At 45.1% G+C, this 53,671-nt stretch overlaps 2 protein-coding genes across 2 annotated transcripts; one reads left to right on the top strand and one right to left on the bottom strand.

Moving 5' to 3' along the window:
• Window positions 1-24,416: 24,416 nt before the first annotated feature.
• LOC136501195 (fatty acyl-CoA reductase 1-like) lies at window positions 24,417-30,858 on the top strand. Its single transcript, XM_066496692.1, has 8 exons — window positions 24,417-24,431; window positions 24,642-24,911; window positions 25,050-25,153; window positions 28,983-29,182; window positions 29,287-29,387; window positions 29,475-30,223; window positions 30,323-30,450; window positions 30,611-30,858. The coding sequence occupies exons 2-8, from the start codon at window positions 24,821-24,823 to the stop codon at window positions 30,762-30,764; spliced, it is 1,527 nt and encodes a 508-aa protein (XP_066352789.1). The 5' UTR covers window positions 24,417-24,431; window positions 24,642-24,820; the 3' UTR covers window positions 30,765-30,858.
• Window positions 30,859-32,247: 1,389 nt separating this feature from the next.
• On the bottom strand, window positions 32,248-37,724 carry LOC136500379 (probable uridine nucleosidase 1). Its single transcript, XM_066495718.1, has 9 exons — window positions 37,115-37,724; window positions 34,570-34,685; window positions 34,433-34,492; window positions 33,803-33,985; window positions 33,609-33,713; window positions 33,435-33,531; window positions 33,247-33,354; window positions 33,013-33,148; window positions 32,248-32,802 (listed from the first exon to the last, which is right to left on the bottom strand). Exons 1-9 carry the CDS (start codon window positions 37,176-37,178, stop codon window positions 32,694-32,696), a joined length of 978 nt encoding a protein of 325 aa, XP_066351815.1. The 5' UTR covers window positions 37,179-37,724; the 3' UTR covers window positions 32,248-32,693.
• Between the last annotated feature and the right edge of the window lie 15,947 nt (window positions 37,725-53,671).

Genomic DNA, 53,671 nt, shown 5'->3' with positions numbered 1-53,671 from the left:
TCACCACCAACATGGACTAGGACGGGGTTAGGTAAATCATCTATGGTAGTTTGTCCACTCTATTCCTAGCTCTTTACTTACCATACTTATTGCTTTTGTTTGTGTGATATTTATCTTTCTAGATTGGCTATAGGCTAGCTGATAGGATTGGTTTTAAGTTGCAAAACTCTTTGTAGGTTGAGGGTAAAATAGAACATGCTAAAAAGATCTTAAGTACACACCATGCTTGATTTAGTTTGTTGTTTTCATTGAGCTAGAGTTAAGTTTTTAAATTGACCCTCCTTTGTGCACTCGCAGTGACCTTTCACCCTATGGCTCTATTTGTAGGAGAGGAGAGATGCAGAGATAGTTGTTTATATTTATTTTCCTCGGTGGGACTAATGATTACACAAATGTACAAACCCTCAAACTGTACAATTTGATCCTCGGATATGTATGTATATATGCCTTGAACCTAGTATTTGAGCTTCTTTTACACACAAAGAGACCCCTAATGGCCTAACCTATGGCACACAACAATCCCCTCCCCCTAATACAAATGTGTTGGTGTTTCGGATCACTGGCTAGTAAATTTTGTGATTGCGCGTCTGACCCGGATGGCTGTGATCGGAGGACACAAGGATTTATACTAGTTCGGGCAAAATGTCCCTATGTCTAGTTCGCTGCTGCTCGTGTTACTAGTACTGGTTTGTAGTAGGGGTTACAAATGGGCGAGAGAGGGAGCCAGTCCCAAGTCTCTGGTGGAAGGATCGTATGCTAGCTATTGAGGTGTGTGGGCATTATGTCTTAGAGACGTTGTGCCTTGGAAGCGTGCCCTTCTAGGGGCATCTTGCTTCTCCTTTTATAGATGAAGGGGAAGATATAGGTTACATGAGAGAGAGAAGCAAGGAGGAAGATGGCCTCCAGGGTCGTGGCACCCATCATCTCCTTTATGCGGGTCCCGTCAGTCCTATAGATGATGACAGGGATGGCTTCATGTCATGGCCCTATTCATCACTAGCGTTGTATGTGGGCGTCGTAAGCTAGTCATGGCGCTCCATTCCGTCCCAGCAAGTGGCATGGTGGGCAGATTCCCCGTCGGAAGTCATACGGGGATTAGGTAGCATAGCATCGGCACGCCTAACACTATTGGTGATGTGAGTCTTCACATACGGCCCATCGTGGCTGCAGGTCACGTCAAGATGCACCTACTCCCTTTCTGGCGTTAGAAGTTTGACCCTAGGCTCGTACCCTTAGACCTGTAGTGGTTGGGGGTGGTGTGGACTACCATCGAGCGAGGCGAAATCCCCCCTATGAGGGGTTCGACGAGGCGAAGCCCGCTCCATCGGGGTTGGGTGAGGCAGAGCCCTCGCCTAAGGGGTCAAGCAAGGTGGAGCCCACGCTCTCGGGATCAGGCGAGGCGGATCCCGTGCCCTCAGGGTCGGATGTGATGGGGCTCTCGCCCGAGGGGTCGGGTGAGGCGAAGCATGCGCCCTCAAGGTTAGACGAGATAGAGCTCGTACCCTCAAGGCCTAGTGAGACCAAGATATGCACTTGACCATCCGAGGGATTTAGCGTTCATGGCCATCAGCTTCCTTCTTCTAGGTATCTCTAATCCTAATACCCGATAGTAGCCCCCAAGCCTATGGAGGAGTAGGATACTCCTTCGAAAGCTTTTTTAGACAGAAGGATTCTGAGGGTTTTGATCTCCCTTGTGGCCCATGGGATGTCTTGGTAGGGTTGTGATTCCTTTCTGTTGTGATTAGACTCCTCGGGAGCATGCAGCTACAGGGCTCGGGGGGGGGGGGTCGAAAAAGATTTCTCTTGATTCCGATCCCTTCCTCGGATCCAATCGATCTGCTGTTGATATGTGACAGCGTACTCGATTGCCTTGTGAGTCCAACTTCCCCTGAGACTCCACTCATTACAGGGGTCCGATCGAGGGGTCAACTCATCTTGTAATCATCCTCCCTCACCCGTTTTTTTATAAAATGGAGGGGCTGAGCCGTGTCATATTTTCCTCGACGGATGAATCATGGTGCTCGGTGAGCTGTTAATGGGCTAGTCCGAGTGGGGCCCTGGCTTCCTATTCGTGGGGGTCTAGCATGGGTCAGCTAGTGACCGACTCTAGATTCCTAGCAGCCAGTCCATATAATTCTCGAGTCTGTTCGACCGGTCCCAAGGCCTCATCGCCTTTCTTTGAGGAAAAACCATGGACTGTGCACCGGCCAACACTCGAACATGGGCTAGGATGCCCGTGGCGCTCGTACACCCAAGTATTGGCTACTAGCGGGCCCATCCCTTACCATCCCTCACTCTAAAGGTGCCCTAGAGCAGTTGTGAACCCATTAGTGGGCCAACCTTTGAACTCCTAGGCCTTAAAGGGCCGTGGGAGCATTTTTATCTCTGTATCCCTACGTACCTGCGGCGGTTTTTGGCCCATTGAGGAGCGGTCGGGGGTGGCATGTGCACGATTCTCAGAGAGGCGAAGTGACAGGGCATGGTGGGCATGTCGATCTAGGCAGACGATTCATCTCTCACTCCACCTTCCCTTATAAATAGGGATCATTCCCTTCACCTTTTGGTACATGTAACCACAGCCTCGTCTTCTCCGTTTCTCCACCGCCAGCACTTTAGATCTCTTTCCGTCAGCAAAGCCCTCATTCCTCTTCCCCTATTTCCATGGACTCATGGTACTGCTTTGATGTCACCCACGCTCGCATGGAGGGCCTCGTCAAGCATGGCCTTCTCCGTAGGAGGACCGACATGGCAGAGTGGATCATGCCCGGCTGCAAGGAGGTGCCGGCGCCGCCCGATGGCTACATCGTGTCTTTCGCGCCCTTCCATGAGCATGGATTCACAATCCTCCTCACCCATTCTTTCGGGGGCTGCTGCACCACTACCTGATTGTGTGACCTTCTTGATGCCATCGTGTTCCTCAAGGACCGTGACCTTCGTGGGGTCGGCGTCATTGGGGTGTACCACACGAGGAGGGTGGCGCCACTAATGGCGCGGTCCTCCCGCTATACAAGATGACGCCCAATGTGTAGCTTGGCAAGATTGCGCTCACCTAGGGGCTGCTCCACGATAGCGAGGTTGCGCAGCGCATCAAGGAGGCGATGGATGAGTCTGACGTCGTGTTCCCGATCTCAGGGCACATCGCAATGTGGCCAGATGCAGGCTTCATCGAGCTACCGGTGGGATTTGGTCTTCTGGGCCTCCATTGCGTCGCTACCAGAGCATGTGGCCGTGAGGGCGACGTACCGCGCCACTGACAAGAAGAAGAAGAAGGCCAAAGATGACAAGAAGGCAAGGCGGTGAGCGAATGAGCGGGTGAAGCTGGATCGAGGGAAGCGGCGGCAAGGCTCAGATAGCGAGGAGGAGGAGGAAGGAGATGAGACAGCTCTCCCATCGAATGGGATGAGCTGAGTGGAGCGGACGTGTCCGTATCCTTGCCATAGGTGGGGCCTTTCCCGTGGCATGCCTCGGGGTAGGTGGAGGAGGACATGCCTCGGCAGGAGGGGGAGGGCACACCCTCGGAACCGGCGGTGACCGACCGTCCCACTTCGACCAGACCCCCCGAGCAGAGAGATGGCCCGAAGTGGCACCGCACCAATGAGGCACAACCAGGGTCGGGCGGGCTGACCCCAAAACGTCCTCGCCTGGTGGCGTCGAGGTGAGTTGAAAAACTTCTTTGTCCTTCCATTCTGATTAATTTTTGTAGCAAATTGACCATTGTATCCTCCACAGTGTTAGAGGAAGTGGGACTCGCCTAAGGCTAGCACAGAAGAAGACCCTTGCCATCTGGTAAACGTGCCAGGAGCTAGCCGACTCTGCGCTGGAGGTGAGCGGAAGAGGTGCCGGGGTGGTCACGGCGTTGACTGAAGGGGCACAGCCGGTGGGTGCGTCCGCGGGGGAGCGGACAGAGGAGGGCGCATCTAGGGTGTCCGTAGCAGGTGAGGCATGCCCAGGTGCGGCCGTGATGTCAGATGCAGGAGTGGTGCAGCCAGAGCCATCCTCCGCACAAGTGACCACATCCGTGGTGGGGTAGGCGGAAGAGGGCGCACCCGAGGCGCCCTTAGTGGAAGCAGCGATGGGGTAGGCATCCACGTCCACGATGCCCACCCCTCTGCTATTGGAGGGGCCACTTTGGAGGAGCTACCTCTGCCAGAGTGGTCGGCGTCGATGGAAGTCAGTGCAGAGCCATCCCAATCTCTGGTCCAGGCGAGCGACAACCCTCATGCGCGGGGAGGATCCCTGATCCGGTGGGAGGACCCACAGGACCTGGCAGCGATGCTTCTCATCCTCAATGATGCTATAGAGGAGAGGGAGTGGGGGAGCATCCACACAAAGGTTGGGACCACGATTAGCGCCATGTATACTAAGCTGGGTTTGCTACATGACATCGTCAGCCTAGTTAGCCAGGTATGAGACGGTCATGCTTGCGATGCTCATTTTCCTTTTCCGTGCTTCTAAGACTTGGTCTCTGCGCAGGTCCTTATGGGTCACAGCTGGGAGAAGTCCTGGTTCCTTCATTGCAGTAGGGGCATTTGGGACCACCTTGCTGGGGAGGTGTGGCAGAATAAGGAGCTAGCCACACAGCTCACTGTCGCTCGCTAGGAGGTGGCCGAGCTTGCTCCCACTACCTAGGAGCTAGCCGATCTCTAGGTTAGGGAGAAGGACGCCCACGATGACACCCGTGAGGCTAGGGAAAAACTCATGGCACTGATCAAGAGGGAGTGCATGGACACCATGGAGACTGAGCGGCTATGGAAAGAGTGGGAGGACCTGCTCTGGACCATAGAGGAGCTCCGCACGGAGTGTGACTTGGCCCGCCAAGAGCGCGCCAATGCCAAGCAGCGGATCATCCTCCTTAAGGGCGAGCTTCAGGGTCAGAAGGAACTGAAGGTCATGGCCAAGGGAATTTCTGCCCGGCTCACTACGAAGGTCGATCAGCGCCAGGAAGAGGTCTGGTGCCTGGAGGCAGAAGTGACCCAGCAGCGCAATGAGGTGTGCAAACTCTAGGCAGATGTGGAAGGTAAGCTTTTGGTTTCCCCTGCTATCTTTCTCCATGGAATCCGTGGTGGGCCCTTTGACATGGTTGGCATGTGATTTAGGTAGGTCTCGACAATAGGCTTGGCATGGAGGTGGCAAAGCGCCATGGCTTGGAGAGGGAGATCGGTGAGGTGAAGGCCTCCCTCCTGAAGGAGAGTGATGAGCATGACACCCTACGCGTTGCCGTCTAGCTGGTCTACGATGACCTTGAGCTAGCCCCAGTGTAGGAGACAAGCTCTCTCATGGTCCACATCATCCGAATCATGGATCGGGCGCGTGAGATGGTGAGGGACGCACTCCGCTTTGGAGTTCATTAGCCGTTTGCGATCGCTCGTTCTCACTATGAGAACATCGATCTGGCAATGATGAGCCAAGGCTTCACTCCTGGCTCCTCTGAGTCTGAGTTGGGGGATATTGAGGAGTCGGTGGCCCCTAGCATAGGACCTATCTGTCAGGATTGAAGATGAGGTCATCCCCCTGAGGGGGTAGTTAGTTAGGCCAAGTAGTGGTCTTGTAATAAATGGATGAGTTTTTAAATTCTGTTATGGTCGAACAAACTTTTGGTTTTTTGTCCTTTTTATAAAAAGGTTAATGTATTTTGACCCTTTCCTTGGTTAAGGCTATAAAGCTTGGGATGTGGGTGAAACAACTCTAATCATGCTGGTGAACAAAAACATCATAGCCACTAGGGCATAGGTTTCTTGTAGTCTGACCAGTTTTACTCAATGTTTGTTTTTGTAGCCCTTACTTCGAGATCTTAACATGAGGAGGGGTCAGGCATGAAGAATGTTTCTGAGTAGATATACTCTTATCAGCCCCCAAGTGAGGCCCATCCCCTTGCCGCTATTGGGGTCGGGTTCACTAAAGATCGAGGAAATGATAGTGAAACTGATAAGAGAAAATGTTTTAGTATTTCAGAAACATCATTCTTAAGTACATGCATAGGCTAGGGGTAAAAGCGACATACCTATTTGATTTTCCAAGCATTAATGAAGACTTTGCCATTGATGGTCTTGAGCTTATAGGTGTCTGGTCGTAGCACCTCCACGACGACGTACGGTCCCTCCCACAGGTGGAGAAAGCTTGTGGCGGTTCTTGTTACTCTAGACGAGATGAAGTACCAAGTCCTCAATATTGAAGGCCTATCCCTACACCCAATGGTTGTGGTACTAGCGCAATGCTTTCTGGTACTTGGCTGAGCAGAGGAGGGCAATGTCGCATGCTTCATTGAGCTAGTCCATCGCATCCTCGAGGCACGCCTCAGCCCCCTACTCATCGTATGCCCTGATCCTCAATGCTCTGTAGTTGAGGTCGATTGGGAGGACTGCCTTGGAACCAAAGACCATGAAGAAAGGCATATAGCTGGTCACCTGGCCAGGGGTCATCCTCAAGCTCTAGATCATCGCGGGAAGCTCCATGACCCATCGTTCGCCAAACTTGTTTAGCCGATTGAAGATCCTAGGCTTAAGGCCTTACAGGACCATGCTGTTTGCACGCTCAACCTGCCCGTTTGTGCAGGGGTGGACCATGGCAGCCTAGTCAATGCGGACATGGTAGTCGCCATAGAACCGGAGGAATTTCTTCCCGGTGAACTATGTGTCGTTGTCCGTGATGATCGAGTTTGGGACTCCGAAGCGATGGACGATGTTGAGGAAGAACTGCACGGCTTGCTAAGACTTCATCACAGAGATCAGCCAAGCCTCTATCCACTTTATGAACTTGTCCATGGCAATGAGCTAGTGCATGTAGCCCCCGGGTGCTCTTTTGAGAGGCTTGACTAGATCAAGTCCCCAGACCGCGAATGGCCACGTGATAGGGATCATCTGGAGCGCTTGCACTGGTAGATGGGTTTGACGAGTGTAATACTAGCACCCTTCGTAGGTGCACACAATCTACTTGACGTCAGCCACCATGGTCGGCTAGTAGAAGCCCTATCGAAACGCATTTCCGACCAAGGTTCTGGGTGTGGCATGATGTCCACAGACCCCACCGTGAATGTCCTTTCATAGTTGCCTCCCTTGTTCAACGGGAATGCAATGCTACAGGATCCTAGTGTGGCTTCTCTTGTAGAGCTCCCCCTCGATAATGACAAAAGATTTGGCTCGGTGTGCAATCTACTGGGCCTCCATTTTGTTCATCTGGAGCACTTCGTGGAGGAGCCAATCGAGGTACGGGGTCCTCCAGTCAGCTAGAGGGTCGAGCTCTGCCACCTAATCTTCACCAACCTCCATGACTTCAGGGTCAGAAGGAGCGACCAATCGGTCAGCCCCTAAGCTCAGGGCACATAGCTCGTCCTTGGTCTATCCCCGTTCCTCGTGGTGGACCAAAGGCTTGTGTTGATCGCTGGTGAAGACGCCCATCGGCACCGGCTCTCGGCTGGACACCATCTTCGCCAGCATGTTGGATGCCTCGTTGAGCTACCTCAGGATGTGATTGAGTTCAAGGCCATCGAACTTGTCCTCTAGGTGGTGGATTTCTCGGTATTAAGCAGCCATCTTGGTGTCATGGTAGCTTGATTCCTTCATGATTTGACCGATGACCAGCTATGAGTCGCCTCGGACGTCTAGCCGTCGGATGCCTAACTCAATGGCGATGCGTAGGCCATTGATGAGTGCCTCATATTCGGCCACATTGTTGGAGGTGGGGAAATGGAGGCGGACTGCTACTTCATGCATATCCTGAGGGGCAAAACGAAGACTAGTCCCATGCCAGTGCCTCTCTTCATCAGTGACCCATTGAAGTACATCGTCCAGTACTCTTGGTCAATGGCTACTAGTAGCATCTGGACCTTAGTCCATTCCGTAATGAAATCAGCCAGCGCTTGGGACTTGATGGTCGTCCGAGGGGCATATGAAATGCCCTAACCCATTTGCTTGAGTGTCCACTTCATGATTCTCCCTATGGTGTCCTAGTTTTGGATGACCTCATCGAGAGGGAAGGACGTCAAGACCGTCACCGAGTGTGACTCAAAGTAGTGATGTAGCTTCCTCTTGGTGATCAGGACAGCGTACAAGAGCTTCTAGATTTGAGGGTAGCGAGTCTTGGAGTCAAACAAGACTTCACTCACAAAGTATATGGGCCACTGCACCTCGAGGGCATGTCCCTCTTCCTCCCGCTCTACCACCAGGGCGGCGCTGACCACTTATGTGGTGGCCGCAATGTAGAGCAGGAGTGGATCTTCATTGGTCGGTGGGACTAGGATCGAGGCTTTCGTTAGGATTTCCTTGACTTTGTCGAGTGCCTCCTGAGCCTCGAGATTCCACGCAAACCGGTCGGTCTTCTTTAGAAACTGGTATAGTGGGAGGCCTCATTCGTTGAGATGTGAGATGAAACAGCTAAGTGCGGCGAGGCACCCCATAACTCATTGTACTCCCTTTATATTCTGAATTAGGCCCATCCTCATGATGGTTGAGATCTTCTTTGGGTTGGCTTTGATGCCACGCTCGGAGATGATGAACCCAAGCAGCATACCCCTTAGGACCCCAAAAATGCATTTCTCAGGGTTGAGTTTGATGCCGTTTACTCATAGTTTTGTGAAGGTCTGCTCTAGGTCAGCTACGAGCTAGTCGGTTCGTTTGGACTTGACCACGATGTTGTTTACGTAGGCCTCAATAGTTCGCCCAATGAGGTCTCTAAAACACTTGAGCATATATTGTTGGTATGTAGCTCTCGCATTTTTTAGACTGAAAGGCATCGTGACATAGCAGAACGACCCAAACGTGGTGATGAAAGAAGTTGTGAGCTGGTCAGACTCTTTCATGGCGATCTGATGGTACCCAGAGTACGTATCAAGGAAGCAGAGGGTTTCACACCCCGAGATCGAGTCAACTACTTGATCTATACGTGGTAAAGGAAATAGATCCTTCAGACATGCCTTATTGAGACTCATGTAGTCAACACATATTCTCCATTTCCCATTCTTTTTTTGCACAAGGATGGGATTGGCTAACCACTCGGGATGATACACTTCCTTGATGAATCCGGCTGCCAAAAGCTTTGTGATCTCTTCACCGATGGCCCGATGCTTCTCCTCATCGAAGCAACACAGGCGCTGCCTCACCAGCTTAGAGCCCGACCTGATCTTCAAGGCATGCTTGTCGACTTCCCTTGAGATGTCTAGCATGTCCGAGGGTTTCCACATGAAGATATCTCTATTGGCGTGGAGGAAGTCGATGAGCGCGCTTTCCTATTTGGAGGAAAGTGTGGTGCCAATGGGCACCACTTTGCCCTCAGAGCTACTAGGGTCTACGAGGAACTCCTTGATGCCCTCCGCAGGCTCAAAGGATCTAGTCGACTGCTTGGAGTTGGGTGCCTCCTAAGCAGTCCCTTCCTTGATGACCATGAGCTCCTCAGAGGCGGTGATTGCTGAGGCACGCTCACAGCACTCAACCTCACACTCATAAGCACACTGGAAGGAGGTACCAATGGTGATGTCCCCACATGGGCTCGACATCTTGAGCTTTAGGTAGGTATAGTTGGGGACGACCATGAACTTCACATAGCATGGTCATCCTAGGATAGTGTGGTAGGTCCCATGGATCTCGACCACCTCAAAGGTGAGGGTCTCTATCCTATAGTTGGTTGGATCCCCAAAGGTGACGGGCAGGTTGACCTGCCCAAGTGGTATGGCCTGTTTCCCCAGCACGATGCCGTGGAAAGGCACCTCGATCGGTCAGATGCGCGACCGATCGATGCCCATGGCATTAAGTGTCTCCGCGTACATGATGTTGAGGCCACTGCCTCCATCCAATAGTACCTTGGGAGCCGCTTTGTGCTGATGATTGGGTCAACCACGAGCGAATACCTTCCTGGCTATAGGATGCTTTCCAGGTGGTCGGATGGATCAAAGGTCATGGTGGACTCCGACCATCGAAGGAAAGATGGCACGAATGGCTTAGCCGCGTACACCTCAAGGCGCATGATCTTCAGGCGGCCCCTTAGAGTCATAGGCCGCTGTCCCGCCAAAGATCATGAGGCAACCTTCTAGGGTCAGAAAGCCACCATCCTTCCCCTTGGCATCATCCACCGCCAGCTCAGGCTTCTTTCTCTGGTTCCCCTTGTCCAAGCCATCGGACAGGAATAACTTCATAATGGCTTAGTCCTTATACAGATGCTTGATGGGAAAGGCGTGGTTCGGGCATGGCCCCTCGAGCAGCTTCTCGAAGTGGTTGGGAGCATTCTTGGTGGGAGCTCGGCCACCTTTCCGCTTGACAACGGCCATGAGTGAGCCCCCGTGCCATTGCTTGTTCTTTTTGCTGGGCGGTTGGAGGTGCTGTAGCACCCGGTTTTAAAGACAAAACCAGATACACACTATATGTGAGCCCAGGAAGTCAAATCTCACATATAGCCACAAAAAAGGATAATATCAAGAGACAATACTTATTACATAATGTATTAGTAAAAAGGAAAATAACCTCAGAGTAAAGATAGTGGAAAGTTAACTCCGATCTTCTGGCGAAGACTCCAAATTCACAGGGACAACTGACTGGTTGACCACAAGCCTAACTCCTCCAAACCAGCAATCTGGTACCCATCCGGGATTTTTATCCAATGTATAGAAAAATAAAGCAAGCGTAAGTACATGTCGTACTTAACAATTATATCATGGGGTTCATGAGGCTCAAAAAGGCTAACACTGGTTTAACTGCGACTAGCTTTAATAGATCATCTTTTAAAGCAGTTGGGTGGCAAAGAATTTATCATTCCCATAAACACATGATTAGGTAAACATGATAATGTATAGCATAAATAGTTGATCATTAGCATCATCATTATCCATTAGTGATCATCTCTATTCCATAAGGGTCCAAGGCCGCTCGTGTCCGTGAGCACGACTGTTATAATAGTTTTATACTCTGCAGAGTTTGTACACGTTCACTGTGAGTTGTGATTTACCCTTTCACCCAAGGTAGCTATTCTCTTGACCCACTTCCAAGGAAGGTCGACAGGGTTCACTATGAAGCCTTTCAAAGAATTCATCTAACAAGTTAGGGCCGCCAGGCGTATGTGGCTCATCTCTAGGAGTGGCATGCGTGGGCATCGTAGCACGATACACACTTCCTAGTAGCAAAGGAAACATACCCTGCACCTCAAAGGTAACCACTAACAAGCTAGAAAAGATCCTCATACTGAGCTAAAGCCAGAGCCATGTGGCCCTCACAGCTGTACTGTAAGTCCCAGATGATCGCTTACAGATAAGTCCTTAGGGAGAGAAATCTGAAGCATATAAACACTCCAGCCCCCTGATTCCATGTTACTAAAAAGTCATGTTTTAATGTTTATTGCATATATCATTAGTCAAGTTACAAGATCATGGTTTTGATTAAGCACTAGCAAAAACTATCCCATGCAATATCCCAAAGGTAATCAAGGAATCCAGGATATCAATTAGCTAGGGAATTTACTACAGTTGCCAAGGTAGACACATGCAATATGAATTAAGTGATTAATTGTGAATAGGTAACAAGGATGTCCCATGCTATACTTTCCTTGCACACCGATCCTTCGGTAAGCTTTATTTTTCACGTCCTTCTTCTTCTTCTGGATTACCACGTATATCTCACCGACTGGACGTAATTCGTAGAACACCACACAAACATCCATACACATACATGCATAGCATACAGTTGCATCTATATCAGAATAGTACACCAATCATAGAAAACTAAATAAAAGAGATTGAATTACGATTCTACGCATCGATACGAACACACAGTCGCAAGAGACACGCTAATCAAAGCTACGATGAAAAAGATACATTTACCAAAAGATTTGCTTAATACGTGGAAAAGAAACTATAGGCTTCATTTACATTAACTATATGAATTCATATTCAAAAGATATTTTATAAACAATATGGATTGAATTAAATCAACTTTAGATTTGAATTATAAAACAAAAGTAAAACAATTCATATTTTATGTATAAAACCCAGTTGCATAATTGCATAATCATTAATCAAGATATGATTTAAACTATGATTTTTATGAGATAGTAATATAGTAAACATCATTACTAATGCGTAGATCTCGTCGTTATGAAACAAACGTAACTTGAACGGACTATTTTAGAGTTGAAACGAATAAGTTATGATTTAAACAAGTTTTACTTTAGTTAAATAATAGATTAAATCTACTCATGAATTTCAAGTGTTGAAAACATGCCTAACAGTTGTATAAACATGTAGATAACATAAATACGGTCCTAACGCAATTTGAATGGGTCAAATCGGACTTAAAACGCAAAAGTTACGCATGAAATAAGGTGCAATGGCATTTCTGTAATTAATTGAACTCAAATTTAAATTAAAACAATTAAAAATCTGAATTTAAATGTATTATGGACTGGGCATACTATTTCTAGAAATGATAGGGTCCTAAACGAATAAAATCAGGGCTGAAAAACAATTATTTTGAACTAAACTGGACTGCGGGTTGATTCACTAAAAACTGAGGGGCTAATCTGCAAAACGTGCAAGGCTTGACTGCGGTTGACTCGGCTGCTGACCAGGCTGACGGGTGGCGGCCGGGGATTGGTGCGGTGCACCACGTGGCGTGGTGGACGCGGTGACAGGGCGCCGTGGACCGAGTCCGTGGGTCTACGGTGGACCGGTTACACACCCTGAACCGGTATGTAATCTAGGTCGTTCATCGCGAAACTGACGATGCAGGGCGCACGGGAGTATCTCCACCGGCTGCGTAGTCCCACCGGCGAGGACACCATGGCCGGCGGTGAGCCGAGCTTGGCGGCGGACGTTGAGGGGGTGTTCTGGACTTCCTTAATCGAATCAAGAGGCATGGGGATGATCTACAGGTGAGTGCGAATACGTTGGGGGCACTACCAAGGCGAGAGAACGTGGCGGGGTACCGAGCCCATGGCGGCGCCATGGCCGATCGGTCGGCAACTCGCTGCTATGGCATTACAGAGCACCATTTTACAATCTAGGGGCATAGGAAGACAGAGGAGCTCACCGCGAGTCCAACGGTAGTGGTCGCGGCATCTAGAAGGCCTCTGAAGCGAGTCATCGATGGCGGCCACGATCTAGAGAGAGAAGTGACGCGCGGTTGAGGTTGAATCCGATGAAATCGAGACCAAAACCATGAAGTGGAGGTACCTACGGCTTCGGTGGGTCACGGTGGAACTCCTAGACATGTCGGCGTCGAGTTTTGTGCTCAGGAGTGGAGGATTCACCGGCGGCAGTGAGTTGCTTGAGCATGGCTGGGAAAAGGGAGAGATGGAGGGTGGATTTAGCTCGGCTTTATAGGCGGGCGGCTGCGGCGTACAAGGAAGGGGAGTGGGGCGCTCGGTGATTACGGCGCTTTCCTTGCGTGGGCGCCGGTGGCTTGCCGTTCGGGCGTGCGCCATCGGAGGGGGAGAGAAAGGAAAGAAGCACGGGGAAGAAAGGAAAGGGAAGAAGACGGCTGACGAGTGGGGCCATCGGGGCAGCGAGATGGAGCGGAAGGCTCGTGCGGGCGACTTAAGCACGCGGTGAAGGGCCAAACGACCAGGCACGAGCGGGGCAGACCGAGTGGGCTAGGGCGCTGAGCGGGCCGCAGCGCCGAGCTGGGCCAGGTGACGAGCAGCGGGTGCATGCGGGTGAAGCCAAGGTGGGCCGCGGGGAGCTGGGACGGTGATTTGCACGCGCGAAGCAGTGGGCCATCAGCGGCCAGGCGAGAAGGGAAGGGAGACGTGCGCTGGACCAGCCGGCAGCGGGCCGAGGCCGGGAGAAAAAGAGAAAGCAGGGGAGAAAAGGGAGAGAAGGCTGCTGGGTTGGTTCCGAGGTTGGGCCAAAAATGAAGAATAGAATATTTTTCAAATAAAAATCCTTTTCCATTTCTGAATTCTATTTCTTTTTCTAATCTTCCAATTCTAAGCTAAATTCAAATCCAATTCGAGTATGGTTTCAAAAATACTTTCCCATTCAATAAAAATGGACAATTCTATTAGGCTTTCTAAGATAAACTTTACAACTTTAAAAATACTTTTATTTTCTAATTTTCTTTTCTTTCTTTTCTTTTATTTCAAAGCCATTTTCAAACTCTTTTCAAAAAACTTTCCAATTTACTTTGGAGTTTTGGATCAACACCATCCATCACAATGAATAAGATGCAACAGCATGTATGCTCACACATGTTACTACCTTATGTTGAATTTTAAATTAATGAAAAAATTTATTTCCTATATTTCATGTGCACAAGAATTCATAAATAAATCATTTGAACTTTGTTTCAAAAGAGGCTAATTTTAGGGAGTTACAATTCTACCCCCCTTAAGATGAATCTCGTCCTCGAGATTTGGAAGACATCGACTAAGAGATGGGAATACTCCATCCTTGGATTCTTCTTTACTTCTTCATGTAGTTCCATCGTCTTGATAAAGATCCACTTTACTTTGCACACCTGTTGACCTTACTCCAAGTAATTTGCCTAACTAATTCCAAAATTTTGACAGGTACCTTGATCAAGTCTCAGGTAACCCTAATCACTAGGCCATAATTCTCTTCATATGTTCACCTTTCAACAAGGCTTCCTTATGTTCTTGGTCCGAAAGATGATCTACCATCAATCTTCAAAGCATTAATGATCCTGGTGGAGTTGCTTGAACTGGGAATACAACTCTTAATTCTTGGTGTTACTCGAACCTTCTTAGCACAATTCTCCGTTGCTAAGGGCATCGGCCATGACTTCACTTCTCGAAGTTATAGCACTTTTCCAAGTCACAATTAATCTCATTCCAACAAGGTTATCACAAGCTCAAGACCAACTTGGTGAAGGTATCCTATATATTCTTGTGATCCTCCTAGATATTACTTTTACTTTTAAGAAGATGGTACTTCCATTCTCCACAATGGATAGCTCTAGATAACCTGTTAGTTCAACTAACACATATAAGAACACATCCTACACCTTCACAAGATGCATTATTGTAGATACAAAGTTCTCGTCCTGATCTAACAAGCTAATACTTAGGTTTTACTTTGACCTCTTGGACTCCTTCAAACACTTGGCTAAAGTTTTCTGATCCAAACTAACTTAAAAGCTTCTCCAGTAGCTCTACCAAAATCTTGATGATCTTGGATAAAACTTTCTTGGACTTCTAACCAAAACTCATTGAAACTCTGAGTTCTCTCTTACATCCTTGAGTACCACCACGCTTCCGCTACGCACTCTGATTTTTGTTGTGCAAACTCGAACGTATGATACTTCATCTTACCAATTCTTCCACTTGACTACCCCCTTAAGATAAGATAAACTAGGGGACACCAAAGTATAGCTTGCATTTTCTTGTGATTGAAGTCTACTGTTGTTCAGGATTTCCTCAGGGTTTTTGACCGTCCAAAATTAGAGATATGAACCGATAAAGATAGGCAACTCCAAAGACGGGATAGGAAAAGTAGAAGAAAAATGTAACCCAACTATTTATTTCAGTAATCCTTATACCTTAAACCTATAAACTAAATGAAATTATGGGAACACCCAACAAGATCATTGCAATCATTACAAAGATGCAAAAAAAGCATAAACATAATGACAATTCAACAAGACAGTAAAGATGCACAACTCAATTATCGACTCAACTTGCGATGCTATCGTTTTTATTACATAAGGGGCACAACTCCTAATTCTTAAAAATGGCATGATTACAGGGACATCTCTCGCATGGGAGTGACACGTCATTCACTACATCAATTTCACCATATGCTTCTTTTGGGTTGGGTATCACTGACACTTCCTGGTGACAGTCTGGTTGTGATATGACTTTGACTACTTCCTTGGTGTAATTGTTGATTCTTTTGTGGGCAAGATTTAACATAATGTCCTTCCTGCTGGCAATGATAACACTTTCTCTTAGCTAGATCTTTTATGATGCCATACTCCACAGAATTGTTGCTTAGAGTATTGTTAGCTTGCTGACTCTGTAAGTTCATCTTTGTTTGACTAGACCGCTTTTTAGCTCGCTTGATCTTTTAGGGTTGAAACTCTGTGTAGGTGATTGTCCACCCATCTATGCATACCTCATGTGGAAAGACTAGAGTAACCTTAGCTTGAGAAACTTCCAATTCTTTAGAGTTTGAGTTTATCTGACTAGGGATTGGAGTTGGATGTGATGATGTAATAGAACTCGAATGTTGATTGCTTTCCAATTCTGACTCTAGTGAGATTTCCTTTCTCTTCTTATCCACATTGTCCTTAGGTACAGGCTGAATACCTTCACACTCAATTCTTTCTCCTGACGGTGTGGTTAGAAGCACTGAACGCTGGGCATACTTGATCACTCCTTTACAAGTAGATATCCATCCTATTCTAAGAATGACATCAATGTCTACTAACTCTAATACAATAAGGTTTGCTTCAAATTTTACCCCTTTGATGTTAAGACTAACTCTTGGGCACTTATGGTTTGCCTTCATTTCTCCTCTTGGGGACTTAACTATCATTGGTTTCCTCATTGGAAGCATAGTTATCTTATGTTCCTTTACGTATGCACTAGAGATAAATGAATGTGAAGCTCTAGGGTCAAACAGCATTATGGTGGAAATTGAGTTTACTAGAATGAAACCGTACACAACCTCCTTAGCTCCATGAGTGGTCGTCATATCCACATTATTCAATCTTCCTTGGATATAGTTTTTCTTTGCTTTACTTCCTTGCTCCTGTTTCTTTTGGACCTTCTGTTCTTCCTTTCTGTTGTGGGTAATCCTGGCATTCATGTGTCATTCTTCCAATATCTTCATTGGACTTCATATTCTTCCAAGCTTCTGTTACTTGTCCCTTCACTAGTCCCTTTGGTATGTTGGTTTGACCTTGTGGCAGGCACTGTTGAAAACTCCTAGGTTGAGTCATACCTTCTGGTGCTTGTTGTTGCACAGCTACAAACTTCTCCTTGTTGAATGCAGTCAAGGACAACATAACTTGGTCCTCCTGATCTCTGATGTTGGCAGTTATCTCGTTATGTTCCATCTATATAGACAAAGATAGAGGATTGAGAATAGAGACAAAGTTTTCATAACAGACAAAGGTTGAAGTGAGCATAACTTTTAGCAAATAAAAAGGTTGGCGAGAAAACAAGAACTAAGCAAGATGGAAGCATGCTAAAATGTCCAGTTCTATCTAGGCTTGTGTCCTACAGTCAGCATTGCTCCGATACCACTTTGTAGCACCCGGTTTTAAAGACAAAACCAGATACACACTATATGTGAGCCCAGGAAGTCAAATCTCACATATAGCCACAAAAAAGGATAATATCAAGAGACAGTACTTATTACATAACGTATTAGTAAAAAGAAAAATAACCACAGAGTAAAGACAGTGGAAAGTTGACTCCGATCTTCTGGCGAAGACTCCAAATTCACAGGGACGACTGACTGGTTGACCACAAGCCTAACTCCTCCAAACCAGCAATCTGGTACCCATCCGGGATTTTTATCCAATGTATAGAAAAATAAAGCAAGCGTAAGTACATATCATACTTAACAATTATATCATGGGGTTCATGAGGCTCAAAAAGGTTGACACTGGTTTAACTACGATTAGCTTTAATAGATCATCTTTTAAAGCAGTTGGGTGGCAAAGAATTTATCATTCCCATAAACACATGATCAGGTAAACATGATAATATATAGCATAAATAGTTGATCATTAGCATCATCATTATCCATTAGTGATCATCTCTATTCCATAAGGGTCCAAGGCCGCTCGTGTCCGTGAGCACGGCTGTTATAACAGTTTTATACTCTGTAGAGTTTGTACACGTTCACTGTGAGTTGTGATTTACCCTTTCACCCGAGGTAGCTATTCTCTTGACCCACTTTCAAGGAAGGTCGGTAGGGTTCACTATGAAGCCTTTCAAAAAATTCGTCTAACAAGTTAGGGCCGCCAGGCGTATGTGGCCCATCTCTAGGAGTGGCATGCGTGGGCATCGTAGCACGATACACACTTCCTAGCAGCAAAGGAAACATACCCTATGCCTCAAAGGTAACCACTAACAAGCTAGAAAAGATCCTCATACTGAGCTAAAGCCAGAGCCATATGGCCCTCACAGCTGTACTGTAAGTCCCGGATGATCGCTTACAGATAAGTCCTTAGGAAGAGGAATCTGAAGCATATAAACACTTCAGCCCCCTGATTCCATGTTACTAAAAAATTATGTTTTAATGTTTATTGCATATATCATTAGTCAAGTTACAAGATCATGGTTTTGATTAAGCACTAGCAAAAACTATCCCATGCAATATCCCAAAGGTAATCAAGGAATCCAAGATATCAATTAGCTAGGGAATTTACTACAGTTGACAAGGTAGACACATGCAATATGAATTAAGTGATTAATTGTGAATAGGTAAAAAGGATGTCCCATGCTATACTTGCCTTACACACCGATCCTTTGGTAAGCTTTATTTTTCACGTCCTTCTTCTTCTTCTGGATCACCACGTATATCTCACCGACTGGACGTAATTCGTAGAACACCACACAAACATCCATACACATACATGCATAGCATATAGTTGCATCTATATTAGAATAGTACACCAATCATAGAAAAATAAGTAAAAAAGATTGAATTACGATTCTACGCATCGATATGAACACACAGTCGCGAGAGACACGCTAATCGAAGCTACGATGAAAAAGATACATCTACCGAAAGATTTGCTTAATATGTGGAAAAGAAACTATAGGCTTCGTTTATGTTAGCTATATGAATTCATATTCAAAAGATATTTTATAAACAATATGGATTGAATTAAGTCAACTTTAGATTTGAATTATAAAACAAAAGTAAAACAATTCATATTTTATGTATAAAACCCAGTTGCATAATCATTAATCAAGATATGATCTAAACTATGATTTTTAAGACATAGTAATATAGTAAACATCATTACTAATGCGTAGATCTCGTCGTTATAAAACAAACGTAACTTGAACAGACTATTTAGGAGTTGAAACGAATAAGTTATGATTTAAACAAGTTTTACTTTAGTTAAATAATAGATTAAATCTACTCATGAATTTTAAGTGTTGAAAACATGCCTAACAGTTGTATAAACATGTAGATAACGTAAATACGGTCCTAACGCAATTTGAATGGGTCAAATCGGACTTAAAACGCAAAAGTTACGCATGAAATAAGGTGCAATATCATTTCTGTAATTAATTGAACTCAAATTTAAATTAAAACAATTAAAAAATCTGAATTTAAATGTATTTTGGACTGGGCATACTATTTCTAGAAATGATAGGGTCCTAAACGAATAAAATCAGGGCTGAAAAACAATTATTTTGAACTAAACTGGACTGCGGGTTGATTCACTAAAAACCGAGGGGCTAATCTACAAAACGTGCAAGGCTTGACTGCGGTTGACTCGACTGCTGACCAGGCTGACGCGTGGCGGCTGGGGATTGGTGCGGTGCACCATGTGGCATGGTGGATGCGGTGACAGGGCGCCGTGGACCGAGTCCGTGGGTCTACGGTGGACCGGTTACACACCCTGAACCGGTATGTAATCTAGGTCGTTCATTGCGAAACTGACGACGCAAGGCACACGGGAGTATCTCCACCAGCTGCGCAGTCTCGCCGGCGAGGGCACCATGGCCGGCGGTGAGCCGAGCTTGGCGGTGGATGTTGAGGGGGTGTTCCGGACTTCCTCGATCGAATCAAGAGGCACGGGGATGATCTATAGGCGAGTGCGAATACGTTGGGGGCGCTACCGAGGCGAGGGAACGCGGCGGGGTACCAAGCCCACGGCGGCGCCATGGCCGGCGGGTTGGCAACTCGCTGCTACAGCATTACAGAGCACCATTTTACAATCCAGGGGCACGGGAAGACGGAGGAGCTCACCGCGAGTCCAACGATGGTGGTCGCGGCGTTTGGAAGGCCTCCGAAGCGAGTCGTCGACGGCGGCCGCGATCTAGAGAGAGAAGTGATGCGCGGTTGAGGTTGAATCCGATGAAATCGAGACCAAAACCGCGAAGTGGAGGTACCTACGGCTTCGGTGGGTCGCGGTGGAACTCCTGTACACGTCGGCGTCGAGTTTTGCGCTCAGGAGTGGAGGATTCACCGATGGCAGTGAGTTGCTTGAGCACGGCCGAGAAAAGGGAGAGATGGAGGGGGGATTCAGCTCGGCTTTATAGGCGGGCGGTTGTGGCGTACAAGGAAGGGGAGCGGGGCGCTCGATGATTACGGCGCTTTCCTTGTGTGGGCGCCGGTGGCTTGCCGTTCGGGCGTGCACCATCGGTGGGGGAGAGAAAGGAAAGAAGCACGGGGAAGAAAGGAAAGGGAAGAAGATGGTTGACGAGTGGGGCCATCGGGGCAGCGAGATGGAGCGGAAGGCTCGTGCGGGCAACTTAAGCGCGCGGTGAAGAGCCGAACGACCAGGCGCGAGCGGGGTAGACCGAGCGAGCTGGGGCGCTGAGCGGGCCACAGCACCGAGCTGGGCTAGGTGACGAGCAGCGGGTGTGTGCGGGTGAAGCCAAGGCGGGCCACGGGGAGCTGGGACGGTGATTTGCGCGCGCGAAGCAGTGGGCCGTCAGCGGCCAGGCGAGAAGGGAAGGGAGACGTGCGCTGGACCAGCCGGCAGTGGGCCGAGGCCGGGAGAAAAAGAGAAAGCAGGGGAGAAAAAGGAGAGAAGGCTGCTGGGCTGGTTCTGAGGTTGGGCCAAAAATGAAGAATAGAATATTTTTCAAATAAAAATCCTTTTCCATTTCTGAATTCTATTTCTTTTTCTAATCTTCCAATTCTAAGCTAAATTCAAATCCAATTCGAGTATGGTTTCAAAAATACTTTCCCATTCAATAAAAATGGACAATTCTATTAGGCTTTCCAAGATAAACTTTACAACTTTAAAAATACTTTTATTTTCTAATTTTTTTTTCTTTCTTTTCTTTTATTTCAAAGCCATTTTCAAACTCTTTTCAAAAAACTTTCCAATTTACTTTGGAGTTTTGGATCAACACCATCCATCACAATGAATAAGATGCAACAGCATGTATGTTCACACATGTTACTACCTTATGTTGAATTTTAAATTAATGAAAAATTTTATTTCCTATATTTCATGTGCACAAGAATTCATAAATAAATCATTTGAACTCTATTTCAAAAGAGGCTAATTTTAGGGTGTTACAGGTGCCATCATGAGCGTCCTTGTCCTGCCTTGCTTTGACCTTAGAGCGGTCGAAAATCACTCCGACCGCCTCCTCGCCTGAGGCGTGGCATGTCGCGATGTCGAGGAGCTACTTGGTGGTCTGAGGGCCTTTGCGTTCCAGCTTGTGGACCAGGGACTCATAGGTGGTCCCAGACAAGAAGGCTCCGATGACATCGGCGTCGGCGACATCAGGCAACTCATTGCATTGGCTAGAGAAGCATCGGATATACTCACGGAGAGTCTGTCCGGACTTCTGTCGACAATTTTTCAGATCCCAGGGGTTCCCAGAGCGCGTGTAGGTGCCCTAGAAGTTTTCCACAAAGATCTCCTTCAAGTCCACCCAACTTTGAATCTGGTTGGGTGGAAGGTGCTCTAGCCATGTTCGTGCTGAATCGGCCAGGAACAAGGGGAGGTTGCAGATAATGAAGTAATCACTATCCATGCCACCGGCTTGATGAGCAAGCTGGTAGTCCTCAAGGCACAAGCCAGGGTTCGTTTCCCTGGAGTACATCAGGACGTTGGTTGGTGGTCGATACAAGCCTAGGGCCCCGACAGGTCAGGGCTCGGGCTCTGGTCTTTGCCGCTGTCGTAGTGTCTGCTGTGGCAAGGATGGTAGCCGCGGCTAGCCTTCTCTCTCGTCCCCCCATCCGCGCCTACGGGCATCTAGGGTGTTACATGCGTCATGGTTGGGGCAGAGGCGCTCATGCACTGGGACCACGGCAAGCCCCCTGTCGTCACGTGGCACCTGGTGGATGGATACGTCCCGGCCATGTCGTCCCAAAGACACACGCTGACTAGTATCGAGCTTGCATCGCCAAGACAGCGAGCTTTTCGCCTGCTACACCGCTGCGCGCTCGAGTAGCATGCGAATCTCGCGATGGGTTCGACGGTCTTCGGGTGTCGTAGGCTCCGGGAGCCCTCAAAGCAAGGCCACGGTGGCGGCTATGTTCTGGCTTGCCTGGGCGAAATGCGAGAGGCCTCCATCGTCCTCGATGATCCTCTGGTTCACATCGCGGGTGATAGCCCGTGCTCGCCCACCGTCTCCACGACGCTCGATCTCGCGCTCGAGCTCCGCACATTCCTGCTCTAGCTGGAGCTACACGTCTTCAATCTCCTTGTGCCGTGCCCTCAGCTGCTCTACCCACAGACGAGGCAGGGCCCCTATATCTCCCTCGACATCATCATCGGGATCATTCGTAGGAGTAGCCCTCCCTCGTGGACACTTTCGACATGTCCCTCGGGGGTGTTAGCCATAAAGCATTCTCGTGAGGAGTGATGGCTTCCCCTGCTAGAGTCAGAATCAGAGATCGACTCTGAGTCTACCGCGAGAAGGTTGTGGAAAGATTCCGTGATGGTCCGTCATACCCATGAATTCATTATATGTGGGAGATGGGTGCACGCGATGTGCCGCGAGATAAACAATGGTCCCTGCGGTGTTGCGCAGACCGAACAGGAACGTTGTCGGGACGTCCCGGGTGAGGTATTCCGGGGAGAGTGGTTCTCCTCCGGCAAGTTGTGCCATGATGTTGGCGAACAAGAAGGTGATGCATCACAGATCCTCTCGGGACGGTCGGGGTCCTAGGAAGGCATCGAGCTAGCGCTCTAGCCTTCCGTAATCAAAGCCGAGGAGCTGGTCACTCCCAGGGGCATGGGCCTCCAGGGCGTGCAGCCGCAGCTCCTCGAGGGCCTTGACGGTTGCATCGAGACCGGTGGAGCAAAGAAGTTGGACAGGGGTGGGAGCCCACGCTAGCTCTCCCTCCGCAGTGATGAAGAAATCCAGGCTCCCGAAGCATACGTGCGCGCCCGGGACCCAACTCACGTCGTGGCTAGCCATCCGTGGTCTGTTGTGGATGACAAGACGCGCAAAAGGCCTCTACCTGGCGCGCCAACTGTCGGTGTTTCAGATCCCTGGCTAGTAAATTTTGTGATTTGCACGTCTGACCCGGATGGCTGTGCTCGGAGGACACAAGAATTTATACTGGTTCGGACAGAATGTCCCTACGTCCAGTTGGCTGCTACTCGTGTTACCGACACTGATTTATAGTAGGGGTTACAAATGGACGAGAGAGAAAGCCGGTCCCAAGTCTCTGGTGGATGGATAGTACGCTAGCTGTTGAGGCGTGTGAGAGTTATGTCTTAGAGACGTTGTGCCTTGGAAGCGTGCCCTTCCAGGGGCGTCCTGCTTCCCCTTTTATAGACGAAGGCAAAGATACAAGTTACACGAGAGAGAGGGAGTGAGAGAGAGAAAAGCGAGGAGGAAGAAGGCCTCTGGGTCGTGATGCCCATCATCTCCTTTACACAGGTCCCGCCAGTCCTGCAGATGATAACGGGGATGGCTTTCACGTCATGGACCTATTCATCACTAGCACTGTACGTGGGCATTGTTAGCTGGTCGTGGCGCTCCATTCCGTCCCAGCGAGCGACATGGTGGGCAGATATCCCCGTCGAAAGTTGTACGGGGATTAGGTAGCATAGCATCGGCACACCCGACACTGTTGGTGACATGAGTCTTCAGGTACGGCTCGTCGTGGCCACGGGTCACGTCAAGACGCGCCTACTCCCTTTCTGACGTCAGAACTTTGACCCTGGGCTCGTACCGTTAGACCTGTAGTGGCTGGGGCGAGGCGGAATCACCCCTCTGAGGGGTCAGGCGAGGCGGAGCCCGCGCTCTCAGGATTGGGCGAGGCGGAGCCCGCGCCCTCGGGGTCAGACGTGATGGGGCTCTCACCTGAGGGGTCGGGCGAGGCGAAACCCGCGCCCTCGAGGTCAGGTGACCCGGATCCCGCGCCCTTGAGGTTGGACGAGACGGAGCCCGTACCCTCAGGGCCAAACGAGACCAAGATACGCTCTTGACCATCCGAAAGAGTTAGCATTCGCGGTCATCAGCTTTCTTCTTCCGGGTATCCCTGATCCTGAAAACCGATAAAATGAGATTCATGAAGGAAAATACTGGAATGGACGATGAAAACTTGCACGCAAGCCTATATAGTTGTTCGAGGGAAAGACCGGAAGATATTGGCTATGCGCATTCATTCCTACCGCTGACACGCTGCTGCTGATGTTGATGTTAAATATTTGTACCATTTTCTATATGACACGGGTGTGGTTCTAGCAGTGAGACAGGAGCGCATCAAGCTCCCCTACCGTTGTCGTGACAATGTGGAGTCTTTCCTAACTATTATAGACAGGGAAGAAAGAAAGGAAGAAGTGATTCTAGAAGTTAAAGATAACTTAAGCCTCCTTTTTTTCGTAAGTTTTTTTATTTGACGCTGCTAGTACTATATCTTCTGCTGGTGATCCTTTAATTATTCGCGCAGACACGTTTTCGCGACTTTAGTATTTGTTAGTCAGAGGCTCAGAGCAACCACGGCGGGCAGACTACTGAACTTGTGTGTATAAATGCTGACCCTTCTTGGCGTGTTCACTTGTCTGATCACTGCCTGCTTTAGCATCTTGCAGGACAGGAGGCAGCGCCGCCATAACTTCTGAAAAAAAGGGCATCTGTTTCCCTCCGTCCTGCACATAATCACGCACAAAAGGGCATCTGTTTCCCTGCAACCATCTCAAGCAGATTACAAGCAAGATTGAGAGTGTGTGTGAGAGAGAGAGAGTATAGGCGATCGAGACGATCGGCGACCATGACGGATAACGTGGACGCGGCGAGGATCATAGGTTATTTAAAGGGGAAGACCATCCTCATCACCGGCTCGACTGGCTTTCTTGGAAAGAGTATGTGTATTATCGTCACTAGCTAGCTCGACAGGAGCACCATCTTCTCTATATGCGATGGATTATCTGTTGATCAAAGCTTGCCCTGCATGTGATGAGAACGAATGAATGATCTGTGTCGTCGTTTAATTTGTGCAGTTCTTGTGGAGAAGATACTGCGGGTGCAGCCTGATGTGAGCAGGATCTACCTCCTCGTAAGAGCGACCGACGCGCCGTCCGCAAAGCAGCGCGTCCAACAAGAGGTCATTACGACTAATCCACACCATCACCAGCACGTTTGTTTTGTACATGCAAGCATGCACGTTTTTCTGAATAATTTCATCTCTAACCTGCATATATACACACCATATAATGCATGCTTCTTGTACATGTTGTTCATATATACCTGTGTTATACAGTAGCAGTGTTTCTTGTAATAGTAACAAAAAAAAACGAGTGTTGGTTACAGCGTCAACCAATCAACACTCAATCTTTAATTTCTCGCACGAAACCACAAGTTGCACGTTGCGTGTGTGGTTATCGAGCTACCTGCCTACCTTAATTTTAGCTGATTGTCGCTTTTCCCTTGTTGACACCCTACCGCGCCCAGGTGGCAGGTGCGACAGCGCCAGATGGATTTATGGTCCTGTTTCGCTAAAACATTAGGCTGAAAATTACGTTTCGCTAATTTATTATGAGAGAAATATAGCTAATATAAATATAGCATCATGTTGTTGCATGCCTACTTGCTCCCTCGGTTTTCAAGAGACGAATGAAGCATTTTACTATATAAAACCTTCTTATTACTTCCTCTATTTGAAATTATAAAACCAATCCATTTTTGGTGCGTTTGGTTCGAGGACGAAGTTAGATGGGATATGACGATCTATGAATATTGAGATAAGGATATCCATGACGTATGTTTGGTTGGATGGATGGAACGAGCTATTTTTCTGTTTGTTTGGATGGATAGAAGTGGATGGGACGAGAATAGTTGACTAATTATATCTATTATTTACAAATAATAACAACTAAGTAGACAATAATAAATATGCACTAATACTAATTTTATCATGATAATCACTAATTTAAAATAAAATATGTTAATTAGCACCACTAATACCCTAATTAGCACACGAAACATGCACTAATCAATGTATTAACACTTATCAAAACTAATTCTACCATCATAATTACTAAGTAATAATATAACATACTAATATCTCTTAATTTATTTACTAATAACAAAGATTAAAAGACATGGATAAGCTGGTCCATGAGATTTTTACGAGCTAGAAAATCCTGCATCTTCAAGATATATTCCATTCTCAAACCAATCCAATTCAATCCCGTCCTTCAACCAAACACTATCACATCCATGGATATCAAGCAACCAAACACACTGGAACAAGTTTCAATGGCGAACATCTTCCATTAACCTTGATTAACACCTCATATGTCCGCCTCTGTGAACAATTTTAGAAATTCAAAAAGAAGGCATGTGCCCGGTGAGCCCACTAAGAGCCCGCTAGGACTTGGCCCAGGACTGGGCCACCACCCCCAATAAGCCCTTGATTGTGCCACCGCCCCAAGCACGTCTATCCATGCGCTAGCTTCCAACCATGTACGTCGTTGTCAAGGCAACGATTGTCGAGCCAATTGTTGTCAAGGCACCTTCTTCCGAGCTGCCGATGATAAGATTAATCGAATTCGTGTTCATCCATAGAGGGCCAGAGTTACTGATAAACAAGTGATAACATTATAATATGTTTAGTGTAAAAATGGTACCAATAAAATATTTTCACGTAAACAACAGTCACTGCCCTAATGTCAACCGCCATTTAGGGCCTCCTCCCAACCGCCATCTTAGTCCCTCTCCTCCCTTCCTACAAACAACTTCATCGATAGCTAAAGGAGTAGGGACCCCATCCTTTCATAGACTAAGTTCGTTTGTTGGTCCTTGTTTCATTTAGGGTTTGGTTTCCAAACGGCATTGATGAGGTGGTGGTGACAATAGAGTTTTAGAATAAGGTCTTTCTGGCCTCTTCATACCTCAACGATGTCTAATTTGGCATCAACAAAGAACCAACAAGAGTATATTCTACTAGATACGTGGTTTTCTTTGGATGTTGTTGGTGTGTTCCTTAGGGAAGCAAGCATTTGGTTGGCTTTCAATGTGACAATTTCAACGAACTTCCCCACGACGGCGGCTTCCTCCGTTGGGCCATGCCCAGATCTGGCGAGGAGGAGGTCGGTCGCACCCAGATCTGGCGGGGAGGAGGCCGGCCGTGCCCAGATCTGGCGTGGAGGAGGCTGGCCACGACCAGATCCGCGGTGGCGACGGCAGCGGGCTCGATTGGGCCTGGTGGCGAGCTCGATTGGGCTCGCTAGTTTTTTTTTATTTTTTTTAAACGATTAACGGAGGCAGATACCCTAAAACGCCCGCCTCCATTAATGGATTAACCGAGGCAGGCAGGGAAACCGCCTCCGTTAAATCACGATTAACCGTGACCATTGATTGGAGGTGGTTGCAATGCCCGCCTCCATTAACCATTTTTGCCTGCCTCCATTAAAATTTCTGTAGTAGTGATCTCCTTTTTGTCTGTTCTATGGAAATATCCTATTTCTCCAGCACTATATACCATTGGTAAGGGATTGTAAGCTTGTGTTCTTTAGGTTGTCTTTTGTTTGGGAGTGGGATAAGGATGAGGTGGAATATGCCACCACTTCGTCCTGTGTTTGGTGGAGTCATGTGGGTTGGTTCCGCCCCTAGATAGGAATATTCTCCTAAGATGTTGTCTCATGTTGTCCCTTAAAATCTGAGGGGTTCATCCCCTAGTGACATCGTTAGCTTCCACTAAAGTATTGTCTTGGTCCTCATGTTCTTTTTCTATGCATGAAGTCGCCCAGCCGATTGTCGCAATGCACCCCCATACGTTGTCGCAACGGCCATGGACCATGTCCTCACGCCTCAAACCAGCTTCCCACCTCCCCTCCCATGTCCTCTTGCCGAGCACAGGCCATCCCCGCACACCACCGCATCGTGTCTCCTCGCGCCGCCACGCATGCCCACACCACGCCCCATTGTCGGGACAATAGCACAATGGCAATAGGATGGGGCAATTGTGCCTTTGTGCTGGCGAGGGAGGACAGTTGGTCAGTGCAGCAACACCTCCTCACAGATGAGGAAGGGTGGCCAGGCTGAACGGAGCTGCACCATGGAGCCACATAGGCAAGGGTTGAAGGGGGCTACGTGTGGGTGGAGCTTTGTCGTCCTAGTGAGGGATATGTCGTGTTAATTTTTCTTACAGATATGGTTTATCCTTGGAAGCTAAAGGAGGAAGAAAGGAGATAAGAGTATGACACATGGGCTCTAACTTGATGGTTGCTAAAGGAAGCAAAACGGACATCCATTCCATCATTTCCATCCCTCAAATAGGAACAACCTCGTCCCTCTAACCAAACAATGAGAATAAGGACTATCTAAACCCAGTAAATAGGGACAGGACCATGCCATCCCCTATCCCAATTCCCAATATTGAACACAACCTTTTATGGATCCTGTAGCTTATATTCTTTTATTAGTGGATACTAAATCTTATTGTCAGCGGAGAGTGACTTTGGGGCCTTTAAAGCCTTGTATATGAAGGGTCAAGGGTGTTTAGCAGGACAACCTAAAGCACACAAGCTTACTATCTTTTTAATGTGTTTTTCAATTTCCGATGGACAATGGATAATCGAAAGAAGAAAATAGCTAGGTCAATTTTTTATGTACTTTTATTTTAAGGTTGTTTTTTGTCAAGTTATCCATGTTTGTACTAGCAATTTAAGATTGTTTTTTGTCAAGTTATCCATCTTTGTACTAGCAGTTGTTTTTCTTGATAAATATCAGAGGTACGTCTTTTTATTTAAACAAAATGGTATCATTAGATTTGCATTTGGAAATGTATTTCCACACCAGATAAACAATATATTTTGTGGGAATGTATGTTACGTTAGTGATCAAGTTGATTATGTAGTGGACTAGCTAGTAGCTACTACTATAAAGTGAAGTGATTTTGTGGTGCCTGCATGCGTTCACCGTGGATGCAGGTGACCGACACCGAGCTGTTCAGCCTCCTGAGAGACAAGTATGGCGAGGGATTCGACCTGTTCATCCAAGAGAAGGTCGTTCCTTTGGCCGGAGACATCACGAACGAGGGCCTGGGCCTGGAGCCACCCACATTCGACGACTTGGCCAAGGAGATGGACGTCATCGTCAACATTGCTGCAACCACCAACTTCTACCAAAGGTCGGTCTGAAAAAGCATGCATAGCTCAGCTAGCTGTGCGAGTTGATGAATTTCTCAACGGTGTAATGCATGTGAATATTGCAAAGTGAAATTTTTTTTTGCAGATATGATGTCTCGCTAAACGTGAACGTGATGGGGGTGAAGCACCTCTACCAGTTCGCCAAGCAATGCGCCAACCTGAAGATGTTCATGCATGTCTCCACTGGTCCGTCAGTGTGTGCTCCACTGGTCCTGTTCTCAGTGCTGACGAGCAGCAGAAACTGATAGATCTGCGTGCGCGCAATTGATGCAGCCTATGTGTCCGGCGACAGCACGGAGCTGATCCTGGAGAAGCCCATCAAGCCCGGCGAGGCGTTGCGGGAAGGCATGCATCTCGACATCGACGACGAGCTGCGCCTGGTCAGCGACGTCAAGAACGAGCTGACCACGACGACGACGACGAACGGCGACGACGCGAGAGCGGCGGAGAGGAAGGCCATGAAGGAGCTGGGCCTCCAGAGGGCACGCCACTTCGGGTGGTCCAACACGTACGTCTTCACCAAGGCCATGGGGGAGATGCTGCTGGGGCAGCTCCGTGGCGGCGACGACGACATGCCGGTGGTGATCGTGCGGCCCAGCATCATCACCAGCGTGCGGGCGGACCCGGTGCCCGGGTGGATGCAGGGCACGCGCACCATCGACACGCTCATCATCGGCTACGCCAAGCAGAACCTCTCCTGCTTCCTCGCCGACCTCCGCATGGTGATGGACGTCATCCCGGGGGACATGGTGGTGAACGCCATGCTGGCGGCCGTGGTGGCGCACTCCGGGGAGCGCGGCGGCGGCGCCGGCGCGGAGGCCATGACGATATACCAGTCCACCTCGTCGCTGCGCAACCCGGTGACGTACGCCGTGCTCTACCGCTCCGGCCGCCGCCACTTCGAGGAGCACCCGCGCGTGAAGGACAACGGCGAGGTCATCCCCAACAACAAGATGCGCTTCTTCACCACCATCCCGCGGTTCCGCCTCTACATGATCCTCTCCTACAAGCTGCCACTCGAGGTCCATCTCCGTCATTGTCATGTTGTTTGTTTCAAACTTCTATTCTAGAATAGAAAAATGAAATGTGAAATGTGAAATTCATGTTTTGCGTGTTTGTAGATGTTGCACGTGTCGAATCTGCTACTCTGCGGACTCTTCTCCCAGTTCTACAAGGACTCGAACCGCAAGTACAAGTATGTGATGCATCTTGTTGACGTCTATGGCCCCTTCGCCTTCTTCAAAGGATGGTACGTACACAGGACGACAGACGACTAGAGTTCGTCATCTTGTAATTTTATTACACAATCACTAAATCGCAAATTATATATCTAGAAATGGTTACATGAAGCGTGGGTCTTTTTCAGTTTCTGAATTTACTTTGTTTCGTTTCATTCATGGGCGATGAAGCTTTGATGACACCAACATGGAGCGCCTGCGGTCCATGATGGTGATGAACACCCCTGAAGATGAAATGTTCAACTTCGATCCCAAGACCATCGACTGGGACGATTATTTTTACAAAATTCACATACCCGGTGTTCTCAAGTACGTCTGCAAGTGAAGAGACTTGTGCTGTTGCTTCTTTACCTTGTTCTGGGGAAAACTCTGTTCTGTATCAGACACACCTTGCTTCTTCACCTAATCACCTTGTTCAAATACTTGTGGGGGGGGGGGGGGGGGGGGGGAACTTTGTTTTATCTCTACTGGCTGTAATCAATCACAAAGCCATGTCATCAGTTGACAAAACTTGTTAAATGTATTGGTCAACTCAAGCACCATATATGAAATATTAATAAAAATGTGTGCTTTGTGTTGGCCGGCAGCAACCTATCTGAATTCTGAACTAGTAATCTCTGCCTGTAGAGTACAATGAAAAGGAACTGTAATCCTTGCTGCCTAAGGTATCGACCAAATTTAGAAGCAAAACTGATCAGAAATAACTATGTGATGCCGACGACTGTTCCGCCCAACTTGTTATTTACCTTGTTGGCACCTTTGTAAGCAAGACTGCAATTGGCAGCACCAAGATCACATATATATGTTCAACTTTGATCCAAATGCCATTTGATTAGGACGATAGTTTTTCGCAGAATTCATATTATTCATACCATCCTCAATTGTCAAAGGATCAGCGAATCCGCGATCCACCCTCCTTGCGCACTGCAGGTACACAGAGGATCTGGGATGATATTGGATCATGGACTAATGGAAGTTCTCCAAGCACAGAGCAGTGGCATAATTTTGCTTCAGTGTCTCAGTGGTGGCGCATGGTGGGTTCTGAAGTTGGGCTGCCAGTGAAGACGCTGAGGTCGCTGCTGCTGCTTGTTTCCTAGGAGATATGGTAAGTGCAAAATGCAAGAATTTTAAGAGGAAGTTCACATGTACTCTTTGGAAAAATAAAAGATGAAGCAAGACTTTGGTACACTTCAGGCGCCTTTTGTCAAGTTTGTGCTTTGAGGGGGTCACCTTGGCTAAACCCTCCTTGGCTAAGTTCTTTTATTTTCTCTTAAATTGTGTGTAATTTGTTTTGGAAAAAAAAAAACCCTTCTATATTAGTACAGGCAGTGCAGACTGAAAGACCGCATCTGAAGTAATGAAAAAAAAAAACTGTATACTAATGGTAATTGCAAAAGATGTTAATATGTTATCTGTTGACTGGATTGTTAGATGTATTAGTGAAAGACCGCATCTGAAGTCATGAAAAAATATATATATGTGATTGTGTTATCTGGTAGCCTAGCTGAATATCTGAATTATGTAACTTTTGTGATCTGTTGTCAGTTACAATCAAAGCGATCTGTAATATCTATGTGCATTGACAATGAAAATGAGAAGGATAACTGATCAGAAAGTAGTGTCACGCAGAAGAATGTTGTATCCAAATCATCATATGCCTTGTTGGCAATTTGCTATATATGATTAACTTCCAAGAAACACTGTTGCCAATTCAGATTTAGAACAGTAAGTATTAAGGAGTATGGGTCAAAGTCAAGCGTATCGTTTTCTTCGCCTGAAAACTTGGGAGGAGAGGCACATTAAAACAAGACAAGATTATGATCTTTGAGAAAAATATGCAGTAAGGAGTATGGGAAACTTCATTGATTCCAAATGTATTGATACAAAATGTGTGAGACATGCTGTCGTATGGCAGAATTTACTTCATGGTATTTGAGACTGCTGCATAACCTTTCACAATGAAGCTTCCTATGTTTCTCAGGACACAGTTTGACTGTCAGATTTGAAGGACGAAATGGCTTAGACCAACCTATCCACTCTTGTGATATTGATATTTTAATCACATATACGGAGGTTGATCTGAATCATTAAGACCTCAACTCAAACAAGCAAGGTGACCCCCTTACTATTGGAGGAATAGGAAGCTTCCTAGGTCCAGGAACTAATTACAATGCAGCTGGGAGAGAGGCTCTGTACTTGTCAAATTTTCTTGGACATCAGAGAGCGCTGATGTCATTAAATGGTTGTAATTTGCTCATGGTGCCATGAGCAGCTTCTTTACAAAGCTGATAACATTTGGCACATCAACCGTCCATGCAACTGAAATTGGTTTATACCCTGACCATGGGTTCTCTGAATTCCACCTGCATCATAGTAAAAACAAGCAGAAACAAGTGTGAAATTTGCTGAAACATATAGATCCTGTGGGGTAACTTTTGCCTTGGTTTGCTTACTCCAAGAGTTATAAAGTAATTTGGTGAGATTTAGGTCATATCAATGTGTATGTAAGAATGTTGAAATTAACCAACATCAGATGGGTCAATCTTTTATGAGTTACACAGAAAAGAGCATACTTTTTCAATCCCTGATCCATCAAAGTGTGGCCAGTGCAAATGCCCTGGGTCTCCACCCTCACCACACCCTTCTTGAATGTGAAGTACTCAGGATGAAGTACAGCAGTGAAGCTCACAGGATCGTGAAGGAAAATTCCTGAACAGATTGAGATTTTCTGTCAAAAGTGTGTTTCTTCTCCTATTTGATGGTAATTGGCAAAAGCATGCAACAGTAGTATATATATTTTCAAATACCATGGAAGCCATCAGACTTGACATGCCAATCCCTGTAGAACTTGCACATCTCAGATAACAACGGTGCATGCTTCCCTTTCGAGTTTCTTAGCTCCAAGAGATCCTCATCTAAAACAACGAATGTCACATGGTGAATATAGTTAACCCCGGAACTTGAACTCTACACAACAGACTATCAATGAACCAACCTGTCAAGCAGACTTGTGTTGTTACGTTAATGCCAACCACAATGATATCTGCTCCTGAAGTAAAAACTATGTCAGCTGCTTCTGGGTCTCCATGGATCTGCAGAGTAATGCACAGGTTTAATACTTATGTTAAAGTATTAGCCTCCACAAGTATAGTGCAGTATTTTAGCATACATTTGCTTCAGCAGCAGGGTTGACATTTCCAGCAGCAAAGAAAGCTCCACCCAGTACAACTATTTTCTTCACCTTGCTTGCAAAAGAAGGGTCTCTTTTGATGGCCTAAGCAAGAACAGAGACACTGAGTCATAACATATAGCACAGAATATACAGCACAATAAATAGGTTTAATCCTATGATCCTGAACATACCAATGCAACATTTGTCAGGGGTCCCAAAGCAAGCACAGAGACCTCTCCTGGAAACTCAGAGACTTTATTAACCAGGAAATCAGCAGCACTTTCCTCAACCTTCTTAGCAGAGGGTGCAGGAAGAAGCAGATTCCCAATGCCATCTGACCCATGAACGAAATCAGCAATACGGGGCTTTCCTCCCTAATGAACACAAAGTATCGATCATTCAGTTCATCCAGACAAATGCAGTGCTATGTGGATTCAAACTGTACTATAGATAAATTACTTTGCAAGTAACATAGTATTATTACAAGTTAAATGTGATTCTCTTGCTACATCTATTAACTAACAATTATCAACAAGCAAACAATGTAAGTAATATTATAAAAGATACAGTGCGAAACACCATGCTGTACCATAAAAGAAAAGGTAGTGTACCATGTGTTTCCATCCAAGACATTGGAAAGACAACTTTGTCATATTATATTGGTATAAACTTTCACTTAGCGGAACTTTTGATGGATGGAGATCAAGTCAGAAATTTCAGTCATTGCAAATTGGTAATATGAAATGCAAACTAAGGAAAAGAGTAGCAAGTTTCTTGCAGTGTCATGAAAACAACACAAGATAATATCATGAGCTAACAACCTTTAGGGGCTCGTGGCTTCCCTCTGCTACAGGAACTTCAGGGTGTCCTGCTCTCTCACACTGCCCATGTAAGACTTAACATTATTAGCGAATCCAAGAAAATAAATAAATAAAGCTCAACCATCTCAAATGCTTACCAGCAATAGCGCATTACGTGTTGCGCCCTCTGTGTCGACGTTGCCGAATATGGTCGTGAGCCCAATGATTTCCAGACTAGGTGCTCTGAACGCCATTAGGATCGCCATGCTATCATCTAGAAATAGGATTGCGAAGACAACAGACAGTAAATTTGCAGTCTAGTCCTTACATCTTGAAATGCCTTGTAGGAAAAGGACTTACAATTAAGAATTCAGATAGTACAAATGGGTACCAAATGATACCCTTACATTGTACCACAATACTAATCTTAACATCCTTATATTAAATTTTACAGTTATAGCCTTTTGGCTTTTAATGTTATATATTGTAGCATTTGCAAATAATGTATACTCTAGGCCTGTCTGTCATTTGATTGAGTGTTTCCTCATAGCAGGTCAATAAGTTCAGATTACTTGGGAGTTTTCAAAGACCTAAGAATATTTATTTGCCCTTGAAACTTCGCAGTTGATTTGGATGGATTATTCAGAACCTGAATAAGAGATGCTTTCTTGGGAATGTTAAGCTCGCGTAATCATACTCAGAGCATATTATTATCCAATACGCATATCGATTACGCAGTCAACAAGCTGTGTGCTGGGAATCACTTGTGTGAGCTCACTACCTCTGATATATGTATAACTAATACATGAGTCCACATACTGAGTTGACTGTGTGTCACGCTCATACGGCTCCTTGTTTAAACACACCGTGTGTTCAACCATATAATTGGGCTAGGAGCCTAGGAGCCAACAGACAAGTGGTGCATGGAAATGGTAGTCGACACTAGGATTATTGCCATTAGGCACAGAACTGTTCCAGTTCATTCCCTCGTAGCATCAGTAACTGTGCTGTCAGATTGTGGCAATCGCGTGACCGGAAATTGATTGATGGGGAAAAGAAAAGGCAAAACCACAACTGCAGACCTAATAGGGCAGTAGTTGTTACTAATAAGCAAATTAATGAGCCATGATTGTAGCTTTACTACCCACTGTCGAGTGATTGGTTACTCAGCAGAGGAGAAAATTGCAAATTTAGGACTCCAAACAACGTGCTTCGCAAATATAGGACCACAAACATCGTCTTCGTAAAAATAACCCTCGAAACATTGGCTTCTTGATTTCCATGACATTTGGTGTATTAAGACTCTTTTCTCATCGAAATACATGTATTTGTTCCCAAAGTGACCCTTTTACCCTTCTGGTCTATACGGCTCTCTCATTCCAGCCCCCGACCTGTGGGCAGATAGAGTTGCTCGACTCTTGCTACGAGCTCCTCCTGCTCTGCTGGGGTGCTCCACCACCTGTTGTCTGCAATCCTGTAACCAGCGAGTGGCTTGCTTTGCCCCAACCGAGCGAGGCCCCTAGCAGTATGGTGCTCCAATGAGAGAGAACAAGTGGATCCGCTCTGCTGTGCTAGGCTTCGATCCCTCCTCGAATTTCCATGTTTTTCAGCTACTGGAGACAGAATTCGGCATAGCTGATTATAAAGTTGAGGCAGTGGAGATTTACTCATCTGAAACTGGAAGATGGATTTTTAGTGAATGTGGTTGGGGTACGGATGAATGCCATCTCTTTGATGGCAGCATGACATATTTAAATAGTGTCATACACTTCACTGTCCAAGGCGGTGCAATTGCTGCGGTGGACACCCAGGGAGAGGCATGGAGGGTCAACCGTGTGCGCCTGCAATTCAGTGAATGCTATGGCAATGGCTTCACTGGCCACTCTCAGGGGCGCTTGCTTTACATGTTTGATGACGACAAAGGGGATTTTTTGTCAGTCTATGTTCTTGAGGATAGAGGCAGCGAGGAGTGGACTTTCAAGCACAACATCAGCAAGGCTGATCTTTTTGGACCAAGAAAGTGGACCTGGGGGCCATACTACAAGGTAGTTGCATTTCATCCAGATGCTGAATTGATCTTCTTCTATGACTGGCAACGCAATAGACTGATCTCCTATGGAAATACACGTATTTAGATGAGAAAAGAGTCTTAATACACCAAATGTCATGGAAATTAAGAAGCCAACGTTTCGAGGGTTATTTTTACGAAGACGATGTTTGTAGTCCTATATTTGCAAAGCACGTTGTTTGGAGTCCTAAATTTGCAATTTTCTCTCAGCAGAGAAGAGACGAAGATGACGCATGGTGGCCGTGTTAGTCCGCGACGCCATCGTTTTCATCGACGGACGGATAGGATCCCCAAGGCCAGAAACCCACAGCCACATCATCACGTGCGAGTAAAAGTAAATATTTTCTAGGACGACAAAACTCTGACTAACACGATGGCCAGAAATTGCCGGCATCCTTTTCCTACGGCCTCCCGTTTGTTTCTCTCGCTCGCTCTCCCGTCGACTCTAATGTGGTTTGGAGTTGGAAACGGGATTATTATTATTACAAGAAAAAAAAATGGAAGCTTTTCTTCCTCTTCGAGGAGGAGCCAGGAGAGGAAACACAGTAGTACTAGTAGGAGCTTTTAAAGAAAACGAAACAATGGTGGAGGGGAGGGGACGAACGCAACGGAGGAGGGAGTCAGGGAGGACGCACCGATGCCGGGATCCGTGTCGATGATGAGCTTGTCGCGGCGGATCTGCTGGCCGTCCTGCCCCATCGCGAGCCCGGCCGGCGCCTCCGCTCAAGAACAGCGCACTGGGACTGGAACGAACGAGAATTGCCGCGCAGCAGGAAGGCCCCCCAATCTGAATCTGAATCCTGGGAAGCCGCCGAGGAAAGGGAAGAAGAGGAGATGGCAGGTGGGGGCTGGGACGCAACCTCTCTATCTCCCTCCCTTCCTAGTGCTTTCTTGTCTCGCGGTTCCAACTCGCCGGGGCTGCCTTTTGGCTTTGCTTTTTCCAACTCGCCGGGGCTCCCTTTTGGCCTTCTCCAACTAGACGGAGAAGGAGAAGGAGGAGGAGGAGACGGAGATGAGGTGGGATGAGACACGGAGGAGATGAACCGACTTCCAATAGATGACGGGAGATGTGGGTGATGTCGTCGGCCAGGACGTGATTATCGTGGGATTAGTTTATGTTATAGAGTGGATTAGTAGTATAATCAATTGGTTATGTATACAGCAGAGGGGCAGAGGGCAGAGGGAGAGATGAGATCATGATGAGAGTTTGGGGGAAAGCAAATGTCAGCCATGGTGGTCGACCGGTGGGCGTGGACGGCTGGACGCGCCAAAGCCTCCTCCATGTAATGTGATTATGAACGGACGGAGCGGAGGTGGTGTGGGACAGCCGTCAGATCTAGATAACGGTGGATACGGCATGACACGTGGATGAGCCCACATGCCTGCCGTGGCACCAATTTTCTTTTCGGTCCATTTATTTACTCACTCAGTTTCAGTTTCAAGCTAATCGGCGACCTTGTTTAGAACAGCTTATTAAATTCTTAAGGGAAGACAATTTTTTATTAGTTTTCCACAATAAACATTTGTTTATTGAAAAAGCTCAAGCCAAAAAAAGCTACCTAGTTGACACGTTGGCTTCTGCAACTCATACACATTAGCTTCCATGGACGAATCGGCTGGATCTCGATGATGAAGACATAGGAGAGCTTCTGGGTAATAGCTTTAGGAACAAATGAAAGAGCCTCGGGAAGAGGGGCTCGAGGGCGACGTCCTAGGGAGCTCGTCCGCTATAGTCTTTTGGTGCTACAGGACTGAAGCATGTTGCCTTAAGGAGATGTCGAAGCTGGGGAAGGGGAGGAGAGAGCTCGCTGCCACTAGAGGCCGTCTCAAATAATATGTTTTTGGAGGCGCTCGTTTTTCACTAGACACTAAGCATCTCGAAAGTGAACTACATCAGCAATTCCGTCGAGCACACATGTTTACACCAAAATTTAGAAAAAAGAACACGGGAACTCGAAGCTTCGAAGCTTCCAGGATTATGTCATCGAGGAATCGATTAGATGAAAATCGGTATTAGCTGATTTAGATGTAATGTCAGAATCGGCTATTTTATGGATAACGTCAGCAGACGATATCAATAGGTTATACTTGAGTGGCGCCAAGGAGATGTGTCGGACTCTACGAATAAGAAAAATTGGGGTTCAAGTTATTCGGTCTGTTCGCTTGTTGGTTTCAGCCAGCCCAAACCAGTCAGCCAACAGTGTTTTCCTCTCACAATAAACCAGCACCGGTCAGCCCAAACCAGCCCAAAAACCAACCAGCGAATAGGCCGATTATTAAGTTAGGAAGTTTTCTTTTATTTCAAGAATTGTAATGAGTCGTATTTGAGTAGGATTCATGTTTAGGTTCTGGATATAAATTTTAGATCATGGTTATTGTAAAAACGGACGAACATTCAATCAATACAATTTTTCGGCTTTTCGCCATCGCATTAGGAGTATGAGTACTGTAGATCTCGACGAGTTCTTCAGCAAATAGGGCTGCATCGACTGATTGACCTCCAGCTTGCTTGTAAGTACCGTCACGACTTGTATTATGCTTATAAAGCTGCATCAGCTGATTGATCTTTTATGAGCCATAATATAAGTTAGTTATCGACATGTATCGTAGTTTGTAAGGTTGTATCAACTGATTGATCTCTTACGAATTATAATATAGATCAAAGCTATCAATCTTGTGTTAAATAACTTGTTGTTTAATACAATATCACCAGTTATCGAATCTACTAAGATTAGTAAGATTTTCCTTGCTGTTTTTGATTAATTCACCAGTTATCGATCTTGTTATAATTAATGTTTTATTAATTATAACAAAATCATCCGATTGAGATAGAGATAGATCGGCATCATATCATCTTAATTGGTCGTTCTCTGATCTGGTCATATTTCAAATCTTATAATTGATGGCTTAATTTCGCTAGATCGGATGTTTTATCTCTATTCCAATCAAACATAGTATGCATTCAAAGACATGTTTCAATCTTGAATAAACTCACTAGTTAATGAGATCTAATCTAATGACACTATCATAGTTGCATCGATCCGATCGAACCTCACTGATAAGACTTTAGATTAGAAATTGTCGATTAGTGGTCTTGTTTATGATCAAGGTATGTACTTTGTTTGTTTGCTATGACTGCATCGGCTATTTTAGCCGATTTGACTGTACTCTCACGCATATAGCATGTTTTCATGAATCTGTCAATATATAGATAGTTCTATAGATTCTTTGGCTTTAGTTTATTATCATTGTCATAGCTGCATCGATCAGATCGAACCTCACTGCTGATGATAATAGATTAGACTCAAAATTATTTATATATTCATCTATATTAGACAGTTGATTTGTTCGCATGTTATACTCTTCTCATCAAACTTATCGGCTCGACACTTTTATATCAATCATGTTCCCTTTAGCCGATGATGCTTTCTTATATTGCTTCTTATGGATACGCCGGATATCGACTATTTAGTCGATAGCCTTATTGAATCGGCTATCGAGTCGTTTATTTAGAACTATCTGGTGCGACACCGACATATTCCACCTTAAATTACTGATAAGATTTTCTCTCCTTGTCAATTGCAAGTCAAATTGACTGGCACGTCATTGGGTTTTCAGAATCAGCTGGTTCTGTGTTGAAGCCAAGCAGATCTCTAGTCTCGTTCCACTCAAATCATCCGGATTGTTGTGTGTTAATCACATCACCACATTTTTGTATCAACACACTTTTTGACACATCTGGTGGGACCACAATCGTCATGGCGGTTCACAACAACGAGGACATTCTTATGGTACCTTATGAAGACTTACCTGATGAGAATAAAGATGTCATTGGTAAGGCTATAAAGGAGTTTTAGAATAAGTATTTGTTGTCGTACACCAAAATATGTGATAATAAAGTTATTTAGAAATATCTACTATTGAGAGTTTTAATGCATGGACAGTCAGATATAGACGAAGCTGATGATAGGCGTTTCTTTGTAGAAGCTATCAACAAATCTGTTCATGATGCAATGCTGAATCATAATACAACTTGCTTAAATACATTCCACAATACCATGAAGGAGGTGTTTCATGGATTTCCACTTGATCAGGTTGGACCGGCTTATTACAATATTCCACATCCGTTGACTCAAGGGACTAATTAAGCTGGTACTAGCCATCAAGAAGCAGCACTAGCTAAGAGTGATAATGCCCAGGCAATTTAGAATTTGTCTGAGCGAATTCACAGTGCTACTTCTAATCAAATGTAATATAATCCTGGATCATCAGTACAACATGTGCAACAACTGATAGGGCAAGTTTAGAATCAGATGGTTAATTTTGGTACATCAGGCCAAATACCACCGCCAGCTCAAAAAATAGCACCATCAGTTCAAATGATTTATAGAGATATAGATCCTAATGTTTTCAGTCAGAGATTTCAAATAGTAAATCAGCAAGGGGCTCAACAAATAGATATTCCACAAGGATATCATTATGGTTTAGATTATAATACTCTCAATATGATTCCAAATCTAGAATATCAAGGTACTCAGAATTTCAATTTGCAGGTAGGTCAGCAATTGCCAAGAAATTCAAACTCAAATGCTGATGAATTGTTGCTCAGAGTAACCGAAATGATAAAAAATCATTTTGGTTTAAAACCAAAAGGGCAGACCTTTTCGTACAAACGTCCATATCCCGAGTGGTATAATTTAGTGGCCCTGTCGATGAAATCTAGTCGGCAGTCTACCGAGAGGTATACCCACAGTAGTAGATGATCGGTGGAGGTGCACGTAAGAGGAACCAGATGGTGACACAGACGTAGAAATAGCGGTTTAGACAGGTTCAGGCTGTCTGATCGACGTAATACCCTACATCCTGTGTCTTTATTTGATTGTATTGAATATGAGCTGAATTTGAGGAGGTCCCTGCTCGCCTTATATAGTCTAGGGGGCAGGGTTACAAGTCGGTTAGATCTAGATCTATTCGGGTATATGGTAAGTATTTACAAGGAATACGATATCTATCATATCCGAACAAATCATTCTCTATCTTCAAGATTCCTTCCTAAAACCATGTGATGCATGCTGGTCAGTGCCTTGCATCACACGCCTTCTTCTTATGGGCTAGACCACCCTTGGTGCTGCAGTCCATGTCCATTGCTGTGGGTATCTAGGGTTATACCCCTACAGGCCCTTCCTACGAATTACAGGCTTCCAGAATTTGCTAAGTTCACTGGTCAACATAGCACAAGTACAATAGAACATGTCAGTCGATATCTTACTCAGTTGGGTGAAGCCTCTATTGAGGAAGCTCATCGAGTTCGTTTCTTTTCTTTGTCCCTGTTAGGACCAGCTTTCACTTGGTTTTCATCACTAGTGGTTAATTCTATTACCAATTGGAGTGATCTTGAAAAGAAATTTCATACATATTTCTACACTAGGACAGGGGAAAGAAAGATCACAGATTTCATAACTATAAAGCAAAGAGCTAATGAATCGGGTGCTGAGTTCCTTCAGAGGTTCCGAGAAATAAGAAACTTATGCTTTTCGTTGAATTTGACTGATGATCAGCTATCTATGTTGGCTGTTCAAGGAATATTGTCAACATGGAGAGAAAAGTTGCTTGGGTAAGAATTTGATAATTTAGGTCAATTGGCTCAACGGGTGGCAGCACTTAATAGCCAATTCTAGAATATGCGCAGAGATACCCGATTCCAGAAGAATGCTGCAATCGCTGAAGCTTATAATCTATATTTAGTCGATGATGATGATGAAGAAGAAGAGGAAATTGCTGTAGCTAAATAGAATTAGGGTAAAAAGATAGTAATGGTTCCAAATTCTTGGGGAAAAGAAGTTGAAGAGAGTTATGATTTTAATGTTATAAAAGAAGATAAACTTTTTGATTTCTTGATTGAGAAGGGACAGATTAAACTGCCTGCCAATCATGTTATATTACCTCCAGATCAGTTGAAGAATAAGAAGTTCTGCAAGTATCATAACACTACTTCTCATACTACTAATGATTGCAGGATTTTTCGGTATCATATTCAGAGGGCTATTCAACCAGGGAAGCTTAAATTTGATACAGTCCAGAAAATGAAAGTTGATGATAATCCTTTCCCAAAGGATCAGAATATGGTTGATGCTAAGTTGTTCAAAGAGAAAGCTAAAGTTTTAACATCAGCTAGAGCAAGAGAAACTGAAACATTTGATCCGGAGATACAAATATCGGCTGATGAATATAGAGAAATCAAAAGGTATCGTGACTAATAAAAGAGCCAATATGAGCAGGGAGAAACATCGAGAGATGGTGTGATATGAGACCACGTGTTACATCTCAAATTCTGTTGAATAAATGGCAACGACAGAAGGAGAAAGATTATCAGCGCTGCTTAGAGGAGAAGGAATATCAATGTCAACAAGAAGAAGAGAGATATAAAAGAGAATAAGCTGAATCACATTGGAATTATCGTTTCTTCAGACATTGTTGGAACGAAGGTTTGAGACTGCCTACTAGGAATAATTTCCCAGAATATAACGAACAATATTAGAAGTTTAGGCAATCTCAAGTCAATAGCTGGTCTATCCATGATCAAATTGAATATCAACGTAATAATGTGGATCGGCGCTTAAAAAATAGAAGCATTCATGATCGGCTTAGAAAGCGAGTTGTTGATCAAAACTGGGCTAATTATAAAGAAGAAGATGATGAAGGCAGGAAGGACAGTGGTGTCTAGAAGGTTTAACAAGAAGTCAGAAGAGAAGAGTACAATGCCTAAGGAGCAGAGAATTAGAATAGACTTAGAAATCTAGTAAACCGCAAGTATGGCGTGCTAAACAAATAACCAATAAGGGTCAACCATCAGCTAATATTCAAATGGCTTCTCTTTTATCATCTGAATTTAAAGCTCTAGCAGATCAAGAAGTTTATTTGGATTTTGATGAATCAGAGTATAAAATGATGGCAGCCTAGTTGACATTGATACAACAAACTATATTTGACAAACCAATTAAGCATAAGCATTTAAAGGCTTTTATATGTGAAAGGTTTTGTCGATGTGAAGCCGACGAGTAAAATGTTGGTTGATGGATGTGCTTCTGTTAATCTAATGTCTTATACTACTTTTTATAAGCTTGGTAAAGGACTAGAAGATCTTATTGAGACTGACATGATGCTTAAGGATTTTGGGGGTAATGCATCCAAGACCAGGGGGCAATAAATGTTGAATTAATAATTGGATCAAGACTTTGCTCACTACATTCTTTGTCATTGATGGAAAGGGTTCATACGGTTTACTCCTTGGTCATGATTGGATTCATGCCAATTATTGTGTACCATTGACTATGCATCAATATTTGATCCAGTGGCATGGAGACAATTTTGAGCTAGTTCATGCAAATTCTGTGAGTATAGCAACAGCTAATCCAATGTATTGGGAACCATAAGATTTTGAGTGTTTTTCTAGCAGGCGATGGGAAGGAGGCTTCATTAGAATCAATATTGAAGGCCAACAGCCGATCCAAGCAGTCGGCTCTAAAAGTTTGTTTTAATGGATAATCCAATAGATGGTATAGATGGTAAACTAGGATATGGCTTTATATCGATCAATGAGTTAGAAGAAATAGATATTGGTCCTAAAGATAGGCCTAGGCCCATGTATGTAAGTGCTAAGTTAGATACTGAGTATAAGCAAGAATTGATAGATTTGTTAAAGGAATTTAAAGATTATTTTATTTGAAATATTATAAAATGCCTGGTTTAGATGGATCAATTATTGAACATCGGTTGCCAATCAAACCTAGATATCGACCATTTAAATAAGCTCCAAGGAGATTTAATCCAAATGTTCTTGATGATATCAAGAAGGAGACTAAAAGACTACTAGAAGCAAAATGTATCCGACCTTGCCAATATACAGAGTGGATATCGAGTGTAGTTCCCGTGTTTAAGAAAAATGGGAAGTTGAGAGCCTGTATTGATTTTAGAGATTTGAACAAGGCTACACCGATGGATGGTTATCCGATGCCAATAGCCGATATATTGGTAGATATAGCGCCCAAGCATAAGGTAATTAGTTTTATAGATGGTAATGTAGGTTATAATCAAATTTTTATGGCCGAAGAAGACATAACAAAAATAGCCTTTAGGTGCCCCGACGCAATCAACTTATTTGAATGGGTTGTGATCACTTTTGGATTGAAGAATGCTGGTGCGACTTATCAGAGGGCAATGAATTATATTTTTCATAAGTTGATCAGCAAGATTGTTGAAATCTATATTGATGGCGTGGTGGTGAAATCCAAAGGGTACAAAGAACATCTGGTTGATCTACGGGAGACTTTGGAGAGCACAAGAAAACATGGTTTAAAGATAAATCCTAATAAGTGTGCCTTTGGAGTGTCAACTGGACAATTTTTAGGTTTTATGGTCCACGAGAGAGGAATTGAGATTGGTCAGAAAAGTATGAAAGCAATTGATGAGGCAGTACCTCCAACTAATAAAATAGAATTACAATCTCTGCTCGATAAGATTAATTTCATTAGAAGGTTTATTTCAAATATGTCAAAAATGATTCTGTCGTTTCCTCCTTTGTTGAAGTTGAAAAATAATCAAGAATTTAAATGGGGTGACGTACAACAAAAAGCGTTTGAGGAGATAAAAGAGTATATGAAATCTCCACCTATGTTGGTTCCTCCTCAGCAAGGTAAGCCTTTTAAGTTATATGTGTCAGCTGATAGCCAAATGATTGGATCGGCCTTGATGAAAGAGTTTGAAGGAAAGGAACGGGTTGTTTTCTATTTAAGTAGAAGACTTTTGGATCTAGAAACAAGATATTTTCCTATTGAAAAGTTATGCTTATGCTTGTATTTCTCATGCACTAAATTATGACATTATTTATTATCGACTGAGTGTACAGTTATGTCTAAAGCTGATATGATCAAACACATGTTGTCAATGTCGATATTAAATGGAAGAATAGGTAAGTGGATTCTTGCATTATCAGAATTTGATTTGATGTATGAATCGGCTAAAGCAGTCAAAGGGCAAGTGATGGCCGATTTTATTACTCAACATCATAAATCAAGCATTGGCTATGTGGAACCTATACCTTGGACATTATTCTTGATGGATCATCGTATAAGCAAGGGGGTGATATTGGTATTGTTATTATTTCACCTCGGGGGGCAAATTTTTGAGTTTGCCTTTCAAACCAAACCAATGACCACTAATAATCAAATAGAGTATGAAGCTATTCTTAAGGGACTTCAACTTCTTTAGGAAGTAAAGGCCGAGTCAATTAAAATATTTGGAGACTCATAGTTAGTTATTAATTAGTTAATCGGCCTGTATGAATGTAAGGATGATATTCTGAACGGATATCATGATGAATGTCAAAAGTTACTTAAAGAGTTTCCCCTTACTTCTCTTCAGCATATTCCAAGAGCATAGAATCAAGAGGCAAATCGATTAGCTCAGAATACGTCAGGCTATCGAGTGTTCTAAGAAATCTTAAGTAGTGAGACCTTGGCCAATGATTGGAGAGTTGAAATAGCCGATTACCTCAAGAATCCATCACAGAAGGTTACCAGAAAATTGAGATATAAATCGACTAAGTATGTTTTATTAGATGATCAGTTGTATTACAAAATAGTCGATGGAGTTTTGCTTAAATGTTTAAGTCAAGAAGAAGCAAGAGTATTGATGGGAGAAGTACATGAAGGAAATCAACTTATAAAATGAAATGGGTTATTCGTAGGTCTGGGTATTTTTTGCCAATAATATTAGAAGATTGTTTTGAATATTACAAGGGGTGTTAGGATTGTCAGCGTTTTGGTAATGTTCATAAATCGCCTGCATCAGCTATGAACCCAATAATTAAGCCATGGCCATTCCGAGGCTGGGGAATTGATTTGATTGGCCAGATTTTTCTACCTTCAAGTAAAGGGCACAAGTTTGTATTGGTAGCAATAGATTATTTTATTAAGTGGGTTGAGACGATTCCTTTAAAAATAGTAACTTCAAAGAATATGGTTGCTTTTGTTAGGGAGCATATTGTTTATTGTTTTAGGATTCCTCAAACCATTATTACTAATCAAGGGATAATGTTTACATCAGAAGAATTCAAAGATTTTGCTGCCAGTATGGGAATTAAATTACTAAATTCTTCTCCTTATTATGCTCAATCTAATAGCTAGGCAGAGGCATCCAATCAAATATTAGACCCTGCTTATTGTAAAAATGGACGAACATTCAATCAATACAAGCTTTTTGGCTTTTTGCCATCGCATTAGGAGTACGAGTACTATAGATCTCGGCAAGTTCTTCAGTAAATAGGGCAGCATCGACTGATCAACCTCCAGCTTGTTTGTAAGTACCGTCACGACTTGTATTGTGCTTGTAAAGCTGCATCAGCTAATTGATCTTTTATGAGCCATAATATTAGTTAGTTATTGATCTGTATCGTAGTTTGTAAGGCTACATCAACTGATTGATCTCTTACGAATCATAATATAGATCAAAGTTATCGATCTTTTGTTAAATAACTTATCCAGTTTGAGCCAGTTGGTGACTTTATTCCTGAGCCTAGGTGCTCAAAGTTTGCAGTGGGGTTACAAACGAGAAGGAGAAAGATGGGGTGTATAAGAGGTCCGATCGGCTCCAGTCAGAAGGGCCGAGGGCGACAGGAGCTCTACTATGAGCTAAGTGTTCAAGCGTGTGCTTGAGGTCCGAACCTGGCAGTTCTATGGTTGTGAGCTAGTAAACTTGATCGATCTAATGAATCTGGATTAACTTGAACCCCTCTTTCTTGGGAGAGAGTGCATCCCCTTTTATAGATGAAGAGGGTGGCCTTATAAGTGAGAGGGAAGGAGTATGTTTGCTTCTAAGCTTTGTTGCCCATAATGACGGGTACAGGATGAGGATAGACGTCTACAACACTGTGGGATGTCAGATGCACGTGGGAGGTTACATCATCTTGCTTGGGCATGGTAGATGTCGGTACCTGCATATACTGTTGATGCCTAGAGGCATGTGAGGAGTTTCATCATGTTCACTCGGTATGGTAAATCCTGGCGCCCACAATACTGTCGATACCCAGAGGCATGTGGGGGCCTTATCGTATCAGAGTTAATGGCGTCCACAATACTATAGGTAAAATGTTGGCACCTACAACATTGTTCATGTCAGGGCGGTTGTAGAGTACTGTTCTTGTAGGTGACAGGGTACGGTCCCTAGTATCGTGGTTTGACTTATGCGCCTTGCTTTGCTTTCTCTGTTCGTTCCCTAGCCTATTTCGAGCGAGCGTCCCCGGTCGGTTGGCCCCAGTCAGCTCTAGTTGCGTCAGTCGGAGAAGAGCAGTGAGCAGGGTCTTTGCATACCCCGGTCGGAGACGTGGGGTCAGAGTCAGAGGTAGTGCTTTGCCAGGCCTTTCGATCGGAGAGACCGTCCGGAGGCGGCTGGAGACCGAAGTGAGCGCTCCGGTTGGAGAGGTGGGCCGAAGTCGAAAAACGGGCGCTGCTCCTCCTCGGCCAGACCTTTCGATTGATGATTGGATCGTCCTTCTGGCCTGCTGTTTAGACTCTTGGGCCGGCCCATGCATTACACGCTTTCTGCTTGGGCCGAGCCTTTGCGGGGAAGCCGATCCATGAGGGACCCCATGTTTATGAACCCGACACACCTGCTCGGCAGTCGCTACAGGCAAAACTCGCATGCTCGCTCCCCTTCTTCTCCGTCAGTCTTCTCTCCCTATGAAAAAAAACAAAACTTGAAGTCGGAGGAGATGAGGATGGGGCGGAGGAGTCATCGAATGCCGGCGCCCAGGAAATCACGGCGCCCTTCCTTCAGCTAAAGGCGCTGGTCCCTTAGCCGAGGTCTCCCCATGCTGGCAGATCGATGCGCGGGTCCAGCAGGGGTCGCGGTAGTGGGGCGGGCTAAGCTTCCGACAAGGGATGCGGTGGGGGGTGGGCTCGTCGGCTGATGCTGGCCCCATCTCATGGGGCAGGGGGGCGCGGTACGAGGAGATCACGAGGCGGCTCCACAGTAAGATCAACGACATCTGGGCGAGGTACGAGGAGATCGCGTCGGACAGGAAGAAGCTCCGTGAAAGTGCATCTAGCCCTTTAGTGGGTTTTGGATGATTGAATGACAACGTGATTAAAGGACTAACCCGTTTGCTAAGTGTAGACAGGAAATTGATTATCTCACAGATACTTGATGAAATTGTATAAAGCCAAAAATGATGTATTGTTGTATAAACAATCTAGTTCAAGCATAAGACAACAATGCAAATGGAATTCATGTGAAGGCTTATTTATTGTGGGATTTCAATGATCTATGTGAAAGCAAGCACGATAAAAGTTAATTAATGAGACATGAGGGATTGCATATGGAATGGTCTCATATTTGAAGCTTGCTAAATTGAAAAGAAAAAGACAACAATACAAATGAATGGATGATTCAACACAAGATGTGACTTGATGGCTTGAGATGGTGAAGATAGCAAGGAAAGGCTTTGAGGTACTAAGCAAGGGTGAAGGGCAAGCGACGGCTTGGCGGCCGAAGAACCTAGCTAGGGTGAAGAAGGAAGTACTTGCATTTAGTTGAGGTACTAATCAAGCTGCGATAGTCATATTGATGTGGAGGATCAAACCTATATTAGACAAAGCGTTGGAAGTGACTTGATGCATTTGGAGTTATTCATATTTGATGAATGGAATCAAGTCACGTGCTCAAGATGGCTATGCTCAAGTGAAAAGATCAATATCAACATGATTGGCACCCTCACTTGATGAAGATTGGAAAACACGGCTTCGGTTCAAAGAGATCAACTCAAAAGGTTTAATTTCCTTATACTTTTAAATTTGAGTTAATAGGAATGCCGTACTATTAAGAGGGATGCAAGTTTAGGTGGTCTGAGGAAGATAGAGTGCTCAAGCATAATAACTAAATCAATAATGAGACACTCTAGCACTTCACGAGCACATAGAATAATTTTCTGTGACTGTCGGTGTCGGAAGTCCCGACGTAAGCCGGAACTCCCGACAGTCGGAAGTCATGACTCTTGCCGGAAGTGCTGACTCTCAGTCACAGCCTGCGCGGTGACTGTGGACGTCGGAAGTCCCAACGTGTGTCGGAACTCCCGACTGTCGGAAGTCCCGACGTGTGTCGGAAGTCCCGACAGTCAGAAGTCCCGGCCTCAGCGGTGTTGGCTGTTTGTTTAACTGTGCCCGTCGGAAGTCCCAACGTACGTCGGAAGTGATGACCGTCGGAAGTCCCGACGTACGTCGGAAGTGATGACCGTCGGAAGTCCCGACGTTTGTCAGAAGTTCCGACACTGACTTGCACACACGGACTTCTGACCTGTTGTGAACAGTGTTTTCTTCATACGTCGGAAGTCCCGAGATCTGCGTCGAAACTTCCGACGTAGATCTGAACGGTTTGATTTTCACTTGGGGTATAAATACCCCTCTCCTCACTTCTAACCGTTGCCCACTCATTTCATTGCGACAAACACTCGGCCAAACAGCCCCCAAGCATTCTAGGCTCCCCTCTCTTCACTCCCTTACTTCCAACTTCGATTCCCAAAGGGTTTGAGTGATTGGAGAGTGGATTGAGTGAGAAAAACACTTGGAGCAAGCTTGAGCACTTGATTTCTTCGTCAAGCCGGTTTGATTTGCATTTGTTACTCTTGGGGATTTTCCCCTAGCCGGCTAGGCGTCGCCCAAGAGCTTCCATCTTGTGGAAGAGCCTTGGGAAGTTTGTATTACCCTTGTTTTCTAGTGAAGAAACTCAAGTGACCTTTGTGGTATCCTTGAGTGAGGCAAGGAGGTGGAAGAGACTCCGACCTAAGTGGTCACCTCAACAACGAGGACGTAGGAACTCCTTTGTGGGGCTACTGAACCTCGGGATAAATTCTTGTCTCCCGCGTGCTTGTTGTTGTTGTGATTTGCTCGAAATTACTTGTATTTGGTTGTCTCCCTCTCTCTAGCTATTTCTTAGGGTTTGGGACTCGATCTACAGATTGGTGGCTTATCGACGTCAAGAGAGTGACCCAACACCTTACCTTACCACTAGGAAGTGGGTTTGTAAGTTATCGGCATCGCAAAGTTCATTTTAGCACTTGTAGTTCATTTCCCGCAGGGGTCGGAAGTGCTGACAGTTTGCGTTGGAAGTTCTGACTCAAACTGTTGGGACTTCTGACACGTCGGAAGTTCTGACCCAATCGTCGGGACTTCCGACACGTCGGAAGTTCTGACCCAAACGTCGGGACTTCCGACATTAACAGACTAGTGCATTTTGATTCAACTCTTTGGTTGCCGCTGTTTGGCTCCCTAGGTTTATCTAGTATCTTTTATATACTTTGTGGCTAACTTGTGAGGGGTGGTACTACTCTGATTTGGAGTTTCCATTTTGGAAACTCCTATTACTAATCGTTTCCGCTTTTAAAGGTGTTGATTTTTCAGAAACGCCTATTCACCCCCCTCTAGGCGACATCCTAGGTCCTTTCAATTGGTATCAGAGAGAGGTTCTCACCCAAAGCTTCACCGCCGTGAGAAAAGGATGTCGACGCCTATCGAGTTGGAGCCAATGCTTCTCCAAAATGATGGTTCAAACTTTCTACCTTGGTCAATTCATGTACTCAATGCTTTTAGAGATATTAGTCCTCTTGTTGAGCATATTGTGTTTACAAGCATACCTCTTCCTATAGTTGATTGGAGCAACTATAAGAATTTATCAAAAGAGGAAGAGATATGCGTGCAACTCAATGCTCAAGCTATTAATATCATTTTGAGTACATTGAGTGCAGAGGTTCAAGATGAGGCAATATTCAATGGACAACCACCTCCGGAGAGTGCTCATCTCATTTGGAACAAACTCATTGAGTTATATGGAAAATCCAAATGTGATGATGCACTTGAGGTCGATTCAATGGAAAATATGTCCATTATGTCTTCATGCAGCGAAGAAGCCTCACAAGATCTCAAGAGCGCCGAGCCGGAGCAAGAGGTGCAAGCCGAGGTGACTGCGCTGTCTACAAGCGCATGCCGGACGTGCCCGGTATCCCTACCAGACACGTTCGGTATGGCTGAGGCAGCCGGACAGCAGGCAGTCTATGATGATGAGGCTCAAGCCCGGTGGTGGCCAAGTGATGAGTCAACCTCAGTATCTCATGATACTCATCACTTGTGTCTCATGGCCAAGAAAAGCAAGAAGAAGGCTAGCAAGAAAGATCAAGCCAAGGAGATAGCACGAGTAGATGATCAAGAAGAGAGTGATATTGAAATTGAAGATAGCTACACTCTTGATCATCTAAGCAACAAAGACAAGCTCATTCTCATGAAGCTAGTTGAGAAGAATGATGAGCTAGAGGAAGAGAATGAGAAACAAGAGCAATCTCTTCAAAATCAAGAAAAGTTTCTCATCTCCAAATTGCAAGAGCTAAAGGGCATAAATGAGAGGTATGAAAAATTATCAATTGAGCATGCTTTAGTTACTAACTCCTCTTCTAGTGTTTCACAACTAGAGAAGGAAAACTTTGAGCTCAAGGCAAAATTAGATAAACTCTCAAGCAAATATAATGTGCTACAAGCAAACTATGTTCATCTCAAGTGCTCTCATGAAGAATTAGTAGAATCAAGCATCATGCTTGAGGTGGCTCATGAGGTTGTGATTACAACGGTAAAATCATCTCAACCTCCTACTCACACACTCACTTGTACACAATCTCAATTGAATATTTCTTGTGCTAATGAGTGTGCTTCTCAAGCAAGCCAATCTTCGATTGAGCAAAAATTTATAGAAAACATAGAGCTCAAAGAAGAGGTGAAAAGATTAAAGAAAGATGTGATTCGATTGAAGGGTAAGGAGAAAGCACAACCTTCTCAAGATAACCGTGATAACATGGTGAAGAAGCTTGAGAAGGGTTCAAACCTTGCTTCCTCCAAAACCCAACAAAAGAATCACATTTCAAGCAAGGCCAACACAACCAAGAGCAAGAAATATGAAAAAAGGATGTGCTATGGTTGTGGATTGTATGGACATGAGTGGGCTACGTGTCCACATAAGAATTGGGCCGACAAGGTTGAAGCCACCACTCAAAAGGTTTCAATCAAGGAGGCCAAGCAAGTGAAGAGTGATGGACAAAGCGCTTGTCTCATGAGCAAGAAATTGGGGCATCCTACCAAGAAATGCCCTATATATCAAGAGTCAAGAAAGGAAGCCCAAGTTGCAACAAGAAGATGCTATGGATGCAATGAGATGGGCCACAAGGTTGATGGATGTCCATACAAGCAAAACAAGCATAGAGCAAACAAAGGTCGCACATGCTATGCTTGTGGAAGAAAGGGGCATCTAAGCTATGATTGCCCAAAAGGTAACATCCCTAAGCCGAACACATTTGTTTATAATAATATGCTTAGGAAGACCTCAAATGGAGTTAGCACTAGCAAGGTGATGTGTTCACCACAAACTAGTACTAAGGCCATTTGGGTGCCTAAGCACTTGTTGACTAACCCAAAAGGACCCAACAAGAGTTGGGTACCAAAATGTGCTTAGGTTGATAATGTAGGTACTTGGTGGTGAGATGAAAGCTTCGGGGTGGTTGAGCAAACAATTTGACAATATTCACTCAATCTATCAATCAATTCTTATCATAATCTCATATATGGTTGACCCGAAGATAAATCAATGACCATATCATTTACTTCATCTCTACCATTAATAACAAGTACCTAAAATAAAAAAAAAAAAAAAAAAAAAAAAAAAACCTTATAGGATAGCCACTTTGTGTTTAGTGCTCAATGGCTCACAAATAAGCATATTTGTGAAATAATTGGAAGTGGCTAATTAGTTTCATTTAATAATTATCATGTTTGCCATGTGATGCTTTTAATGGCTCTCTAGTAGAGCAATGCATTTGTTCAGATGCAGGCATACAAGAAGTACTAGAGCTAAAACAAAGAATCACAAGCAGCGCTTCAATTGTTTCTGTCCTGCACCTACCGGACGTGTCCGGTATGTCTACCGGACGTGTCCGGTATGGCAGGAACCAGAGCACTAATTGGGATGCAATTGAGGTTTGATCCATATGATTTCATATATCCTTAATTTGCTCAGAAGCTTGTGATCTATCAAACCTAAGTGGGTTGTGAGTATGTCTCAACGAAATTTAAATATGGCAAATTACTTTGTGTTGGTCAAAATAG

This window comes from Miscanthus floridulus, chromosome 13 (genome assembly GCF_019320115.1).
Source record: "Miscanthus floridulus cultivar M001 chromosome 13, ASM1932011v1, whole genome shotgun sequence".
NCBI lineage: Eukaryota > Viridiplantae > Streptophyta > Magnoliopsida > Poales > Poaceae > Miscanthus > Miscanthus floridulus.
The sequence above is the reverse complement of the archived record's forward strand: the minus strand, read 5'-3'. Positions and strand labels throughout refer to the sequence as shown.

Coding starts and splice junctions, on each gene's coding strand:
- LOC136501195 (XM_066496692.1), top strand. CDS start 24,821: ATGACGGATAACGTGGACGCGGCGAGGATCATAGGTTATTTAAAGGGG. Junction 29,183..29,286: donor ACCACCAACTTCTACCAAAG/GTCGGTCTGAAA, acceptor TTTTTTTTGCAG/ATATGATGTCTCGCTAAACG. Junction 29,388..29,474: donor GTTCATGCATGTCTCCACTG/GTCCGTCAGTGT, acceptor CAATTGATGCAG/CCTATGTGTCCGGCGACAGC.
- LOC136500379 (XM_066495718.1), bottom strand. CDS start 37,178: ATGGGGCAGGACGGCCAGCAGATCCGCCGCGACAAGCTCATCATCGAC. Junction 34,493..34,569: donor CACGTAATGCGCTATTGCTG/GTAAGCATTTGA, acceptor TTACATGGGCAG/TGTGAGAGAGCAGGACACCC. Junction 33,714..33,802: donor CCCTGACAAATGTTGCATTG/GTATGTTCAGGA, acceptor GTTCTTGCTTAG/GCCATCAAAAGAGACCCTTC.